The sequence below is a fragment of the Pelophylax lessonae genome (genome assembly GCF_965119305.1).
Source record: "Pelophylax lessonae genome assembly, chromosome: 4".
Classification (NCBI taxonomy): Eukaryota; Metazoa; Chordata; class Amphibia; order Anura; family Ranidae; genus Pelophylax; species Pelophylax lessonae.
Genome location: NC_138771.1, coordinates 629,250,757 through 629,322,845, shown reverse-complemented (window position 1 = coordinate 629,322,845; position 72,089 = coordinate 629,250,757). Strand labels below are relative to the sequence as shown.

The window sequence follows — 72,089 nt, the reverse complement described above, 5'->3', positions numbered from 1 at the left end:
TTTGACCTTCTTGCCGTCCAAAGGACTTTCAAAAGTCTTCTCCAACACCATAGTTCAAAAGCATCAATTCTTTGGCGTTCAACCTTCCTTATGATCCAACTTTCACAGCCATAGGTTACTACTGGGAATACATAGCTTTGACTATACGGCACTTTGCAGAGTGATATCTCTGCTTTTTATAATGTTGTCTAGGTTTGCCATTGTTTTCCTCCCAAGAAGCAAGCATCTCTTAATTTCATGGCTACAGTCAACGTCTGCCATGATGGGGGAATATTACCAGCTAAGTTTTAGAGCGATTTCGTTTAAGGAAGTGGTGCGACATCCATGCTGATATGTCAGTTAGTAAGTTAGTAGTCCAATGGCATCAGTGCTCTCTAAATAACATAAAATATAAACAGTTACATTATTAACCCCTTGATGCTGGCCGCAAGCATATATGCGGCTGCTCGGCAGATGGGCTTCAACGCCGAGTGGCTGGATACATGCGGCCCTGTTAAAACAACTTACCGCGCTGAGAGCGCACTCCCTGCACAATAGCGGGTGGGTACTGGAAAGCTCACCATGTATTCTAGTGACCAGGAGCTTTCCGATCAAATGACCGCTGTGACAGCCACAAAGGTCTCCGCCTCTGAACTCCTAAAGGGCTGGAAAGCGGTCGGCGTGAAGAGGTTAATAATCCGCCTGCTTTAGGAATGATTAACATAACTATTTACCCACTTGCTAACCGCAATATGTACAGTATATATGTTGCGGTTAAAAATTGCTTTACACTTTTGGCTTATTTTGAATTGTACTGGTTTATTTTTTACTTTCCTAAATATTCAATAACATTTTTTTGCTACTGTTTTTTGCAGCTGGAAGACGGCAGTCGGCAGCTGGCTTTTTCATGAAACCATTCCAGCCTATGGAACGATTTTGGAAGCAGCGGGAGAGTACCCCCCCCCCCTCCCGCCGCTCACCGGTGTTTCTCGGGCTACCATTTCCGCCAGTTCGCATGAAAAACAATATATCTCTCCACAAAGAGGACCTGTCATCCTTATTTCTAATAACCGCTTGCCGACCACCCACAGTATATTTACTGCGGCAGTCAGCCCCTCCTGGGCAAAGCAACGTAGCACTACGTCGCTCGCCCAGGAGCCTGCAGGGGGCGAGCTCCTGCCCCCGCTCATTCATGGGCATCCGCGTGCGAGTGACCGGCGGCTCCGATGTCCGTTGGTCACTCGTGATCTCCCGCTGGAGAGGGAGAAAGGCAGGCGGCTGATGTAAACAAAGCTGTCTGTCATTCTCCCTGATGTAAGAACAGAGATCATACGATCCTGCTATTTAGGATCGTATGTCTCTGTGGTTACATCACAAGCCACGCCCCTTTACAGTTAGAATCACGCCTCTAGGGACACACTTAACCCCTTGATCACTAATAAAGTTAACCCCTTCCCTGCCAGTGTAATTTTTACAGTAACAGTGCATATTTATAGCACTAATTACTATAGTAATGTCACTGGTACCACCAAAAGTGTAAAAAATGTTAGTCAGGGGTCCAATCTGTCCGCAGCAATGTCGCAGTCCCGCAAAAAAAATCTCAGATCGCCGCCATTACTAGTTTAAAAAAAACAATAAAAATTACATAAATCTTTCCCTTAGTTAGTAAACGCAATAACTTTTGCGCAAACCAATCAAAATACCCTCATTTCGATTTTTTTTTACCAAAAATATGTAGCCTAAAATGTTAAAATATTTAGATTTTTAAATTTTTTGGGGGGCAATTTCATATGAAAAAATTTGAAAAATATTGTTTTCAAAATTGACACTTTTTTTTGTTTATAGCGCAAAAAATAAAAATCGCACAGGTGATCAAATACCACCAAAAGAAAGCTCTGTTTGTGGGAAAAAAAGGACGTAAATTTAATTTGGGTACAGCTTCTCATGACCGCGTATTACCGCAAATGTTAGAACAAGAGAACTAATTCTAGCATTAGACCTCCTCTTTAACTCTAAACAGGTAACCTGTAAAGGCTTTTAAAGAGTCGCCTATAGAGATTTGTAATTACAGTAGTTTGTCGTCATTTCACGAGCATGCGCAATTTTAAAGCGTGACATGTTAGGTATCTATTTACTCGGCATTTCATAATGTACAAAGAACTTGGAGTAAACATTGTGGGTTTTTTATGCATTTAAGTGTATTTTTTCCCAAAAAATTGCATTTGCAAAACTGCTTAGCAAATACTGTGTGAAAATTGCCACGATCGCCATTTCACTCTCTAGGGACTCTGATAAACGAAATGTTTAATGTTTGGGGGTTATAAGTAATTTCTAGCAAAAAATACTTATTTAAACTTGTAATTAAAAAGTCCTGGTCTTTAAGTGGTTTAATAATTAATGTTTAGTGCTAGCCCTGAGGAAGGGGAGGCAAATCCCTAAAATGTGTTGTGTTGGTCTCTTGTAGATCCTCAACAAATATGTGTAAGCAAGGCCTACTTTCACTGGATATTTTTCTCTTTTTTGAGACAGGAAGGGTGCCCCCAATTGTTTGGGACTATAAATGCCACTAAACACTTAAAAGAGTATACACTGAAGTATTTAAAAATATCAAATTTTATTTGTACACAAAAAGAACAAAATACTAAATATACAATAAATGCATATTCCAAACAATGAATGACTGGATATACTTTAGAATTAAAATTGCATGTAAAAACAGACCATTTTCAGCACAGAAGACTCCTAGGTACAGCTGGTGGAGAGAACCAGACAAGACTCTACGCGTTTCGGGTGCAATACCCTTCTTCAGGGGTCAACCAGAGTTCAAAACCACTAATTGTGCCAGAGGGAGTCCTCATATGTAGAAAAATGGGCTGTCAATTAAAACAGTAATATACCAAAAGAGGAATACCGAGTCTCCCATATATATAGTTCACTGGAAAAGGAGGAAAAATAAAGAGTGACAACCGAACAGAGTGCCCATGAGCGCCACAGTAATCCACAATTGGTCCGAAGAGGTCCTTATATGGGTATGTGGGCCAGTATTGGATACCTGTTATAGGTGAGTATTTCGCATGGCTAGAGGTCAACAGAGTAAGGTAGAAGTGTCAGTCCAATATATGGAGTATTCCAAAAAATAGAGGTCTGTAGCCTCCTGTGGGAGGTGGCGGCCTCTGCCTTTTTCTCTTTTTTGGACCATTCTCTGTAAACCCTGAAGATGATTGTGTGTGAAAATCCCAGTAGATCAGCAGTTTTTGAAATACTCAGATCAGCCTGTCTGGCACCAACAACCATGCCACGTTCAAAGTCACTTAAATCACCTTTCTTCCCAATTCTGATGCTCAGTTTGATCTTCAGGAAGTCATCTTCACCGTGTATAGATACCTAAAGGCATTGAGTTACTGCCATGTGATTGACTAATTAGCAATTTGTGTTACCAAACAATTGAACAGGTGTACCTAAAAAAGTGGCCGGTGAGTGTATATGCCAAGTTTGTCAGATTAAATTAGGTCCCCCTATCAATGTGGTAAAGACAACAGATGAAAGGACAATTCTTTTGATTTGTCCCTTCATCTGTCCTCATTACCACTGGAAGACACTGTGGGGGCTTAGGGGGTCATTGTGAGATACTGTTGAGGGCACTATGAGGGTCTGGAGGCTCTGCAAACTAGAGGGCACTGCAGGGGGCGGGGGGCACTGTGAGAGGTTGGTGGGCACTGTGAGAGGTTGGTGGGGATTGAGGCCTCTTAGGGGGCCTAGGGGAACTCTGAGAGGTTGGGGGACACTGCAGACCACTATGAGAGGATGTGTTGCACTGTGGGAACTGAGAGACACTGTGGGAGACATCAGTCTAGCAGTGGACCATGGCACAGTTCTCTGTATATCACCTTGAAGACTGATTTGAAAAGAAACTCATATACCATAAAGTATGCATTTTGCCTTTCGCTGGGAACCAGATGCTGTAGCAAAGTCTAAAAATATTACATTTACAGCCACCCCTTTTGTGTGGGGTGTTTAAAAGTGCCCAGAATAATGACCATGTACAAGAGCACAGCCAGATAATACCTCTTGCAGCATGCCTGGAGTGAAAATGGCATCTGCATATGTGTCGTTGCTTCCAGAATGGTAGCCACGCCTGCACAAACAAGGGCAACATGGCACCAGCACATGTGCCGTAAACCCTTGAGGAGTACCCAGATAATGCCCGCTTATGCTCCCAGTTACCATGGGAGTGGCAAGAGGGCAAGGTAGTGCTGGAGTAATGGCTGTTATGCTCTGTGAAAACAGCACAATGAGGCCTAGGCATTCTCAGTGACAAGGCATGATGTGGGAAAGGGAATTAAGGTCCTGAACCACCGGCTCTGGTGCCTGTACCATGTGTGAAAAGGTGGGAATCAGCTAGGTATTTTGTAGGGGTTTCTTCTATCCTGGCACTCCAAAAATGTAATAGATAGTCCAGAAATTAGGTGTTAAATTCATGTCCCTTGAAAGCCCATAGGTGCTCCTTGGATTTTGGGCTCCTCTATGTAGCTAGGCTGTAAAAAAAATCTCCTACAAGTAGTATCTCCATACATGGAAGGAGTAGAAAAATTTAGTTTTTCTAAAAATGCCTATGTTGTATGTTTGTGTGTTAGAAACATCTTAATAATTGATATATTGTGTGGAAAAAAATACCAAAATTTCTTTCATTTTCCAAAAAAACGTGTGGCAAAAAATGAAATCTTGAAAAGACTTACTATGCCTTATACTATACGTATATATACTTATGGTGACCAAAATGTGTTGTTTTTTTTTTTTTTTTTTCTCTTGTGGGTGTTTTTACTGTTTGGGCACTCCAGGGCCTCTAAAAATGTGATAAGTAGTAGGTTCACTTTGGATTTTGGGCCCCTGTATAAGATGCAAAAAAGTTTCACACAAGAGGTATCCCTATACTCAGGAGAATATATTTGGGGGTGTAATTCTACAGATGCCCATACTGTGTGTTAGAAATGTCTCATTAATTAACAAGTTTCTGTAAAATATACATTTTATTTGATCTTTTGAATAACTTCCCCAATACTGTGGTTTTTAAATCAGTAGTTTTTGCACAGTATTTCTTCCCCTTTATAGTTAATGGTAAATTAAACAGGAAATGGGTCAAAAGTTTCTAGATAGTGGAGGGGAAATGCAACACACTGATAATCAATATCTTTGTATCTAAACAAAATATAATATATGTGCAACCTCTGATGATAGTGAGGTCTGACAAAACCCCGGAGTGTGTGGGAAGAATGAGGAAGTGAGGCTGAACACAATGCTACCCTAGTTTTCCCCTTGAGGTGATTGTAGCCTAGCAAAAACACTGTTCCTGAAACGTTTTTTATTTGCACTAACATCCAAATTTTCAGGGCAAGCTTTTGGAGTGTACCCCCTTCTTCAAGGTCCAAGCAGAACTAATGCACAAAATGTTGGCACTATGTTAAAACAAACGTGCACAGCAATAGTAATTCAATATGGATAGTTAGTGAGATACGCTAAGGAGAGGTCTATGGATGGGTAAGAGGGAAGAAGTGGTAGAGGTAACAGTGGCCATAAAACTGTTGGATATGGATTTAGAAAACGGAGGTCCACATTTAGTTCATTAACCTTTGTGTCAATCCTCCATTGTTTGGCATGACCACTGGTCGATTTATGCGAGTCATTGTTTGTTGTAAGAATGAAATGTCATACTGTGGGATGTGAGACAATTTACTGATTTTCAGTGAGTTTCTTTGGGTTTGTGGCATTAGACCATGTTTACATCAATCCCCGACCTTATGGAAACGCCTCTCACCACAAAGGGCTTTCTCCATTCTGGCCAATGATTGAGACTTTTACCACTTATCCATATATAACTTGATATACTTTGGATGCATTGGTTCGCTGTTCAATAATTATTGTTTTTAGATATCATGTCCATATCTTGATAGTGAGAGCGTGTGGACCCTGAAGAAGCCTTGGATTTATGTGAAACGCGTTGGTCCACTTGGCTCTATACGTGTTATGTCATATTTACATAGTTAGTGAGGTTGAAAAAAGACACCAGTCCATCCAGTTCAGCCTATGATGATTGTATGTGTTTGTGTTTATGTCAACAGTACATTGTATACCCCTGTATGTTGTGGTCGTTAAGGTGCCCATCTAAAAGTTTTTTGAAACTATCGATGCTCCCTGCTGATACCACTGCTTGTGGAAGAGAGTTCCACATCCTTACTGCTCTTACGGTATAGAACCCTTTACACAGTTTAAGGCTAAACTGCTTCTCTTCTAATTTTAGGGAATGGCAGCAAGTCCTTTTATATTCCCTTTCACTGAAAAGTTTGTTCCTTATGCTAGGGTCGCCAGTACAGTATTTGTACATTGATATCATATCTCCTCTCAATCATCTCTTCTCCAGAGAGAATAAGTTCGGTGCTTGTAGTCTTTCCTCATAGCTGATGTCCTCCATTCCCCTAATTATCTTTGTTGCCCTTCTCTGGACTCTTTCCAGTTCCAGCACATCCTTCCCTGAGGACCGGTGCACAGAACTGGACGGCATGTCATGTACATCTATTATGTACAGTGCCTTGAAAAAGTATTCATACTCCTTTAAATTTTGCACATTTTGTCATCTTACAACCAAAAATGTAAATGTATTTTATTGGGATTTTATGTGATAGACCAACACAAAGTGGCACATAAAATGATTTTTAAAGTTTTTTCTACAAATAAATATCTGAAAAGTGTGGTGTGTATTTGTATTCAGCCCCCTTTACTCTAATACCCCTAACTAAAATCTAGTGGAACCTATTGCCTTCAGAAGTCACCTAATTAGTAAATAAAGTCCACCTGTGTTTAATTTAATCTTAGTATATATACAGCTGTTCTGTGAAGCCCTCTGAGGTTTGTTGGAGAACCTTAGTGAACAAACAGCATCATGAAGGCCAAGGAACACATAAGACAGGTTGGGGATAATGTTTTGGAGAAGTTTAAAGCAGGATTAGGTTATAAAAAAATATCCCAAGCTTTAAACATCTCACGGAGCACTGTTCAATCCATTATCTGAAAATGGAAAGAGTATGGGACAACTGCAAACCTACCATGACATGGCCGTCCACCTGGCCGGGCAAGGAGAGCATTAATCAGAGAAGCAGGTAATTTGCCTTTTTATTATCATTTTGTTTTTGTATGTTCTGACACTTCTTCATCCCCCCCACAATATCCTGTTTGGTGATTTGGAGCACTGATGCTGGTTTATAATTTGATAAGCCACTCAATCTGGAGAGTTGGTTTGGGGTGATCGGTGGAGGTTCACACTGGGTGAATTCAGGGCCGCTGATAAGGCAGAACAATTGGTCTTGTTGTACTGAGCCCAGACCTCATCAGCTAAACAGGGGGGCCCAGGGCAGCTTTATTGTTCATTTCTGCTTAAATTAAAAAATGAATGTTATTAGACCACACCCCCGATCCTACTTGCTTGCCAGGACTTAAATTAAGTTTCCCTGGGCCCAATCATGTCAACAGAGCGGCCCAGGAGGTGGGAACAGAGGAGGAACTTTTTTGTCGGGGCGTAGGTGGATAAAGTCAGTGCTGCTGCACCTTGTGGGTGGAGGCGGGAGGCGGGGGGGCCCTTTCAGGAAGGCTGTATGGGGCCCCATGTTTTCTAACAGCGGCCCTGGGTGTTTAGCACATATTTGATTTGGAAGATATTCCTGTCATCTTTGTTCACTTTCTTTGGTTTCTGTGTGGGTCTTTACAAGAATAAAGAATTATATTTTATGCAGCTGATAATTGTTGGAGAATCACACATCATTTTTGCACTTGATGTTCATTTTTTTTTTTTTCGTTTATATGCACTTATATATTTTTGTTAAGTAGTAGATATACAAATATGTTATGCACATACTATTTTGTTTTGCACTTTAGCATTTGCACTTTTTGAGAGTGAGACCCAGGTTAACACTTCTGCGAGTGCCGGGTTCGCATGTAATGTCGGAGCGCACTGCTCCGACATTACATGCGATCAGCTGTGCGGTGCGAGTTTAGCCATACAGTTTGTATGGCTAAATTCGCATCGCACCCGGTGCAAACACGCACAGGAGGCATTTTTGCAGCCGCATCAGGATCGGATCGCACAGCGGTTCACACTTGTGCGATCCTATCCTGTGCGAACTGCACGATCGCACTGCGATATGCGATCAAACTGGGGGTGTCGTTAAGATTACATTGACACCCCCAGCGTATCGCATATGGCAGTGTGAACTGCCGGGGGTGCGTGTGCAATGCGGGAATAGGCTGCGAATTCGCAGCCTTCCCGCATCGCATATATGTGAACCGAGCCTTATTGTATACAGATTGTGTTGCAAAAACCATTACACTAGCACTTAATGAAGGTGATAGGATTTATTTGTTTTTGTTTAATAAGTATTTATTGAAAGTAAACAAAGTAAGTGAGCATGCGAGGATGAATTATAACAGAGATAAGAACCGTTGAATATCACAGATACATAAGCAACATAGTAATCACGATTTAAGCATTATAAATCCTCTGCAGTACACATCAGAACAGAAAACAGAATCGGCAGAACCACTCGCCCTCTATTCGTAAGAATAAGAGAGCATATCAAGAACATTAGAAAAGGCTTTGACAAGCACAACCTCTCGAGACACTTCAAGGAGGTACACTCCCAGGATCCGTCAGGATTGATTTTTTACGGTATTGATAAAATCAAGGGAGACTGGAGAGGGAGTAATAAAAAGCGAATGGTATCCCGTAACGAGACAAAATGGATTTATTTGATGAACTCTCTTCGTCCGGAAGGATTGAATGTAGACATAGACTTAAATTGTTTCATTACGGACACTTAAACTCCCTCTTATATTTTTATATTTTATTTTTATTTTTAATATTTTTTTATTTACACCTTTTAAATAATTTTTACATTCTTGCTTTTAAGTGAGATTTTTTTGATATAATATTTTATCACCTTTTTAATACCCATTGCCTTCCATTTTATTCCACAGATCTATTCCATTTTGTATTGGATTTCTTATTTTGAACCTTCTCGTCCCACTTCATTACAGACCATAACATTAACATGAAGTTGCCCTCAAAGGGCCGGTTAAATCTGTAAGATTAGAAGTCAAGAGTCACCCACCCTTCTTTACATCACAATGCACACCCTTTCCTTGTGCTGCTGCCAGGACGAAGATGCGGGTGGATCTGGGAAGAAGTGCAGGGTCTGGTGGAGAACCAGAGGAGGGCTGGAGTCAGCTTCCAGAGTCTGCCGAATGCTGAGACCAGGGGGGTGGGGGGCAGAGGCAAGGTTGTGTTGCAGCTGCACAGAGAGGTGCAGGATCTGTAGGAGGAGTTCTGCCCTCCTCTCTGCTGCGGACTGCTGAGAAAGAGGGGGAGGGGGGGTGGGCAAAGACGAGCCTTTCTGCAGCTGCACTGAGGTGTGCAAGATCTGTAAAAGAAGTTCTGTCCTCTCTTCTGCTGACTACAGAGACAAGGTGGAAGCAGAAACAAGGGTGGTCCTGTAGCTGCAGGAGAGGTGCAAGGGCCGCGTGAAATGGCCTGGGTGGGGGCCACATTTGGCCCGCAGGCCTTGTGTTTGACACCTGTGACTTAGAGGATGAGTAAGAGGGGAGGGGAAAAAGGGGGGAAAGAAAAGAGAAAGAAGAAAAGTGGGAATATGGAGGAGGAGTAAGGAAAAGAGGGGGCAGGAGAGGGGGAATGCAAACGAGTTGGTTCCTCAGTGATGCATAATCATGAGTGTGGGTGAACGCCAGCCAACATGCCCATATTTCATGAGATTTGGGGAAGAGATTGCATAAAGAGTAAGTCATTTCTTCCATTTTGTAGGTATGGTCCACACTAATTAGCCATTGTCTGATGGTAGGTGAAGCAGCTTGGGTCCAAAATCTGGGAATAATAGATTTGGCAGCATTCAAGAGGTGGGGAGTGATAGAGTTTTTGTATCTATGAGGGGGATCAACAGTGCAATGGAAAAGTATCGTACAAGGGTCGTTGCAAATTGACGATCCCTGAATTTTGTTGATCGAGAAGAGCACTTCCAGGTAATAGGATTTATTACAGTTTGGAACATAGACTGATAATTAGTAATCATATCTGCCATGCCTGATTAGGAAGTGTAAATCTGCGCTGACCCATCCCATTATCATTGTATATTTTTGTCAGCAAACACTTTAGAGAATAATGGTTAAATGTGCTAATTGTGCAATTAGCACTCTGGGGATGCACTCACCAGATTGTAGACCCCTGGTATAGGAAAACAGCCTTTCAGGGAAAATTTCCCTGCCTCCAGTGGATGTTGTTACAGGAAACCCCGCTCTGGTGAATCCACTTCCCTTGCTTTCCTTGGGACGATGTTAGCCCCTCATGGATAAAGAGAATCCTCTATAGTGTAATAATGTCATATGGCTGTTTTCCTCTACAAGGGGTCTACAATCTGGTGAGGGGTCACGAGTGAGCTCAAGGGCATCCTGTCACAGCCCAAGTGGTTTATTACCACAACCGTACTGCAGCACTTTGATGAACTGCATGGCACCTTGAAGATTCTATATGTCACCTAGCACTATTTCTGAACTTTTTAGTGAATGAATAAGCACGGACACTTTATAAGACTCCCCAAGTTGCTGGGGGTTTTCACATACCGTATATACTCGAGTATAAGCCGAGTTTTTCAGCATGTTTTTTCATGCTGAAAATGCCCCCCTCGGCTTATACTCGAGTCACTGGCTTCACGGGCTTTTTTAAAATGACGCAGCTCGGCGCCAATGTGTCACTGCGCATGGGCTTTCCTGAGCATCGGCGGCGCACTTGCGGTGAGGTATTGGCGCCGGGCAGCGCGATTTTTAAATTGAAGGCGCCTCACCTACAGGTAAGTGAGACTCCTCCGCAGCCCCTGCATTTCCTCATGCAGTGCTGCGGGCATGGTACAGGACATTCTCCTGTACCATGCCCGCAGCACTGCATCTCCTGTGCCATGCCTGTACCTACTGTGCCATGCCTGTACCTACTGTGCCATGCCTATACCTACTGTGCCATGCCTGTACATACTGTGCCATGCCTGTACTTACTGTGCTATGCCTATACCATCACCTGTGCTATGCCTATACCATCACCTGTGCTATGCCTATACCATCTCCTGTACCATGACCTGTGCCATGCCTATACCATGACCTGTGCCATGCCTGTACCATGACCTGTGCCATGCCTGTACCATGACCTATGCCATGCCTGTACCATGACCTGTGCCATGCCTATACCATTACTTGAGCCATGCCTGTACCATCACCTGTGCCCTGACCTGTGCCATGCCCTTACCATGACCTGTGCAATGCCTATACTATGACCTGCGCCATCTCCTGTACCACGCCCGCAGCCCCTGTTTTGTGTCTCGTGGTGGTCCAGTTGGGTCCAGTAGCTGCTGCATTTCCCACCCTAGGCTTATATTCAAGTCAATAAGTTTTCCCAATTTTTTGTGGTAAAATTAGGGGTCTTGGCCTATATTCGGGTCGACTTATACTCGAGTATATATGGTATGTTCTTATGATTTATGATATTTGCACTTTATATTTATAGCACAGTGCACCTAGAGTTTGTTTATTATTTTGAATTCCATCACGGGAATATTTACTGCATTATCTGACACTTTATTTGTACTAGCATTTTTAAGCCAATTTGTCACATTTTTTACTCGATTTACATTTGCATTATTTTTTGTTTTCACCTGTACCAAGGTTTTATTAATATCATTAACAGATTGCACTTTATTAATAATATATTGCACTTTATGATTGTATGCAAATTCCAATGAAATTAGCAGCTATATTTTTGATTTAATCTAGGCAGCGCCACCACTCACTTACACAATTAGCACATTTCACCATTACAGAACACCACCGATAGGTGGTGGTTCATTGTGAGGGCAGCAGCCGCAGGCATAAGCGTTACCAAAATATCTTAATTATATTGAAAAGGCAGCGCCATTACTCACTTGCACTCTAGCACTTCTTCACTTTAGAGAATAAAATAGTGGTAGTTCCAATTTTTTTTACATCACGCGATATTACCGCAAAGGAAACGCAAAATTTAAATTAAAAAAACCACTAAAGGTAATTTTAGGGCACACAAACACCATAAATTACCCACTTTTTGGTAAAATATAAAAAAATAGGTTTCACTATGTAAGTAGGTGCTTGAGGGACCAACCAGAGCAGAGGCCTACATGAAATATACTAAGGTCATTTGTCCCTAATTAGGATAGAGAAGGTTTTGGCTTACCTACTTGAATCACCCCTAAACAAATATTGGAAGAAATTATCTGAGAGTAAAAATTCCTACACAGGATAAAGTGGCTCTATGTTGAGGATAGATTTATAACATTATTAAACTCTGGACAGATACACTGTAAGCAAATCCTAAGGGCGGGTGAAGAAATATCGGCCACTTGATTTCTTGGGGACCTCCGTGAATACTGTAAACCGGCCCTGTTCTTGAACAGCAGGATCCTGGGGGGCCCACCATTGGTTGCGGGGCGCTGACTTCATATGTTTTTAATTACTAAACATCCATACAGCCTTATACTTTAATAACAAGTGGATGAAGGAAACAAATAGAGTTGTGAAATCTTCTTATCTCCTATACATCACCCCAGAAGAAAGGTGTAGTCCCGAAACGCGTCGAGTAGTTCTGGAGTAATTTATATCCAACTGTATGGACTAATATAACTGGCTGTGAGATGTAAAATGTTTTAATATGCCTAGCACTGTATATGTATAATATTTTTTCTATGTATGAATAAACTGTGAATTTTATACACACTATGGTGTCTGAACTGCCCCTTTAAAAGTCCCTAAGGGGGAATTTCTTGTTTGCACTAAGTAAGTAGATACCCAACATGCCAAACCTTAAATTTGCGTGCACCTGTTAAATGGTAACAAATTCAGCACCCAATATTTTCCATGAGCGACGCTTTAAAAGCCCTCTACAGGTTTAGCGTTATGGAAGAGGTCTGGTACTAGAAATATTGCTCTTACTCTAGCGTGCACAACAATATGTAACATGTGTATTGAAATCAATGTTTTCATGCATAGGCGCCCATGATTTGTGCATTTATGTTCATACAGGTGTATATATGGGGTTGGGGGGCATCAAAAATGTTGGCGTTGGATGCTATGTGCTTGGGTGTAGCTTTCATTTTTTACAATTTCATTTTTTTTTTTTTTTTTTACTTTTTTTTCACATAGGGAAAAAAGTCCCCCATGTGATGATTTTTTTGGTGACAGGTTCTTTAATGAGACATTCAGGGTCTAAAATTCCATGGATGTCTCCTCTGTGCTCCAATTAATCTAATGTAGTGCAGATCACACATTGCATTACATTCTGTCCCAGCCATGCCGGCCGTGGAAACTGCCAGGTAAACCCAGCAGTGACATCAGGTTGCTTCTAGATTAGCAACAAGAAAGAAAGGAGAGCAGATACATGTCCACTCAGCTCCCTCCCCTCCACCCAGCATGCATCCGCCATGTCAGTTCATTATCTGCAAAGAAAGCTTTGCCCAATCAGGGCACAATGTAAGCTGGTTGTTAAGGAGCAGGGCCTGGAAGCCGGCTGTGGGTTCCTTAACAACTGATGAGTTATCAGCTGCCAATGGGTTTCCTATCAGACAGTGAAATTTAAAAAACATGAATAAAATAGTGCCGAAAAAAAAAGAAAATAAATAACTTTGGACCAGTGCACAAAGCAAGGTCAATAAAGACATGGATGAGCGAGTTTGGGGTGGAGGAACATCGACTGACCTGCACAGAGTCCTGACCTCAACCCGATAGAACACCTTTGGGATGAATTAGAGTGGAGACTGCAAGCCGGGCCTTCTCTCGTCCAACATCAGTGCCTAACCAGACCAGTCAGGTTCCTCCACCCCAAACTCGCTCATCCATGTCTTTATGGACCTTGCTTTGTGCACTGGTCCAAATCATTTGGTGGAGGGGGGATTATGGTCTGGGGTTGTTTTTCAGGGGTTGAGCTTGGCCCCTTAGTTCCAGTGAAGGGAACTCTTAAGACGTCAGCATACCAATACATTTTGGACAATTTCATGCTCCCAACTTTGTGGGAACAGTTTGGGGATGGCCCCTTCCTGTTCCAATATGACTGCACACCAGTGCACAAAGCAAGGTCCATAAAGACATGGATGAGGGAGTTTGGGGTGGAGGAACCTGACTGGCCTGCACAGAGTCCTGATCTCAACCTGATAGAACATCTTTAGGATGAATTAGAACGGAGACTGCGTGCCAGGCCTTCTCTGTCATCCAACATCAGTGCCTGACCTCACAAATACACTTCTGGAAGAATGGTCAAACATTCCTGTAGACACTCCTAAACCTTGTGGACAGCCTTCCCAGAAGAGTTGAATCTGTTATAGCTGCAAAGGGTGGGCCAACTCAATATTGAACCCTACGGACTAAGACTGGGATGCCATTAAAGTTTATGTATGTGTAAAGGCAGGCGTCCCAATACTTTTGATAATATAGTGTATCTCTACAAGTGCAGGAAAGTGGCAGTTGCTGTCTTTACCATTCTTTATTCAGTGTGCACATGTCACAAATGTTGCACTAAGCCCCAACCTCATCCACCACCCACCATCTAAACTGCCTTCATACCCCCAGATCACAAATGGAGCCCACCACTAAGATTAGCTTTTCTTTAGCACTGACAGCACCTGTGCACTGCATTCCCGGTGACTTAAATGGGACCAAATAGAGTGTATAGTTTGGCTTAGGAGAGCAGAAAGAGGGGATTTTGCATTCATTTATGGCCCATTAACACCATCTAAATGTAGCCACTGTTAGAAATCATGGGGCCTCATACACCATAGCTCCCAACTGTCCCGGATTTGGAACGAAGTCCCTCTGTCCCTCTTTCCTCCTCATTTGTCCTTCATTTTGGTCAGATCTATATAGTTGTGTATAAAATGCACTTTTTACCTTTCAAAAAGTTTTTTTCCCAGTGCTAAACCTTTCATCCAATTTCTAAATTGCTGCATTTGTAAATCTCATTAGCCAATATAAAGGAATAGTAGTGGTAAAAAAAAAAAAAGCACTTGTTGGTTTTAACTATTTTTTTGTAGAATTCTCCTTTAAGGGGGTGTGGCAGGGGGTGTGTCCTATGTCTGCCTACTTTTGCTAATAGGTGTCCCTCATTCCCATATCAAAAAGTTGGGAGGTATGCATATAGCCCTCCTGATGCCCCAACCCTGCCTACACTCCACCTACTCCCCCCTCCTGGGTCGCAGTGGAAAAGCAGCACTGACTTTATCTGCCCACACCTCGAAAATGGAAAAAAAAATGTTCCTACTCTGCTCCCATATCCTGGGCCCCTCTGTTTACCTGATGGGGCCCAGGGGAATGTAATTTAAGCCCTGATAAGCATGTAGGAGTAAGGGTATGTCTATTAAAATCAATGGATTAATTTAGGCAGGAATGAACAATTAAGCTGTCCTGGGCCCCCCCCCCCCCTGTTTAGCTGATGGAACCTGGGCCCCCCCTGTTTAGCTGATGGGGCATGGGCCCCCCTGTTTAGCTGAAGGGGCATGGGCCCCCCTGTTTAGCTGATGGAACCTGGGCCCCCCCTGTTTAGCTGATGGGGCATGGGCCCCCCCTGTTTAGCTGATGGGGCATGGGCCCCCCTGTTTAGCTGATGGAACCTGGGCCCCCCCTGTTTAGCTGATGGGGCATGGGCCCCCCCTGTTTAGCTGATGGGGCATGGGCCCCCCTGTTTAGCTGATGGAACCTGGGCCCCCCTGTTTACCTGATGGGGCCTGGGCCCCCCCTGTTTAGCTTATGGGGCCTGGGCCCCCCTGTTTAGCTGATGGGGCCTGGGCCCCCCCTAGCTGATGGGACCTGGGCCCCCCTGTTTAGCTGATGGGGCCTGGGCCCAGTACAACAGGACTGGTTGTACTGCCTGCTTCCATGCATGTTAGGTACAATGGTGCAATGACCGCTATTTTCATATCTTTAGGTGTTTAAAAAAAATTACTATTTTGGACGTCACTTTCGGTTATCGTGGAAGGCATGCTGGCTACGACGTTCCCAGAAGATTCCTTGCACTTTACATGCCCGTTTTTATCTTTTGGCCTGCAAGTATTTATTTCTAGTGCATGATAAATAATAGCTTTACAGTGATTCCCTATTGGCTCCCCTTCTTATTCTGAAATTGGGGAGCATCCTGAATGTCTGAGACCCACGCTGGGGAGATTTACATTGGACCCCCTTGTTACCTGCCATTCCCCAGGGCTGCTGTTAGAAATCACGGGGGCCCGTACAGCCTACCTGGCAGCCCCCCCTCCCCGAATATAATTAAGACCATATTTTCACTAAAAATACACTAAAATCATTATTAATGGACACAAACATAATATTAAACCCGTGTAAATTAGCCCTTATTAATTATTTTTTACATTAATAAAAAATTAAAAAAAGGTTTATAGTTATTTTATTCTACATTTTTTTACAAATTGTAATGTTTAATTATTGCTAAAGCTAATCAGAACAGTCCATATATATATAGCACTTGTTTGCAAGTTGTGGGGAGATAGGTTGATCAGGCAGACGAGTAAATGAAAACCACCACCAGACACCAACCTCACTGCCTCTTACCCTCCAGCTGATTGTGATAGAGCATAAACCATCCCACAGTGGACTCAGCCAGTCTCCTTTACTTAGAACGATACTCTAATCCTTGTTGCAATAGTAAAGTCTCCATATATTTAAACATTCACGGATATGCACCAAAAAGGCCCCAGAAACAAATGAAATGCTCATAGGGTAGAAGGTTAAAAGCATATAAATTTTAATGGTAAAAAGAGATGATATACACTCACATGGAAGCAGAGTATCACAAGCGCATGCACAAGTCCGGTTCACCAACCAGAAAGATGGCCGCTGCGTCCCGAAGCGCGATGATGTTACACGTCCCAGTCCCATCCAACGCGTTTCATCAGGTGATACTCTGCTGTTGCTGTTGGGCCCCCCCCCCCGTATGCCTGGGCTCCTACAGGGGGACTGGCGGTCTCCCCCTATCAGCAGCCCTGCCATTCCCTATAACAGATTCAAGCCGGTTTGACCCCCCAGACTGACAAGCTTGGAGCCCATTACCTCTGGTAAGTAGGGATACAGGAGGGGTGTGTGTCACATCACAGAGTGAGTTTATTTGGAGCAATTCCGCACTTATAAGAAGATTGGAGCACAAGAGCACTTTATCATATGGAGATGTTATTTGCATATTAACTTTTGATTGGACGTTTTGGACTTTTATCTGATTTTACATTTTTTGGTATAGTTGCAAGCGCTGTATTTTTCTATTATTATGCTTTAGGTGTTTGTAAGGACAGGACCAACACAGCTAGGGCTAGGTCTACACCTACCAATTCATGTTTTTGCATGCTTTTTTTTTTTTGCATGTTTTTCAGGCATTTTCACACTACATGCATAGGGTAGCCCATACATTTAATTGGGCTTCCCTATGCATGACAAACGCATGAAAGTAGCTTATCCACTTCTGGACCGGAAGGATTTGCCCCCTTAATGACCAGGCCATTTTATTGCGATTCGACACTGCGTTACTATAACGGAAAATTGCGCTGACGTGCGACGCTGCACTCAAATACAATTGATGTCCTTCTTTTCCCACAAATAGAGCTTTCCTTTGGTGGTATTTGATCACCGGTGCGATCTTTACTTTTTGCGCTATAAACAAAAAAAGAGCGACAGTTCTGAAAAAATATATATATATTTTTTACTTTCTGCTATATAACATTACCAAAAAAAAAATGTAAAAATCAAATGTTTTAATCCTTCTAGGACAATTTGTTTTCTGCTACATATTTTTGATTTAAAAAAAAATTGCAATAAGCGTATTTTGATTGGTTTGTGCAAAAGTTATTGCGTCTACAAACTAGGGAAATATTTATGTCATTTTTATTTATTTATTTTTTTGCTAGTAATGGTGGCAATCTGCGATTTTTAGCGGGACTGCGACATTGCGGCGGACAGATCGGACCCCTAACTGATATTTTTGACACTTTTGAGGGGACCAGTGACATTACTACAGTAATCAGGGCTAAAAATATTCACTGTTACTGTAATAATGACACTGGCAGGGAAGGGGTTAACCCAAAGGGTTGAACAGGGATCAAAGGGTTAAATGTGAGCCAAGGGGGTGTTTTCTATCTGTGGGGGGATGGGCTTGTGAAATTAACACAGAGTCCTGTGTTCCTAAATAGAAGGATCACAGGCGCTCTGTGCTGATTCCTGAGAGAACAACGGTCTGCTGTGTTTACAACAGCAGGCCGCCGTTCTCTCTCCACGGGGAGCGATCGCGGGTGCCTGGCAGCAGTTGCGGCCGCAGGCCCCATGAATCAGCTTCCACGCCGGAGAATGGGGGCGCACTGCATCCCCAGGAGTGCTCCCACGAACCGCCGCACAGATACGGCGGGAACCTGCCGACCTGCCACCATATATCGAAGGTGGCTGTTCCGCAAGTGGTTAGCCAATACTACTCATTTATAGTGGCTTTTGACATTTACAAATGCAACAATCTAGAAACAGTTTGGAAATTGGATGAAAGGTCTAGCACTGGGAAAAACACTTTTTGATAGATAAGTAGTGCATTTTATATAACTGTATAGATCAGACCAAAATGAGGGACAAATGAGGAGGAAAGAGGGACAGACTGACATTGTTTCAAATCAGGGACAGCCCTTCAAATTCAGGGACAGTTGGGATGCTATAAACAGACACCTCTAAGCTTAGCAGTACATAGCTGAACCTAATAGAACACACAGAGCAGCACAAGCTCCCTATACATACACATTTATATGGCAATTGTGCCATCTTGTGGCAGAAAAGAGGAACTGACACATTTATAGATTGCCCAAAACATCATTCAGCAATTCTTATTATGCTCTCCTGGATGGATAGTCAATTATAGGCCTGGGGCTGCTGGAGATACATACTTTCTGCTATAAAACATATCCAATAAAAAAAATGTAAGAAAATCTAAAATAAATTTAGGTCAATATGAATTCTGCTACTAGTTTTTGGTTAAAAAAAAAAAAAAAATCCCTATAAGTGTATATTGATTGGTTTGCACAAAACCTATAGCAGCTACAAACTATGGAATATTTTTATGGAATTTATTTATTTATTTATTTTTAACTAGTAATGTGGCAATCATCAATGACTTCTAGTGGGACTGTGACATTTCGGCAGACAAATTAGACACTAAGGGGTTTAATTTACTAAAGGCAAATAGACTATGCACTGTGAATAGGTTAGTTGCACTCTGTAAAGTGCAGTTGCTCCAGAGCTTAATAAATGAGCAGAAGCTCTGCTGACTTCCATCATCCAATCATGTGCAAGCAAAAATGCAGTTTTTTTTTTTTATCTTCCTTGCATGTGATTGGGTATTCTTTGAAAAGTAAAGCTTTGCCTCATTTACTAAGCTCTGGAGCCACTGCACTTGCAGAGTGCAACTTTACTTTTTAAAGTACACAGTCTATTTGCCTTTAGTAAATCAACCCCTAAGTGACACTTTTGACACTTTTTTGTGGACCAATGACACCAATACAGTCATCAGTGCTAAAAAGAATGCACTGTGGAGGATCCAAAAGGGTGACAGACCTTCCACATCCGGTGCGTTACATGACACACTGACCCTCCACCACGCATATATAAATGTTCACCAGATTTCCCAGGGAGCCAAGCCTTGAGTCAAATCCCAGTGGAAAAAGTGGAGATATCCCTTGGGGCTAAAAGGTCACCCTTGTCCTCACCGTGGATACACTACATGAAATGCTCACCACATGGAGCCAAAGATGTTTTATAGTGTAGTATATTTATTCAATATCGTGATAAAACATGTACATGTTTAAAAAAAGCATTGAAGCAAAAACTCACATCAGATGGTCCATGTGGTGAGCATTTCCTCTAGTGCAGTGTTTCTCAACTCTGGTCCTCAGGGCCCACTAACAGGCCAGATTTTAGGTATTACCTTGGGGAGATGCAGACTAGTATACTGCAATCACTGAGCAGCAAATGATATCACCTGTAATGTATTTCAGTTTTCTTGCAAACCTGGCCTGTTAGTGTGCCCTGAGGACCGGAGTTGAGAAACACTGCTCTAGTGTATCCACGGTGAGGACAAGGGTGACCTTTTAGCCCCAAGGGATATCTCCACTTTTTCCACTGGGATTTGACTCAAGGCTTGGCTCCCTTGGAAATTTGGTTACCATTTATATATGCGTGGTGAAGGGTTAGTGTGTCATGTAACGCACCTGATGTGGACGGTCTATCACCCTTTTGGATCTCTTGCACACTAGAACTGTGTTCTAGTCTCGGATACTTGAGGAGCTCCTTGTTCTTTATCTCTCACTTATCTTCAGACAATGTGTTTTATGGACTTCTAAATAATTGAACTTGTATTTATATTCACCATTAGTTATCATGTTTGGATCATTAACGACCGATCATGTTATGCTGATTAACTACTTTCTAGCGCTGCACTCACCCCTTGTTTTTCTTGCTCTTTAGCAGAGTTGTATAAAGTACTAGAAACACATACTTGAGTAAAAGTACAAGTGCTCGATCAAAAAGTAACTTGAGTAGAAGTGGAAGTGCTCGATCAAAAAGTAACTTGAGTAGAAGTGGAAGTGCTCGATCAAAAAGAGACTTGAGTAGAAGTGGAAGTGCTCGATCAAAAAGTGACTTGAGTAGAAGTGGAAGTGCTCGATCAAAAAGAGACTTGAGTAGAAGTGGAAGTGCTCGATCAAAAAGTAACTTGAGTAGAAGTGGAAGTGCTCGATCAAAAAGAAACTTGAGTAGAAGTGGAAGTGCTCGATCAAAAAGTGACTTGAGTAAAAGTACAAGTGCTCGATCAAAAAGTGACTTGAGTAGAAGTGGAAGTGCTCGATCAAAAAGTGACTTGAGTAGAAGTGGAAGTGCTTGATCAAAAAGTAACTTGAGTAGAAGTGGAAGTGATCGATCAAAAAGTGACTTGAGTAGAAGTGGAAGTGCTCGATCAAAAAGAGACTTGAGTAGAAGTGGAAGTGCTCGATCAAAAAGTGACTTGAGTAAAAGTACAAGTGCTCGATCAAAAAGTGACTTGAGTAGAAGTGGAAGTGCTCGATCAAAAAGTGACTTGAGTAGAAGTACTAAAGTATTCAACATTTTTTGTACTTAAGTATTGCAAGTAGTTTTTTTAAAAAATTTTGCTACTCAAGTACTGAAAGTAAAAGTACCAGTAGTTTTGAAAAAAAAAAAATGCTACTCAAGTACTGAAAGTAAAAGTACAAGTACCGTGTTATGTAGTTATTAAAGAAAGAAGTCAAAAGTTTGAACATCATATTGTTTTTTATTATTTCAAATGCAGCTTTTATTTATACATACAGTAGCTTTTATTTTCGTATGCGCTGATAATACACATGTTTTGAGCTTCATGAAATCTGCCATCTACTGTTCTGGCAGTGGTAATTTTTATAATAGTAACGAGTAACTATGCAGCACAAAAAAAAAAAAATATATCAGAGTAGAAGTATTGAAATCATTGAAAAAATGTAGTGAAGTAAAAGTGGAAGTAGGAGAAAAAAATTCTACTCTAGGAAAGTACAGATACCGCCTTTCGGTACTTAAGTACAGAAGTGAGGTAGTTCTACTTAGTTACTATACATCTCTGCTCTTTAGAAGGTATATATTCACCTTTTAGTGCTAGCAGATTATGCATTCATAACGCTCGCTCCACATCGATCGATTTAACACAGGGGTCTGAGTGAGAGGTGAGCAGCCATCTTTTTTCAGTGGATGAAAGCACAAGCACTTTTTACTTTAGAATTATCACCAGCACCTTGTCATTGGACTTTTATGCACATTTTTTGCTGAATTGAACATTATGGATTGTTTGATTTTTTTATGGGTAGATATATGGACTCACACAGTTTATATTTATTTATTCATTACTTATATTATCACATATTGTATATAATCCTTTGCTGAGGTTTATATTCACTGGTATATTTAGACATTTTAAATAATTTTCCTTTGGCGCAGCACTGTTGTAGTTTGGACTTTATCTTCCTTTCCCAAGAAGGTTCTGACGAGTATTGAGCTGTGGCCTCAGCAGTATAATATAGCATTTTGGGAAGAAGATACAACCAACGATCCCTCCACTGGATGACAAGATCCCAAACACTTCAACAGCCACCATGAACTTGCCCTGAGTGCTCAGATACGCAGGAATAAAGGAGACCCAGACACTCAAAAACATCAACATGGAGAAGGTGATCCACTTGGCCTCATTAAAACTGTCTGGTAAATTTCTGGCCAAAAACGCCACCAGAAAACTGATGCAAGAAAGAAGAGCCATATAACCCAACATGCACCAGAGCAAAGTGTCTGAACATTTATTGCACTGAAAGATGATGACTCCAGTTTTGATCGTCATGTTTTTCTCAGGGAAAGGAGGACACTGAATCATCCAATAGACACAAATTAAGAGCTGGATGAAGGTGCTGATGGATACCGTTGAGGCTGGAACTTTTGGCCCAAGCCATTTTCTCCAGCTGCTTCCAGGCTTGGTTGCTCGAAAAGCAATGACCACCATCATGGTTTTGGCCAAAACACATGAAACACTAAGAACAAAGATGACGCCGAAAGCTCCCTGGCGGAACTGGCAAGTGAATTTTTGAGGTTCCCCAATAAAGAGTTGCGCGCACAGGAAACTCAGACACAGAGAGACCAGAAGGAGATAGGTGAGGTCACGGTTGTTGGCTTTGACGATGGCAGTGTCTTTGAACTTGATGAAAACACATAATATACTGGCGGTGGTGAAGCAGCAGAGGATGACAGTTGAGGTCAAGGTTATTCCTAGTGGTTCCCAATAGGACAAAAACTCAATCACCTTTGGGATACACATGGTGTTATTTTCATTTGGCCACATGTCACTGGGGCATGGAAAGCACTTGCTGGAATCTGGAAAGCAAGTACAATACCATCACACATATAATTGAATTGATTGATCACAGAATTGATCTTCAATAAACTAAGGTCAACTGATCTAAGCTTGGTTGTGAACTGGGAAAGGTGTTCCAGTCAATAGCCCTTAAAGTGATTCTAAAGGTTTGAATTAAAAAAAAAAACATCTTATACTTACCTGCTATGCAATGATTTTGCACAGAGCAGTCCAGATCCGCTTGTTTTTGGGTACCCTGTGGGCAGCCCTGGTTCTTCCCTCCTGCCAAGTGACCCTAATAGCAAGCCTCTTGCTATGAGGGCACTTGAGCAGGCTCACTCCCAAGCCATGTTCCTGTAAATGGACATTGTCCATTGACACACAGTGCGTGACTCAGCCCTGTCCCCACTGCCTCCTCATTGGCTCACTTGCTGTAATTGACTAGGGATGGTCGAACTTTTGAAAAGTTCGGTTCGATCAGAACACCCGAACCTCCCAAAAGTTCGGCCTGGATTTCAGAACCCCATTGAAATCAATGGGACCCGAACTTCGGTAATCAAAAAACACCCTTTTGAAGCCCTAAAACCCAATAAATGCCCCTAAAAAGTGCCTAGGGTTCTGGGTCATGCCCCAGGGACTATTAATCACACAAAAAAAAGTTCTTAAAAATTGTCATTTTTGATAGAGAGCCAATTATTGAAAAAAAAAAAAAAAGAGAGAGATTTTTTTGATTTTGACTTTGGATTTAGTGTCTGGGGGGTCTAAAAAGTGTACCTGTGAAGTTTCAGCTCTGTAGCATGTCCAGAACCATAAAAAAAAAAGATTGTTTGTATTATGTCACTTATAGAACAGGGATATGGCTTCGCTATTTTCACACCTTGCCGGTTTTGTAGCAAGCGTTTTTTGGGGGTTATTGGAGGCAGGCAAAACATCAGAACTTCTGTGTAGAGGTATATATACACACACACTTATATGTATATATACACATACACATATATAGGTGTGAAAGTAGCAGAACACTATACTTGCGCTAATGAAATAATTAACACCAATATGGTTACGCTCCTATCACACCTATATATGTGTATGTGTAAAATACATATAAGTATGTGTGTATATATATACCCTTATACAGAAGTTCAGATGTTTTGCCTGCCTCCAAAGACCCCCAAAAAATGCCCAAAAAAACGCCTGCTGCAAAAACACACCTGGGCGGGTTTTTTTTGGCGCTGGCATTTTTTTGGGCATTTTTTTTTGGTTCTTTGGAGGCAGGCAAAACATCTGAACTTCTGTATAGGGGTATATATATATATATACACACACACTTATATGTATTTTACACATACACATATATAGGTGTGATAGGAGCGTAACCATATTGGTGTTAATTATTTAATTAGCGCAAGTATAGTTTTCTGCTCCTTTCACACCTATATATGTGCAGGTGTATATATACAGACATGTGTGTGTATAAATACCCCAAAACACACGTTCAGATGTCATGCCTGACTCCAAACATGTCCTCAAAAAATCCCTATAAACGCCTGCAGCCAAAAAGCAGGCTGACCGGCGAGAAGCCATATTAGTGCACTGAATGTGACCTATGAGAAATGATCTTTTCTCTATAGTGGTCACCCTGACATGGAAGAGTTTGGTCACGCTGTCATAGCAGTCAGTGTCAGTTCACCCTACACTACACTATGGTCACCCTGGCACTTAACACTTTCCCTACAGAAACTATATTTTTGCATCTAACTAAAGTGGAAAATAGCACCCTAACTACACTAGATATCCCTTTCCTCACACTAATAAATACTAAATGACACTTTTAAAGTAAAATTAACAGAACTGCTTCCACTCTCTTCCATGTCCCTGTATTACAATGCTAGGAATTTGGCGGGGGCTATCTTATATACTGGGGGGCGTATTCACTAATGATTGGCCTAGGGACCCCCTAGTCACTCCAATCACATTCCTAGCATTCTCCTGCCCCCTCAATTGGCTTTTACTAATGGTTCTGGTCCAATCACAGGCTTTTAAAGCCCATTTCCTGGCCCATTGCCTTTTGGTCGGTTCTGTTTGCCGAATTCCAAACTTTTTCAGCAAAAAGTTCTAAATTCGGCCGAACCTCGAACAGTCAATGTTCGGGTCGAACCGATGGTCGACCCGAACCGTTCGATCGTCCCTATAATTGACAGCAGAAGGGGTCAATAGCTCCTCCTGCTGTGTGAGCCAAGGAGGAAAGAGAGACCCCAGAGAGCCACTGCTCTCATGCACATTGCTGGATCGAGATTGGGCTCAGGAAAGTTTTTTATATTAATTCAAAATGTTTAAGGTAAAAAGGTTTAAGGTAAAAAAAAAAAAAACCTTCTGCCTTTAGAACCACTTTAAGTCTCTATAGTGATGTCATATAAGTTGAGCAAGTTGGGTAATACACACAATCTTAAAACTTGTGTTTCGATCTGGTGGAAAGATGTCTAAGCTAAATTTAAGGGTCTTGAATACAACAATTTGGAAGGGCATCAGAAAACAAGTATTCCAGAAAACAGCCCTGGGGCACCTGCAAAGAAAATACTTATTTGTCATGCATTGCTAGTTTTTGCCCTACATTGCACAGAGAAAGCTCTTGATCGGACACTTCCTGAAGTGTCAGACTCCTGTTTCCTATGCCGAGCACTGTTGTTTCTTCTGCTGGCCTTTATGTAACTGCTATCTGCTGTAACATAGTCACTGGCAGAGGGAACCACAGTGCTTTCCAGGACAAGAATTCTGATACTCCTAGAAATGTATCAGATGAAGAGGATACCATAGTTCATGAAGAGAGCAAAGATCAGTGGTGTGGAAGTAGTACAGATAAGTATAATGCCCCTTCTTTGCAGGAAAAACTTTTATTCTATTTTATGTTAAATTTTTCAACAGGGTCCCTTTAAAGTGAATTTGTATATTGGTCATTCAGGCAAAGCAGCAGGTAATTTGATTGAAGAACTCCCAGTAGCTTACACTTACCTTCCTATCACTCCCCGGAGCTCCGTTCTACAGATACACTATATTTCCATAATTATTGGGACGCCTGCCTTTACACGCACTAGTACTTTAATTGTCTTAGTCCAAAGGGTTCAATATTGAGTTGGCCCATTAGAGTAGAGACTATGAGCCAGGCCTTCTTGTCCAACATCGGGGCCTAACCTCACAAAGGCACTTCTGGAAGAATGGTCAAACATTCCCATAGACACTCCTAAACCTTGTGGACAACCTTCCCAGAAGAGTTGAAGCTGTTAATGCTGCAAAGGGTGAGCCAACTCAATATTGAACCCAAGGGACTAAGACTGGGATGCCATTAAAGTTCATGTGCGTGTAAAGGCAGGCGTCACAATACTTAAAGCGGAGTTCCGGGCACAAAATCGATCTTTTTTTTTGTGCCCGTCCGCTAGTTCTCCTTCACCTGAAAAGGAATTGGATAGTTAGGTTTTTTTTTTTTTTTTTACTCACCTTGTAATTGAAGATAGAAAATACTCACCTCAGTGTACTTCCTCCCTCAGCGCCGCGGCTCCGCCGTCACTTCCTGTCTTGCGATGATTCCTGGGAGCTGAACGTCATCGCTCCCAGGAATCAATGCGACGGCACCGGCCCCGCTCGTCACTTCCAGAAGCTGTGGAGGAATGCGGCGCCGCACCGGAAGTGACGAGAGGGGCCGGTGCAGGCGCATTCTGGGAGAAGAGGACGCGGAAGAAGGCGCAGAAGAGGACCGCGCCGGCTTCAGCTGCCCACAAGAGAGATGGCAACGCTGTGGAAGAAATTTTATAAGTGAGTATTTCATCTTGCAGGTAAGTGCGAACCGGGACAGATCAGAGGCTATCCATTGTGGAATGTACTAGCCCTGACTGTCCCGGGGGTATGTTCACTGAAAAATGTTTTCTGTGCCCGGAACTCCACTTTAATATAGTGTGTTTTTATTTTAGAACAAATGCCGCTTATCATTCAGATTAAGATTCATTTGCTGATCTGCTAGATATCCAGTGTGCTTCAAATTTACTGTTCCGACTGACAACACAGTGCCTCTGCTGCACTCAAATCCCAACACCATTGTATAAAGGATTAAAGTGTTTGATATACAAAAAATATATTAGCAAAGTACCGACATCCCAGTTGAATAATCAATCTGTGGTAGAAAAAGAAAACTACCAAAAAAGATGGATGGGGGCTCGAGGTGTCCGAACCTTCATCTAGAAAATACATGGAAGACCATGAGTGAGCATAGAGAAAAAAAAAGGGGGTATAGAAAAGAGGAAGAACAAGGACTAGATAAGAAAAAAAAGAGAAAAGAAATGGAAAGAAAGGGAAGGGGAGGGGGAGAGAGGGGGGACAAGAGGAGAACAAAGAAGGAATAAAGGAAAGGGGAGAAAAAAGAGAAGAGAAGACAAGGAAGCAAGAATGGAAAGATGAGAAAAAAAAAAAGATCAGAACAAAAGTCCAAGGAAAAATGATGAGGGCTGGTGGGATTTTAATGGTACCGTAGAAAAAATCATAGAAAAGGTGATAAAACCAAGTATTTTATTTATACATCATTAAAAACCAGGTAGGGGGAGACATTTGTATATATATAAAAACAAATCATCGAGTACATACAATACAGTAACAGAGGTACAGACAATAGGCAATGATAAATATATAGCTCATCCGATGTGCAGGACCTCGGAGAATTAACCCAACATGTTTCGCAGCCTAATTGGGGCTGCTTCTTCAGGGGTCTGTAACATGCTATATAAGAAGAGAGTCTTAATAGACCTATGTAGAAAAATAACAGGTAATAAATAAACAAACAAACAAAGTACAACTTAATGGTTAAGCATGCACATGCGGCTCCTGTGTATACAATGCACAGCCCATCACCACAGATCGTCACCCGGCAGTGCACCAAGGAGAAAGAGAGCCCGGGATCCCCACAATACGTCTTACCCACGGATGTGGAGGAGAGATAAGGCAGGGACAGCCAAGTGGCGTGTGTGTTGTGAACCGAACGAGGCACCCAGGGGGATACCAATAGGGTTCGAAAAGTGAGAAAAGAACACCAAAGGTTCCCAAAGGGATATCCAAGGGATGTGTTTTACTCAAGAAGGTAAAAATAAAAATAGACAGGCAATAGTTTACCTTCAATAGTACTGAATTATATACAGCTCGATAATGAGACAGAGTAAATTGGAACCCAAGAGCTCCTATCTCTGAAGAGAGAAATATAAGATATATTTAAAAATATAGCTACTCCTAGTAGAAAACGACTTAAAGGGAACAAGAGAAAAAGAGGGAAGGGGAGAGAAGCCAGGGAACATAGAAAAAGAGAAAGAAAGAACAAAAGAAGCGACACAGGGAAAGGAAAAAATGGAAGGGGGGGAAAAAACAAAAACAAAAACCAAAAAAGAAAAGAAAAGATAGGAAAGGAGAGGGAAGGGGGAGAGGTAAAGAAGGAGAAGCGAGGGAACAGTAAGAAAAAAAGAAAGAAAAGAAAAAGGGTGGCTACCTCACAGAGAATGCTAATACATTGTGGAGAGGCCGATGGAGGAAAAAGCAGCTAAGCATCTACAGATACAGTGGGTAGTGTCTAGTTGTCATGCTCGTTCTGAGGCACGCCAGAGGAACCTCCTAATAGTATCCAGATAGGGTTGTCCCAGTAGCACAAAGCACCTAATGGGGAGATACAGGAAAAAATTGGAAATGAGACATAGCCTGAGGGATCACATGATAGCAAACCTCCGGGCATGACCACCAATCAAACAGCAGACCTCCAGGCAAGACCATTGGCACGTACTTACCCACATGTATTTAGATGGAGAGCATGGCCTTCTCACAAAGGTATGAAACGCCAAGCTTCCCGCTTATGTACTACCTCAACCCGACGCCGGGCGCGCGTCATGGACATGCGCCACGGCGTGGGTCAGATCCTCAACTGTGCGCGCAACGGAAGCGCGCATAGTGCTGCACTAAACTCGGCTACACCACGCAGCCGCATGCAGCCATGGAGAGCGGAAGTGGAGGTAAACATACCTCCACATCCCGCGCCTCCATCCGAGGATCACACATCCGTGGGAAGCGAGAGGAGGAGCCAGGACTCACCAACCTACCATAGGAGCAGAACAAACCAGGCGATCAGAAGGGTAGATGAGCGTGCATTGCAGACAGTAACAAAGGGAGCCAATTGAGCATGTGAATGGATGAAACAAAAACAAAAAATGAGTTACCATGTAAACAACAAAGTATACAAGGAAATACACCTAGTGCAACAATAGATGCAGTATATATAATGCATTACATTTAACGATAGCGTGGCGATCCGTGGCTGGGGGAAGAGGAAGGAGGGGAGGGGGGAACAAAGGGGGGGAAAGGAAACATAGCCAGCAAAGGACCGTCACGTTGTATACATTATAAAGTATCATAAATTACCTTTCCATAAATAAATCAAGAGTTTATGGAAATTGCCACAAGAGTCCAAACTGAGGACTGGTCATGGTCCATGTATTTTCTGGATGAAGGTTCGGACACCTCGAGCCCCCATCCATCTTTTTTGGTAGTTTTCTTTTTCTACCACAGATTGACAACACCATTGTATGTCTTGCCTGGTGGACTACAGGACTACAGAACTCCACCTATCGCCAACACTTTCTGTCCACCTCCACATGCAAACATTATTTTTTACAGCAGATAAATAATACTGCTGCCTTGAATTCGAAGAGCCTGCTTAAACACTGTGTAAAACAAAAGGGCTCTTGGGAGGTATAGATCTTGGACAAAAGTGGTGGCTACATCAATAGAAACTAATGTAGGGCATCCTGCTGTTCCTTCTTTCCATCAGCTGCCCTTACAGGAATGTCACAAGCCTGGTGATGGTGTCACAGAGGGGAAAATCATTTTTTTTTATACAAGAACAAGCTAATATAAATAAATGAATTCTGAAAAATGCAGGGGAACATTGAGTGTAAATTTGGGTAATGCCTATACAGACCCTTTAGGTCAGGTGTCACAAAATTATGGACCGGAGGGGGCGGAGCTACCGCGGACGTGTATGGCCGCATGATCTAAGAGCTCCTGCACAGGACCAGGGAAATCACATCTACGGAGTCGCCTACTACCGCTAAAACATACCGACAGATCGGCGGTGGCCCCGTGAATACAGCGGCAATGTCCCGGAGGCAGCGCGATCCCCCTAAACTTAAAAAGCTTACCACATTCTTCCCTCCAGCGGCGGGTCGATCCAGCCAATATGGCGCCCACTCCTCTCTTCACAGGGACGCTGCCAGCGCCCTGGCTGCAGCAGCTCTGCTCAAGGACTCCCAGCACACTGCGGATGAGGATCCCGACCACCGCTCAGGTCAGTCCACCCCATCCACTCAAAGTCCTGCTAAAAGCAAGCAGAGACGATCCACTTCACCCCTAACAGGGGATCAGGCACATGGCGGGGGATGGGCAGAAGACCTGCCTGCAATGGACACACAGATCCCAGATCCTATAGCAGCATTCCCAACCACGGGACAGCCTATAACGGACACAGCCTTAAAGGACATTGTGATGCTGCTGCGATCTTCCCTACAGGCTGACCTAGTTGCAGGACTGAGGGAATGCAGGAGGAACATACACGTGGTGGAATCTAGAGTGGATCAAGTGGAAGAACAGATGACAGATTTTGCCACATCGTTTAACACAATGGTAGATGCACATTCATCCCAGGCCGATGATATTTCCTGGATTAAGTCCAAGTTAGCAGACCTTGAGGACCGGTCGCGCCGAAGTAACCTGAAAATTCGCGGCATCCCAGAAACAGTTTCCTCGAATCAACTCCCGCACTTCGCAAAAGACCTGTTTCTGGCTGCTGTACCAGGATTTACCCCTGCGGATGTCACTATTGACCGTATTCACCGCATCCCCAAACCTCCCCATCTGCCTACAGATGTTCCAAGAGATGTGCTGCTTAAAATGCACTACTATCAAGCAAAAGAAGGCATTCTTCATGCATTTAAACTAAAAGATCAACTGCCCGAACAAGCGAAGAACTTTCAAGTTTTTCCCGACTTCTCCCGCTTCACAATGCAACGCCGCAACAACCTAATGACCGTCACCAAGGCCCTGCGCAACCATGACATCCCCTACAAGTGGAAATATCCGGCAAGTCTGCTTATCACTAAAGATAACACTACCAAAATAGTGCACACCTTGGAAGCCGGACTAGAGCTCCTGCGCACCTGGGATATCATCCCTCCTCACCGCCCTGTGACCGCGCCACCTCAAAAAGCGAACACCTCGCTGGGCTGGTCCAGACCCCCTACGGATCACCGCAACAAACCCTGAAGACATCACCATGACTTTATCATACTCAACGACCTTCCCTGGTCCGATGCACTGGTACTCACCACCGTACCTTACCCTGTAACATGTTGCAGGTTATCCTGCTCGAATCCCTTCTCAGGAATTCTATTTTTTACGCCCTCCTGTGGGCCTTTTGGTTGCTCTCGTTGGAGCTTGTTTCACTTAACATGCAGCGTTCATCTTTCGATTTCCCTGACTCTTATGACAACATATTACACCTGTATTTCCACTTCCCAGTGTACTTCGTTCAGGAACGACTCTCCTTTCTTGCTTATCCTTTCTCCCAGACCTGGACCTCATCGCCTCCCATCTTGAAATGTCACCTGTATCCAATACAATTCTCAGCTCCTAACACATCCCGCCTGCTGACCACATCTCCTCTGATCCCTCTCCCATGGGATTGAAGATTTTATCCATTAACTCCAATGGACTCAACCACCCGGCCAAAAGAAGGACTTTGTGGAAGGAAGCCATCTCCCAGAAAGCTGACATTTTAGTAGCTCAGGAAACGCACTTTCAGGCGGACGCATCTCCCTACTGTCAACACCGGAACTTTCCCCACATCTTCCTTGCCTCTGCCTCTGTTAAGAAGAACGGTATCCTGGTGGCAGTTAGAGACTCAGTGGTGTTTACCCTCAAGTCGTCCCATCTCGACCCGGAGGGTAGATATATCATCCTGATCTGTGTTATTGATAATGTGCTCTTGACATTGGTATGTTTGTATGCACCTAATTCTAAACAGATGCTCTTTATACGCAAGCTCCTCAAAAAGGCTCTGGCGTTAAGGGAAGGTCACCTCCTCCTGTGTGGGGACTTAAACTTACCCCCAGACCCGCGGGTCGATACCACCTCAGGGTGTAGCAGACGCCCGACTGGCTTGGGTAGTCTGCTGCGCCGTGAGGAGCTATTTGACGCCTGGAGATGCTTCCATGCGGAAGAGAAAGATTTTACGTTTTTCTCGACCCGCCATAGATCTTATTCCCGTATTGATCTCTTTATATTGGACTCTTGGTTGTTACACCACACATCAGAGACCAACATCCATGATATCTCCTGGTCGGACCATGCAGCCATTTCCATAACACTCCAACTGGGGAAGCCTGGTTCGGGATTCTCCACTTGGAGGTGTGACAATAGATTGCTCCAGCTCCAACAATATTCCTCCACGATCCGAGACCACCTGCAAACCTTCTTCCAGACCAATGACGATCCAAATATCTCACCTCAAATATTATGGAATGCCCACAAAGCCTTTATTAGAGGTATGTTAATCCAAATTAAGGCCAGGGACGGGAGGACACATAAGTCGTCCGTAGACTCCTTGTTGGTTGAAATCCGCAAACTGGAGGCCTCCAATAAGGCCTCTCCTACAGACGCAATTTCAACCACCCTCACCAGACTTCGTCACGATCTACGTCTCCTTTTGATCCGAGACCATGACAAAGCCATGAGGTCCCTTAAACTGCTGTTTTACTCCCAACATAACAAAGCCGGGAAATTCTTGGCTAATCGCCTGAAAGCGCGGAAAGCCAAGAGTAGAATTCCTCACATCGTCCACCCGTTTACCAAACAAAAATTGTTAAAACCCCAAGAAATAGCGGACGCTTTCTCGGATTATTACGGAGCATTGTATAACCTGAAAGAGGACCCCACGTGCACCACCCCCTCCGACTCAGATATACTGTCTTTCCTGTCAGAGATACAACTCCCCTCGCTGACTGATGCACAACTTATGACACTAAACTCGCCCGTTTCCCTTGATGAAATTTCCCACACTATTGGCAAACTTCCCAATGACAAATCCCCCGGACCAGACGGTTTTACTAACGAGTACTTTAAACAATTCCAAGACATCTTGTCCCCGTTCATGCTTCGCTTATACCAATCAATTTCCCAGTCAGGCTCCTTCCCCCCGGAAATGCTTCAAGCACACATAGTAGCCCTACCTAAACCTGGCAAAATCCCGGACACACCAGCGAATTTCCGCCCGATATCCCTGCTAAATGCAGACGTGAAAATTTACGCTAAAATTATTGCAATCCGTCTCTCCGCGATTCTTCCCTCCTTAATAAATCCCGACCAATTAGGCTTCATGACCAACAGACAGGCGGCAGATGCCACACGCCGAGTTATCAACTTAATTCACTATGCAGAACTGACGAAAACACCCTCCTTACTCCTATCCATCGATGCCGAAAAGGCGTTTGATAGGGTCTATTGGAGATACATGCACTTGGTGCTGGAGAGGTTTGGATTCTCAGGCCTGATACTGTCAGCCATTATGGCTCTGTATTCTCACCCATCTGCCCAAGTTTTTGTCTCGGGCATGATTTCCAAGCCATTCTCCATCACTAACGGCACACGCCAAGGCTGCCCGCTATCTCCAAGCATATTTAATCTGATGATGGAACCATTAGCAGAACGGATCAGATCCCACCCCCACATTTCGGGGTTTCGAATTAAAGGAGTCTCCCATAAGATAACCCTTTTTGCTGACGATGTCATTTTATCCGTCACCAACCCCACAGTGTCCATGCCCTTCTTACACAGACTACTTGCGGACTTCTCTTCCATTTCATATTACAAGGTGAATTTCACCAAATCACTCATTCTTAATCTGGGGGTACAACCACATGCTAGACAACATATGGAATCAAACTTCCCGTATATATGGACCGACCGGGATATATCCTATCTAGGTCTGAAGCTGACCCCTTCAGTTGCATCGCTAGCGGAAGCTAACTATAAACCCCTACTGTCGGACATTCAAACAGACCTGGCCAAAAAACCCTATCAGGATCTTTCCTGGCTAGGGAAATTGGCGGCATTTAAAATGATGACCCTTCCCAAAATCCTTTACATATTCCGCACCCTTCCTGTCCCCATTCCGCCAACAATACTCAAGTCCCTTAATCGGGTACTTAAACAATACATTTGGCAAGGGAAACACCCCAGGTGCTCGTGGACCCATCTTACTAAACACAAACGGGTAGGGGGGATAGGCATGATACAGCTACAAGACTACTTTTTAGCATCACAACTCACGCAACTGCCTTCGTGGTTCCCCGAAAATCCCAACATACATTGGTCCCACATAGAAGCCTCATTTAGCAAAGTGGACCGCCTTTACCTCCTATTACTAGCAGACAGCTGGAAACCTCAAAATGGGCCAGACTTACTAATCTCAACTAAAACATCCCTTGCTGCATGGAAAGAACTATGTAAACACACGGATGTCAAGGAAGCCCACTATAAACCAAAACTACCCATACGATTACTAGATATCTTGATCCCCTGTATATCCACCTCTAAGTGGAGAGACAGGGACATACACTGGATCGATGATCTTTATATAGACAACCATCTGAAAACGTTCCCTTCCCTCACCCAACAATACCACCTGCCAAAAACGGAGCTCTATAACTACAATCGCATATCCTCGTTCCTGACCAGGAATCCACCACCTGCCATTACCATTCCATATAAAGTATACCGGTTCTTCACCGATCCCAACGGATCCACCAAAGGCATAACCTTTTTCTATAATATGTTTAACGCCAAAACTTCCTTCCTTAAAACCAACCCCATGATCAAGTGGGAAACTGATCTCCAAAGGACCTTCTCCTCTCAACAGTGGATGCGAGCCTTCGGGCACTCCTATGGAGTGTCGAAATGCACCAACCACTGGGAGCTGTCACAGAAAATCCTGTCCCGTTGGTACTTTACTCCGTATAGGCTGTCGCAATTCTACAAAACCCATTCCCCGCTCTGCTGGCGGGATTGTGGTCAAATAGGCAATTTGTACCATATTCTGTGGACATGCAAAAACCTATCCAGCTTCTGGAACCAAACCTTCGGCCTTATCTCCTCTGTAGCGCAAACACACATCTCGCCAAACCCAGCTATGGCACTCCTTACACTGGACATTGATCTCATCCCCAATAAGGCTAGATGGGTGGTGTCACATATACTACTGGCCGCTAGGGCCACCATCACCAGGAGATGGAAAAACACAGAAGCCCCAAATCTATCGGAAGTCGTGGCTTCGGTGCGGACCACCTTTGAATTTGAAAAGTCACTGGCGATGAGATCCCAGTCCTTACCATTACTTAACAAACACTGGGAACTATGGACCAAATGGAATGATAAATAATTATATGTTTCAAGTTGACATTCCCCTCTCTCTTTCGATATGCTTTCTCATATATCACTTGCTGTCTTTATATCTTCCCTCATGTTATACTTTGTAACGCTGACTGCATTTCTTGTACATGTTGTTTAAAATCAATAAAAATTATTTGAAAAAAAAAAAAAATTATGGACCGCATGACGAGTGACAGTCCTATCCAGACCACAGCTGCACCACTTAGCAGCCTAAATAGACGCTTCTCCCCCCCCCCCCCCCCCCACTGCAGCTGTTAAAAATCACAGCTTTGTAGAGGGCGGGAGGAATGGCCAGGTGGACTCCTCTTCTAAATATACTCACCTGCCCCCATCCCTGAACTCACAGCTGGGAGGAGGGCGGGAGGCACGGAAGGTCTACAGGGGGAACAGCAGCTGCCCAATCTTTCATATTAATTGAAAAACAAGATGGGATAAATGAGGGTTTGTGAGACAGGTTTATTTTGGTTTGTTAGCAGACTGGTGGGTAAGTATTTCAAACTAGGGATCGGCTGTTTTTCACACACCCTCATTTATCCCATCTTGTTTTTCAATTGACAGGGATGGAGACACTGTGCAGTGCTCGCCAGTTCTCATATAAAGTCCCAAATTGCCCATTTCTTGTATCTTTCATATTAATAAGCTTTTTAACAAGAAGAGTTGGGCAACTTCCACCCTCAGTGCAGACCTTTCGTGCCTCCCGCCCTCTTCCCTGCAGTGAGTTCAGTGGCAGCAGGCAAGTAATACAGAAGAGGAGCCCACCCTGGCATTCCTCCCGCCCTCCACAATGCTGATTTAAGGTAGGGTGAAGATTATGGGTGGGCTATGATATGGGGGCTGTGAAGTGAGAGGGGGGAGCTGTAAAATAGGGGACTGTGAGAGGGGGGAGCTGTGATTTGAGAGGGGGCAGCTGTGATGTGAGAGGGAAAAGCTGTGATGTGATAAGGAAGGGCTGTGATGTGATATGTGGTGGCTGTGATGTGAGAAGGAGGAGCTATAATGTGAGAGGGGGAGCAGTGATATGGGGGGGCTGTGATGTGAGAGGGGGAGCCGTAATATGGGGGCTGTGATGTGATATGGGGGGCTGTGATGTGGGGGCTATGATGGGATATGGGGGAGTTGTGATGTGAGAAGGGGGCGCTATGATATGGGGGGCCGTGATGTGACAGGGCAAGCTGTGACATGGGGGGCTGTGATGTCTGAGGGGGAGCCATGATATGGGGGCTGTGATATGATATGGGGGGCTGTGATGTGGGGGCTATGATCTGATTTGGCATAGCTGTGATGTAAGAAGGGGAAGCTGTGATGCGAGAGGGGGGCTGTGATGTGATATAGGGGGCTAAGATGTGAGAAAGGGGAGCTGTGATGTGGGGGGGTGTGATGTGATGGGGGGGCTGTGATGTGAGAAGTGGGGGCTGTGATATAGGGGGCTGTGATGTGAGAAGGGGGAACTGTGATATGGGGGCTGTGATGTTAGAGGGAGGAGCTGTGATATGGGGGGCTGTGATGTGAGAGGTGGGGAGCTGTGATATAGGGGGCTGCAATGTGAGAAGGGGGAACTGTGATATGGGGGCTGTGATGTTAGAGGGAGGAGCTGTGATATGGGGGGGTCTGTGATGTGAGAGGTGGGGAGCTGTGATATAGGGGGCTGCAATGTGAGAAGGGGGAACTGTGATACGGGGGTCTGTGATATGAGAGGGGGAAGATGTGATATGGGGGGGCTGTGATGTGAGAGTAGGGAACTGAGTTATGGTCTGTGATGTGAGAGGGGGGAGCTGTGATATGAAGGGTCTGTGATGTGAGGAGGAGGATTGTGAATAAAAGGGGGCAGTGATGTTAGGAGGGAGGAAGCTGTGATGTGAGGGGTTGTGATTGAAAGGGGGACTGTGATGTAAGGGGGGGGGGTCTGTGATTGCAAGGGGGGCTGTGATGTAAGCGGGGCTGTAATGTTGGGGGGGCTCTGATGTGAAAGGGGGGACTGAGGACACTAATGTGAAGGGGGCTGTGATGTGAAAGATCGGAATCATTTAAGTAAAATTAGATTTTACCTCTGCAGAAAGAAAATGTTACCAACTAGACCTTCGTGAATTTTAATTCAGTACCCCTGGTTTAGGCCATGTTGCAGTTTAGATTTAAGTAGTGCTTAAAAGAGTTTGCCAAAAAAAGACATTTCCCTCTCTTCAAAATAGTACCTTTTTGGCTGGATATTTGCCCCTCCGCGCAGGGAATGCAGTCAAAGCAGCACATGGGCTGCCCTTTCTGTGGTGCTTTCCGAAATCCAGGGGAGCAACTCTCACTGCAGACAGACTGAGGGATCTAAGGGCAGAGAATAAACACAATGACTTATTGATCCAACATTTTGTTTGAAGGTTAGATTATGGTGTTCTTCATTATTTCCATTACACCTTCATATATTTACCTCCTTAATATCACGCTTCCCACCCTACCCTACTCATACCAATATAACATTTTTGGAAAAGAAACCTAAGAGGACCCCCCCGCCTGGACAGCCAAAGGGAAGTGTCCGGATTATCTGGGAAACAACGTTGGCACCAGAAGAAGGACCATCTCATTCCGCTGTCCAAGAGAGAAGATATGGGATTGTTGTATCAAGTAAATAATGTTTGTTTCTGCCTATTGATTAGTTAGGGGAAGGTGAGGGGTAAAGCCGAGTGTACAAGTGTAGCACTGCCACCTTAAAGGCTGCTGGTTTTTCACACTTTTGAATTCCCCTGGATTACCCGTAGCAACTGTATGAAGAATCTTAACACTTTACTTTCTTGGCACAGTCAATGAACAGTCTAGGGCAGTGATGGCGAACCTTGGCACCCCAGATGTTTCGGAACTACATTTCCCATGATGCTCAACTACACTGCAGAGTGCATGACCATCATGGTAAATGCAGTTCCAAAACATCTGGGGTGCCAAGGTTCACCATCACTGGTCTAGGGGTTGTTGTTTTTGTTGTTTTATTTGATATTGGGATCATGAGTGGGATACTCCAACACTTGAACTATTCACAAAGCTAAAGACTTCTATCTGAGAAAGCGGTCGGGCCGCAGCTTCATCCTGCCACTAGATGAATCTGGGGTAATGTTCCTTTTAGTATTTATCTTCAGGGCACACACCAGAGTACCCCCTTTCTCTCCACCAGCTGACACCTGTCCACTGACTGCTCTACTCCAGAGTGGCCCCCTTCCTGGTCAGGTCCTTAAGCACGATCCTATGTACTTACGATACTGCTTTCCAGGTTCTCCAGTGCCTCAACTCCTTCAGTCAGCTCTCCTGGACCTCTGGGTTCAGCTCCACACTTCTGGCTCACCAGACCAACTGCCTGTGACCATACTCCAACCACTGCAGAAGAGGAGGCAGCCACCACCCTCCTTCCAGGACTCTGCTCACCAGCCAAAGACCTTGAGCCCCTGGCTTTATATACTACACCCCACAATGCACCGAGACAACCAGTCTGTGCCAATCACTGGGGCTGTATCAAAGCCTGTGTGCCCATTGGTCAGGTTTCCTCCACTGTGCAATGTGCCTCTCCATTGGACCAGTGGGGACACTCCCTCAGACCACATGAATCACACACTGAGTACACTGAGCAGACCTAACTCACAGATCCTGCTCCCTGTTAAGCAGAGAGAATATAGAATTTACCTGCTGCTCTTCTGATAGGCGGACAGAGCCAAAACTATACTGTCTACCTAGCATCTAGGAGGGTGCTTCACAAGCTATACAAAAATATGGCAACCACCCAATTTATAAGTAGCCTTTGCAGTACGGTGCACACAAGAGGACTTTGCACATCATATTCAACAGAAAATTTCCCAGCACACTTACCAGCCAGCCTGCTAAAAACGTAAGACCACGTCTAACAATTTACATTAAAAACAGAGGTTTTACTTACACTCATTTGAAAATATATGTAAGACGCAGTACCTCGCCAAGGTTCCTCTATATACTGCAGTCCTAACTCTATAGTTTTGAGAGCCTCCAAGTTGGAGCACATACAGCAGTGGATAAATTAAGGGCAGGTTTGCCTGGAGGGATCCCATTCCTCCTAAAGGCACAGGGACACACCGGACACCCAGCAAGGGCACAATAGCAGCTGAAGGCATCTAATGTGACCCTATGACAACTCCAGCCAACAAGCTATACAAAAAGATAGCAACCACCCCAATTTATAACTAACCTTTGCAGCAAGGTGCATATGGAAGGGCAATGCATATAAAAAACAAACAAAGCTAGTATAAGTTCTAGCTCAACTTGCTTAGATTTTGCCTTCCCTTGTCCCGGCTTTCCCCCTATGCTAATGACATTTTTAAATTAAAAACTTTCTTTTTTTTATACATTCCTCATTTTCATCCCAGTGATGAAATTACTGGGTCTCTCAGCTTCTCTAAACAATGGTGGCAGATCATAGTTGGTGGGAAGGACAAGGAGGCGCTGTATTGAAAACCCCTGCCTCATTTCTCCTCTCAAGAGCCCCAAGCCGTAATCCAACCAGTGGTCTGTTTCTTGGAATGGGATATGTAAATGTAGCCAGGTGCTTGACTACAGAAACATGAAAAAGGAGACATTGCCCTCTTTACAACCAGTTTTACTTTATCTTTCTACTGCTGTGTTAGATGTTGTGTTGCACTATCCCCTCCAGCCAGCAGGGGGAGAGCTATAGCCAGGAAAGCCTAAGGACTTCTATGCAGAGCTCTGAGGATCATGGGAATTGAAGTCTGGAACATCAACCATAAAATGGGACTCATGGACCCTGACCCTACAGTTCCCAAAAAGCACTGAGGCAGAGGGGGAGAGGTGGAATAGCTTTTACTGAACTTCTCTAACAGACTGCTTCCTCTTTTCAGCATGGGAGTCCATGTGAGCACATAAGCCTGTATGTCCACATCTCTGCAGCAGAGTAGACTGGCAAGGACTGAAGCTTGAGGCCTGAGAATGGTGACACAGGGGGCAGCGCTGCATGGACCGTGGCGATTCCATCCAACGGTGCAGGGAAACTACATCTTCCCACTCTCTATTCCTTCACTTCTAATCACCAGAGCCATCTGCAAAGAGGCAAGGGGCCCCTTTCCAACAGCAGGAGTCCACAGCCACATCGTAGGGACTGGTGAGAGTGCTCACTGCTCACCAATTACACACTGATAGCAGAAACTGATTTACTGGAAGCAGGATGCACCTACATTGCATGCTAATTCATAATGACTGCTGATAAGTGCACCAGTGCTGCTTATGGGCCCCAAATATAGCCAGACGAAGAACACAATAAAGGACTGCCCCTACATAGTCATTCTATTACCCCCCATCTATTATTCATTTAAAGAGAAGTCGCCATTATGGCACTTTGGCCCTATAATCTCCTGAACGCAATAAATTCACTCAGGTTACTGTCCTTTGCTGCATTCATAGTGATCTTTCTACAGTGTATGCTTATCTTGGCGCATAGTGTTATATCTTACCTATTGCTGACTACACCATATCTTAAGTTTTACTATTACTATTGCTTATTATTGGTACTTATATAGTGGTATCAATTTATGCAACGCTTTACAAATATATTGCACCTTCACATCAGTACCTGCCCTCGAGGAGCTTAGAACCCAAGGTCCCTAACTCACATTCATACATATACATACTGGGACCAATTTAGAAAGGAACCAATTAACCTACCAGCATTGCTTTTTAAGTGTGGGAGGAAAACGAAGTACACAGAAGAAACGTACGCAGGCACAGGGAGAACATGCAAACTCCACGTAGGTAGTGTCATGGTTGGGATTTGAACCGACCACCCTAGTGCTGCCAGGCAGGCAGAAGTGCTAACCACTTGTGTGACAATATTTTATGATTTGCTTTTGCTTATTCATTTAGTGTCTGTTTCCTGACCCTGCATTATTATTGTGTACCTGTGTACGTGGTATTGCCTTCAGTTATTTCTGTATTGCTAGAGTAACTTAACCTAGTGCAATGATCTCCAAACTACGGCCCTCCAGCTGTTGCGGAACTACACGTCTCATGAGGCATTATAAAACTCTGACATTCATAGACATGGCTAGGTATTTTGGCAATTGTAGTTCCTGAAAAACTGGAGGGCCATAGTTTGGAGACCCCTGACCTAGTGTGTCAGAGAGACTGAAATCCTTGAACAGGTTAAGGTAAAGCACAAAGGACCCAACCTATCCAGGGGCTTCTGGGGGGGTAGTGCTGCATATATATCATATATAACACTGTGGTGGGTGAATATTAGTCTGGATGCACGTAGACCATCTTAGATAACACCGAAATATCATGCTGGGCCTCCAAGATTGAAAGCACTGAAATCGAATTAATGTAAAGGGTTGGTCAGAGACATTCTATCTTAGGGGCTTCTAATGTACATTGCGAGCAGCTCACGGCATTCAGTGAAATCAAAGTAAGCAGTTTCAGAAGAGGAGACTCTAAAACCGTGCAAGCTGGAGTTCAACTTTAAAGAGTAGTGTGGGGAGGGAGTTCTCAACCAAGAACATTGAATAACTTACCTCTGGATCTCCTGTGATCCACTTGATTTCTGTGACATTGATGCTTAGCTCATTCAGTTGGGTCTCTTGTATTTTGTACTGGCCGACCTTTACAAAGTCAATGTCCCCATCAGAGTTCCGGTGCCAGTTCACGACATCATAATTAGTTGGTGGATTTCCATTGGAATCAAAGTATACTTCTTCACCCATGCGGTTCTTGAAGTGAATTTTTTTCAAATACTGAGTAACCTGTATAGATGAAGATTTTCTATATAATTATATGTGTTTGCAGCTTCTGAGCTTATCCAAATAAAGCACAACTGATAAACTGTAAGTGTTTCTAAAGACAATACCTTTTGTTTTAGCTTTTGGCTGGCGAACCAGCTGGAATTTGCTCAGTGGATGACCCTGTTGGCCGCCTTCTGTCTAATATCCCTCAACTGAAAAATTGAAAGAGTTGAGTGGAAAACTGTTGAACGAACAGTTACTGCATCCAATCAGATGCAGGCACTGTTTGGATATTTTGACAACCGGCCCATTTAGTGGCGATTCCTCCATCCATATTGTTGGGCATGGATGTGGAAATCTTTTAGGTACTTTCTGCTTAGCCTTTAGGCTGAATGGAAAAAAAAATCTATTTGCTTTTTGGCAGCTTTAGAGGGTTAGAACCTAGGCCAGGTTCCTTTTGTGGAAATTTCCCATTACTCCCTGTATAAATTCTCATTGTCACTGGAATAGGTGACTCCACTGAAGAACTTCACCTCATCTCACCTCCTGTTTTTTTGACAACTCTAAAATATAAAAGACAGACTCAAAAAATGGAAGTATAGGGAAGGTACTATGAAGGAAAGGCACCCACGTCCCAATATGTATAAATGGAGATAGAAGGGGGGAGAGGGGTGCAAAGAAAGGGGGGCTTTCTAGAGGGGTACCGTCATCAGACCAATATCATAGTCGAAAAATATATAAAAAGAATATTTTATTGAAACAACATAAGTTAAAATGTATACTGTATTCCCAAACAATAGAGAACAGTATTACAAGATCAAATAAAAGCATATAGATACAAGCCAAATCGTAGCAAAACATGTATAGATCAATCAATATTGTATCTTACACAAGGGCTAATAGAAAAATTCTACAGACCCTAAACCAACCAGAAATGAAATGTACTGGTTAGCATAGATGTGAAGAACGATGATGCCCAAAACTATAGCCCGACATGTTTCGCGGCAAAAGCCGCTTCCTCAGGGGCAGTTGAGGGGCTTTTATTTGATCATTCGACAACTCTAAAATGTTAAATATCGCTTTCTGTCACTCTGTGATAATAATCTGCAGAACAAGCAGAATCTCCCAGATGAGCGCACAGATAGAAATAAAAACCTCACAGGGGTTCTAATCCTTCTTACATAGTTACATAGTTACATAGTAGATGAGGTTGAATAAAGACAATAGTCCATCCAGTTCAACCTGCGTAGGTGTGTGTGGCTGTAATCGTCTCACATAGCCCTGAATGTTCTGATCCTTGAGATGTACGTCTAAGAGTCTTTTGAAAGCCACCATACTTCCCGCAGAAACCACCTCTTGTGGTAGAGAATTCCACAATCTTGTAGCCCTAACAGTAAAGAACCCCCCACGTTGCCTGAGGTTAAAACGCTTCTCCTCTAATCGCATTGTATGCCCTCGAGTCCTTGTGCAATCCCTTCGATTGAACAGCTTTTTTTCTAAGCTGAGATCCCCATTGAGATATTTGTAAATTGCTATCATGTCCCCCCTCAGGCGTCTCTTCTCCAGGGAGAATAAATCAAGCGATTGCAGACGCTCTTCATGAGGGATCTTTAATCTATCCAAAGCAAAATATAAAAGGTATATACTTTCTGCTATACAAATGCAACTGGAAAATTTCTGAAGCAATTTTTGGTTTCAGATGAATGTGTTCTGCAGCTATCGGAATACAATGTCCCAGCAGGGGGGATCCCTCCATCCACCTCAGTTGTGTGGATGGAGGAATCTGTTTTTTTTTTTTTTTTTCTTCATTCAGCCTACTGGCTAAACAGAAAAAAAACAATTCTCTATTGCCAGCTTTAGGGGCTATGCGTTTCAGATGTGCCAAGACATGAAATTGTAGCTTCAAATGCTTGGACACTCATCACTTTGGTCCAGTCTGTTGAACAGAGATTTATCAACTGACATCAAGACATCGACTGCAGATGTCTTCATATCCACAGCAATCACTATAGGGTTTTTCCACCTATCAGAGGACAGAACATCATTGCCTTTACTGATCTCTGTAGGATTCCCACTTCCACGGAGAATACCAGCCGTGCTTCATTTCTTCCATTTTTAAACGATATGACTGTGGGCTAATACAGGACCATTTCTTCTATAACCCTTACTAGCCTCACAAACTACAACTACTCCTTTATTTTTGTTTTTTTTCTGAGATCTATTTCGCACTTAGATATAAGGAGATAGCATTCAGAATTGTGTTTTTCGTACAGGTTAAGCCCATGCCTGGAGAGGAAAACTTGACTTGTTGATTGGAACATTCAGTTCCAGTTAATCACTTTTGAAGATATCCGTATTGTAAAAGCTCTTGTACCTCCTCAACAGGAGACCTTAGTTGACTATTTATTCAAGATACCCCAAGGTAAATGTTGCATACAGTGCACTGTTTGGAAAATAAGAAAGCCTCAATTTATTATATGAGGTTCTTTAACCACTTGCCGACTGCCTAACGACTATTTACGTCGGCAGTCAGCCCCTCACAGGCAAAGCGACGTAGATCTACGTCGCTAGCTTGTGAGGCTCTAGGGAAGGAGCGTGCGCCGCTGGAGGCGCGCTCCCGCTCACTCACGGCCTCCCCCGCGCGTGTGAGCGGCGGACCCGATGTCCGCCGCTCACTCGCGATCGCCGGTTACACCGGGAGAAAGGCAAGCGGCTAATGTAAACAAAGCCGCCTGTCATTCTCCCCTGTGTAACAGCAGAGATCATACGGTCCTGCTATGTAGGACCGTAGATCTCTGCTGTTACACACACAGCCACATCCAATCACAGTTAGAATCACGCCCCTAGGGACACACTTAACCCCTCCTTCTCAAATAAAGTTAACCCCTTCACTGCCAGTGTCATTATTACAGTAACAGTGCATATGTATAGCACTGATTACTGTAGGAATGTCACTGGTAACCCCAAAAGTGTCAAAAATGTCAGTCAAGGGTCCGATCTGTCCGCCGCAATGTCGCAGTCTGGCAAAAAAAATCGCAGATTGCCGCCATTACTCGTTAAAAAAAAAAAAACAATAAAAATGACAAAAATATTTCCCTTAGTTAGTAAACGCAATAACTTTTGCGCAAACCAATCAAAATACGCTTTTTGCGATTTTTTTTTACCAAACTTATGGTAAAAAAAAAATTGGCCTAAAATGTAAAAAAATGTTGATTTTTACATTTTTTTGGGGGGAATTTCATATAAACAAATGTGAAAAATATTGTTATTTTTGCAAAATTGTCGCTCTTTTTTTGTTTATAGCGCATGATCAAAAAATCGCACAGGTGATCAAATACCACCAAAAGAAAGCTCTGTTTGTGGGAAAAAAATTACGTCAATTTCATTTGGGTACAGCGTCGCACGACCGCGCAATTGTCCGTTAAAGTCACGCAGTGCCGAATCGCAAAATAGGCCCTGGTCAGGAAGGGGGTAAAATCTTCTGGGGCTTAAGTGGTTAAAGGTGAACCTGTGCTTTGCCCAGATAGGGTTTACTTGAATACCCTGCTACCCAACAGTACATACTCACCTTTACTGCTTCATTCAGCCCCCAGAAACATGGAAATCAAACCGTGTTTAAACTTCCCATTGTGTTACACATGTGACAGCACTGGGCTAATCACCAAGCACCCTTGCTGTCACATCATAGGAAGAGGAATGTTGACTGGATGGAGCTGCGGGGGAGGGAAAAGTAAGTTTTCCATGATGGGAGGGCATTAAAGTGGCTGCATGTTGTCTGGTGCTTTAAGGGTAGCATATGTTTTTTTGAAAGTCATAGATCATTTTGTTAGCCTTTCGCACCCAATTCCAGAAAATTAGAAAGAGTTCACTAGCTTTTGCTCACAATTGTTTCACATCCTAAAGTTTTGTGAAAACAGCACAAACAAGATCTGTTTGGTGTCTCATTCTATAGTGTGAATATCTGATTTAGGTACCAACATACAAAATTCTAATTACTGAATACATAGGTAAACAGATTTTCTGACTGTATATTTATTTATTCATTTATTGGGAGAAAAGTGACCTGAACATTGATGGCAGTCCACAAGCCAACTGGTAAAAAAAAAAGGAAGATGGAAACCCCCTGAAACACTTTTAAGGCACAACCAAATTAAATATGCAACAGTGTTGGTGTATGTGAGCTGTTGCAGCTGTTTCTTGGGTACAATAGATACAATTAAATAATTAACACCCATATGGCTTCTCTGCTATCACATCTATATGTGTGTATGTGTATAAATACATATAAGTGTGTGTGTATATATACCCCTACACAGAAGTTCAGATGTTATGCCTGCCTCCAAAGACGCCAAAAAAATGCCCAAAAAAACGCCAGCTACAAAAACGCCCAGGTGTGTTTTTGCAGCAGGCGTTTTTTTTGGGCATTTTTTTGGGGTCTTTGGAGGCAGGCAAAACATCTGAACTTCTGTATAGGGGTATATATACACACACACTTATATGTATTTATACACATACACACATATAGGTGTGATAGCAGAGAAGCCATATGGGTGTTAATTATTTCATTAGCGCAACCATAGGTTTCTGCTACTTTCACACCTATATATGTGTATGTGTATATATATACATACATGGGTGTGTGTATATATACCCCTACACAGAAGTACAGATGTTATGCCTGCCTCCAAAGACCCCCAAAAAAATGCCCAAAAGAACGCTTGCTACAAAACCGGCAAGGTGTGAAAATAGCGGAGCCATATCCCTGTTCTATATTAATTCTAATACAAACGACCTTTTTTTTCTGGTTCTGGACATGCTACAGAGCTGAAACTTCACAGGTACACTTTTTAGACCCCCCAGACACTAAATCCAAAGAAATCTAATTTTTTTTTTCAATAATTGGCTCTCTATCAAAAATGACAATTTTTAAGAACTTTTTTTTGTGTGATTAATAGTCCCTGGGGCATGACCCAGAACCCTAGGCACTTTTTAGGGGCATTTATTGGGTTTTATGGCTTCAAAATTGTGTTTTTTGATTCCAGAAGTTTGGGTCACATTGATTTTAATGGGGTTCTGGAATCCGAACCGAACTTTCAGGAAATTCGGGTGTTCTGGTCGAACCGAACTTTTCAAAAGTTCGATCATCCCTAATTACTACAACAAATCTAAATAGTAGATATATAAGCTAGATAACAAGATAACCATAAGGCTCAGATAATGCAATCCTAATTTATGAAAATTTTCTAAAAAGGAAAAAGTATAATGTACCTTCCAGGGCAATATGATTCTTTGAACTTCACATTTTCCACGTTGAGTGGCATTCTGACCCAACATACAGTTCAAGATAATGTTATGGAGTGTGTGAGCCACAGCATACACTGCATTATACACCAAATAGTGTACCTTAAAATCAAATTCATCATATACATATTGCTTGGATCTGAAACTAGTCAGTTTCTCCTCCCCAGTACACCACACAGTTCCATTGTTCTTAATTGTACTGGAGTTCGGCCATCGACACTCCTGAACTACTTCCCAGAAGTTCTTCACATAGATATCCTGAGGAAGGGCAGTTGAAGGACGGATATCAAGAAGGAATTCTTTAAACCCAGGCATACTCGCTTCATGCAAAGACAAACCAAGGGTCCCCATCATTATACTGCTATACCATTTAGTTGGAAGAATTGGTGAGTTTGACCATCCTTCGGTAGCCAACCAAATCCGCTTGACATCCTTTCTGCCTAACAGTAACCCAATCACTGGGTGAACCATGGGGTCTCTGGAAAATACTATAACAATCTTAGCTGATGACCGAGCAACAAGATCCACAATGTGGTTTAATTTTGTTTGGGAAGTCGCTGGGCCAAAAGTTTCATGGTAAGCAAGGCAAACTCCCAGTTTTTGGAGCTCCTCTTTGAGAACTTGAGATCCCAGAATACCATAGTCTTCCTCAAGTGAGAGTAGCCCAACCCAATTCCAGCCCATGTATGAAACCAGTCTGGCAAGGGCACGTGCCTGTTTGTCATCACTAGGGTTAGTGCGGAAGAATGATGGGTAAAGGAAGCGGCTATTCAAGGATGCTAAAGAAGAAACGTAGCCTATCTTCAATGGAGGATAAAAAAAAAAAAAAAAAATTCTATTAAAATTACATTTATACAGAAAACGTTAAAACATTAAACAAAATCTTTTTTTTTTCTTTTTTGTGGATATGTAATAAACTAGCAGGAAATCATAAACAAGTCTATTATATCCATGAATGCATCTTTGAGACATAAATTTGTGTTTTAAAGCTCCTTCTGAGTAGTGCAGTCAGAATCAATATAACACTTATAAGAATTTCTTGTAATATCTTTTGTTCTTTTATTGTGCCCCTATGCTTTTCTTGGAGAGCGAAAGAGAAAATCTGAGAAGATGACAATGTTTTGTAATATCTTTTGTGGTTGTATTGTGCCCCCATGCTATTCTTGGAGGAGCGAAAGGGAATATCTGAGAAGATGACAATGTCTTGTAATAGAGCTGCACGATTCTGGCCAAAATGAGAATCACAATTTTTTTGCTTGGAATAAAGATCACGATTCTCTCACGATTCTCTGTGTAACATCTTTTACATTATAAAAAAAATTGGGATAACTTTACGGTTTTGTTTTATTTTTTTTATTTTTTTATTCATTAAAGTGTATTAATTGCATTTGAAAGACTGCTGCGCAAATACAGTGTGACATAAAAATTTACAACAATCACCATTTTATTCTGCAGGGTCTCTGCTAAAAAAAATATATATATAAATGTTTGGGGGTTCTAACTACTTTTCTAGGAAAAATAAACTGATTTAACTTGCAAGCAACAAGTGTAGGAAAAAGGTTTAGTCTTTAAGAGGTTAAACTTCCTTCCTCCGGCAGAGGGAAAGAAAAGATACAATGTAATCATTTGTGTTTACAGTTCAGTGGGAGACTAATGCTGATAGGCTTTTGTGGGAGGCTCTTTTTTTTTTTTTGACAGCCTCCCTCACAGCTATGTAAAGAATCGAGCAAGTGTCATGTTAAGATCGTCAGGTGGAGTGAATCGCGATCTCGATTCTGTTACGATTAATCATGCAGCTCTATCTTGTAATATATTTTGTTGTTGTATTGTACCCCCATGCTATTCTTGGAGGAGCGAAAGGGAATATCTGAGAAGATGACAATGTCTTGTAATATCTTTTGTTGTTGTATTGAACCCCCATGCTATTCTTGGGGGAGCAAAGGGGAATATCTGAGAAGATGACAATGTCTTGCAATATCTTTTGTTGTTGTATTGTGCCCCCATGCTGTTCTTGGAGGAGGGAAAGGGAATATCTGAGAAGATGACAATGTCTTGTAACATTTTTTGCTGTTGTATTGTGCCCCTATGCTATTTTTGAAGGAGCAAAAGGGAATATCTGAGAAGATGACAATGTCTTGTAATATATTTTGTTGTTGTACTGTGCCCCTATGTTATTCTTGGGGGAGCGAAAGGGAATATCTGAGAAGATGACAATGTCTTGTAATATCTTTTGTTATTGTGCTGTGCCCCCATGCTATTCTTGGAGGAGAGAAAGGGAATATCTGAGAAGATGACAATGTCTTGTAACATTTTTTGTTGTTGTATTGTGCCCTCATGCTATTTTTGAAGGAGCAAAAGGGAAAATCTGAGAAGATGACAATGTCTTGTAATATCTTTTGTTATTGTATTGTGCCCCCATGCTATTCTTATAGGAGCGAAAGGGAATATCTGAGATAATGACCATCTACATAGGAAGAACACACCAATATCAAAAGATGGTATTCTGTCCGGGATCTCCTAACTCTGTTCCTATAACTTCCTTTTTCCCTAACTGACTCTCACTTACAAACTGACCCCTTGGACCTCATGCATAGTAGTTTCCTACAGTGGAAATGATTGATGGTGATGATAATGATGATGGTGGTAATGATTATAATGAATAATGATGATGACAATTACCTTATGGCAAAGAATAAGAGCAGCCCTCCAATGGACAGAAACTGTAACTGTGATGAAGGATGGCATGGAGCTGTATAGACAGAAATTGCCCAACTCCCAGGCACACAGAAAAGGGAAACTATTGGGTTCCTTTAAATCTGGTGTAAAATGTAGCTTTAGCTGCTATATTCATATCTGTTCTGGTGCTGCCCCCTGCAGACATGCCACTTCATCATCTCTGCAGGGCCAGTCCTTTTCTGGGATGAATGATGTTGATTGTAGTACAAACCACTTCTATGGGCCCAGAGCATCATGGACATACCCCCTGGTGGTGTATCTTTAGGGCCAATCCTATTCTGGGATGAATGATGTGGATTGTAGTACAGTCCATTTCTATGGGCCCAGGGCATCATGGACATACCCCCTGGTGGTGTATCTTTAGGGCCAGTCCTATTATGGGATGAATGATGTGGATTGTAGTACAGACCACTTCTATGGGCCCAGGGCATCATGGACATACCCCCTGGTGGTGCATCTTCACACTGACCAGGCTCACAGTACTGCTACATAGCATGACACTCATTCTCTGCAGCAGTAAGGACCACTCACCACTGACCCTGGACAAGTGCTGGCCGAAAGACTCTTGAAATTAGGGTATATAGACCACAAATATTTAATGTATTGGACGAGAGGGCTTCAGGGAAGGAGCAACAAAGATGGGGGTGAGAGATAAAACATGTAGTAGAGCTTTAAATTACCCTTTGACTTTGCCCATTATGGGCATAAGAAAGAGTAAATTTGAAGCTGAAATCCAGGTATGGCAATTTTTACATAGTTACATTGGTTCAACTTGGACCCTGTGAGGTCCCCCTGGAAGCTGGGAATCACTGTAGTAGACAGCACTACTACAGTGATTGCAGTTAGCTACTGGATCCCGCCTCTGTGTTTTCTGATTGGATAAGGTGGAGATTGCGACATCACAACCCAACCTCTCTACCTCATTCGATCAAAGTAAATGCAAAGTATTCCATGAATTGCACCCAAGACACAACATTGTGAAAAAAAGAGCTAGCATCCACCCCCCCCCCCCCCCCCCCCGTGTTTGCATTGCAGCAGGGCAGCCAATCAGTACAGGACCCAGAAGCTGGTAAAGATCATTGTAGCAGCTTAGGGAATGAGGTGAAGCTCTGCTGACTTCCATCATCCAATCATGTGCAATCAAAAATGTTCTTAATTCTCTATTTTCTTTGCATGGGATTGAGTATTGCTTGATCACATTCACTAAAATCTGGGGATAATTCTCTTGCAAAGTAAAACTGTGACTTTACCTGGGGATACATGTATGTTCCCAACACAGTGGCCATCGCAATGGAGGACGACGACAATGCATCGCCAACAATAGCCACGGGGATCTTCTGGTTACATTGGTAGTTGAGAATGGGATGTTCCCTTCCAGTAAGAGTCCAGAATGTCCCCCGCAAGGCTTGGGCTGTGTGCGTACATGAATCAAAGATCTGGAATCCTAATTTTACATTTGGTAACAATAGATCATCAGCATTTATCTCTTTTATAGCGTATTTCACGACCTGCAACCAGCTGTAACCCACAGTACTTAATCTGATGGAATAAAAGCAAGAAGGTAATTTCAAGTTATGAAAAATAAGCATTAAAGTATAAACATAAAGTTAAAGCAAAAAAGGCTTCTAGGAGAAAGCAAGATAATGCAGAATTCTGCTTCTGCTTTTTCCTGACCACCTCAGTTTGGCACCATCATCTCATCAAGCAGGGCTGCGTGGGGCTTCCAAAACCGTTCTATACAATTATGCTCTATTTATGCCTTGTAACACACTTTTTGAAGCTTAATAACAGTTTAATAGGACTTCCATTTTGGAAAGCGGTACTTTCAAATCCCCTGGCTGCAGTGACAGCTGATCATCCACAGAGGTAAGTACAGCGGGGACCAAGGAGGTGGGGGGAGAAGGTGTAAAGTGTAAATTCACCTTTTCATTTTTTGAGTAAAGGTGAAACTACACTTTCCATTCCACTTTCATTGGAAACAAAATCGCAAACAAAAATAAATAAATAATATAGTGTATTACAATTTGCAAAGTCATATTGTAATTGAATGTTATTAAAAATGACCTTTCCTTTTCAAACTGCAGCACTGTCATTTTCTGTAAAATGCAATATGGCGACCTGGGAGTGTTCTATACACAGAATGTGTACTTAAAACACCCCAGAAACATAATTTCCTGCTTGTTTGATTGTCTCACCGATTTTCACAGAAGTCTGCACTAAGACAGATTTCAGGCATCCCCTGCAACAAAAATGTAATTTTTGGTGAGATACTCCCAATAGGAAATCATGTCTAAAGGGATGCAGACCCAGCAGACTTCCTCAGTAAAGCCCTGCAAGTGCAGCAGCTGATTGATAGCTATAAAACTCCCATAAAGATTTACTTTCCACATGGGCACAGACAGACAAACAGCTATTCCTTTGGAATAAGAAAAGGTAGGAATCTGAAACAAAGTTAGTTAAACTCCCTGCAGTGTACATAGATCACCTAGAGCGGAATGTTTTTTATTATCAATAAAAGTGGAGTTAGTCTTTGTTTGTGTTACACAGTCCTAGTGCCCAGCTGTCCTCCTCCTGTGGCTACTGATACCAGCACTACCCTTTCAGGCACTGCCAGCCCATCTGGCTGCAGCTGCCCTTTTCTCTAGCCCTCCTGGCTACTTCTCCACAGTCCTCCCAGACTGACTCTGCATTCATTGCAGACTGCTCTATCCCAGTCCTCTCAGGCATGCCTCTCAGTCCTCTCCAACTGTATCACTCACCAGCCCATCTGGCTGTCTTCCTCCCTGGAGATTTACCCGGAAGTGTTCTCCTGCTGTCCTCCATTTGCTCCCGTGCCTCCGGTCAGAAAACCTTTGTGTGTTGTGAAGAGGGTCCCTTCCGCACCCGAACCCAGGCCTGAGGTCAGACTAGGGGGCTACCCTCAAGGAGCACTAACAGCCTGGAACTCCATCTCCAGCTTCCACCTGAACTCCACTGCCCCAAGCTGGGCTGACCCTAAGTATTTGGGGATTGGTCGGGGCCCTAAAAACACTTCAGGCAGCTTCTCCTTACCTCCTCGGCCATTCTTCTGGAAGTTTCTAGCAAATTCCAGAAGTAGGGGGAGGTCTCAGAGATGCTGCCTGTGAGTCATCCAGCCCTCCCTGAGTCACTCAAACCTTACCCAGCAAAACACACAGGCTTGGCTGCCAGCCAAGCCTGACAATTTACCTACTCAAACTAACAAAAATCCAACACAGCTGGAGGGTGCTACATGTACAAAGAAGGTCTAGTGCAAGAATTGCTGGCCATGATCTGACTATCGAGACGATATTTCACATGTGTGCGATAATCGCAGTTTGTGTGTGTGCAGGACTGACGCGCAGGGCAACCATTGTGCACTAGCACTGGGGGGGGGGGCGGTAGCATAAAAATGTTGTTTTTTTTTTATTATAATTTTTTTATTTTTTATTTTTTTATACTGTTGCTTTAAAAAAAATGTTCTTGATCAATTTTATTGATGTCACAAGAAATTTAAACATCCCTTGTGACAGCAATAGGCACGTGACAGGTACTCTTTTTGGAGGAATCTAGGGGTCTTTAGGACCCCAAATCCCTCCTCTGCACTTGAAAGCATTCAAAACACCAAGATTTGCCTTTTTAATACTTCCGATTTTCTAAAAATGGCGCCAATAATTGGAAGTGATGTCATGTCATCGCTTCTGGGTTACGATAGCGGTGAACCAATCAAAGCCAATTCCGGCTTTCATCTGGTTTTCTGACTAGCTGGGGGATGTGTCGGCTAGTAGCTCGGGTCACCCGGTGGAAAGGGGGGATGTCCCCTCCCATGGCTTGTAATAACAACTGACTAACCGCTCTAGTTGCTATCACAAAAGAGCCGACCGTTGGCTCTAATAAATGGTACCGGGGGTGATATCTGCAGCTGCAGGCATCACCCCGGTACAACCACTTGAAGTCAAATGACGTTCCTGGTATGTGATTTGGCAGCAAATGGTTCAAAATAAACTTTACACATGACCTATTTGTGCATCTTATATACACTGATCAGCCATAATTTTATGAGCACCGACCTAATATTGAATAGGTCCCCACTTTCGCAATCAAAACAGCCCTAACCTGTCAAGGCACGGACCCCACTAGACCTCTGGAGGTATGCTGTGGTATCTGGAACCAAGGTGTCGGTAGCAGATCCTTTAAGTTCTGCAACTTGTGAGGTGGAGCCTCCATGGATAGGACTTTCAGCACATTACACAAATGCTTGATGGATTGAAATCTGGATAATTTGGAGGTCAAGTCAACACCTCAAACTCGTTGTGTTCCTCAAAACATTCTTGAACAATTTTTGCATTTTGGCAGAGCGCATTCTCCTGCTGAAAGAGGCCACTGCCATCATGGAATACTGTTTCCATGAAGTGGTATACTTATTCAGCAATAATGTTTAGGTAGGTTGCACATGTCAAGTAACACCCACTTGAATGGCAGGACCTAAGGTTTCCCAGCAGAACATTGCCCAAAGCATCACACTGCCTCTGCTGGCTTGTCCTATTTCCATAGTGCATCCTGGTGCCATCTCTTCCCAAGGAAAGAAACGCATACGTACCCAGCCACACACATAATGTAAAAGAAAACGTGATTTATTAGACCAGACCACCTTTGCTTTGTGATCCAGTTCTGATGCTCATGTGCCTATTGTAGGCGCTTTTGGCTGTGGAAATGGGTCAGCATGGTCACCCTGACCGGTCTGCAGCTATGCAACCCCATACACAACAAACTGCAATGCCCATTTTTTTCTGCTTTCAACACACCAACTTCAGGGACGACATGTTGACTTGATTCCTAATATACAACACTATTTTTCGGATGAAATTAGATAATTAATGTTATTCACTTAACCCATCAGTGGTCATAATGTTATGACTGATCAGTGTAGAATTTGCCTGGAAGGCTTCTCTGGGAACATATAACAAGAGCAGGACTATGGGGGACACCCGAGAAACATACTGACCAAACTATATCACTCAGCTATGCAAAAAAAGTCTTAAAAGACTAAGAGGACTCATAATGATGAGGATAATAACAAATAAAATGTTAAAAGTTGGAATAAGGAAAAAAATTTGATTATTTTATTATTATTTATAATATTTGTATTATGATTTATTATTATTAATATGATGTATTTATTTATTAATATTATTGTTATTATTATTATTATTATATTTTTGTTTTATTATTTATTTTTTGGAAACTGGATCAGTGGCACAAATATAAAGTAAAAGCAATTAAAATATTTTAATGCTAACCTTCTACAATCTAAATCGAATCAAAGAAGAAAATAAAGAAGAGGTATACTCACCCCGTGCAGGTTATGGGCTGGTACTGTTCTCTGAATGAATAGCTCTGTTCTATCCATGATGTCCATACAGGGATAAACGCCCCAATCAAGATATCTCCATCTTGGAAATATCCAATCTCAGAACCACTTTGAAGCGTGCAAGAAAGAGGCTGACCGAAGGAAATACATAAGGACAAGGTGGGAAAGTAGATGAAGAACCCAATAAGCATTCTGTAAGAAAGAGATGGGCCGACAAATAAAGGGAAATATAACAGATGGATGTAGAATCATAAATCGAAATGATACAAAAATACTTTGGTGATAAACAGCTTTAATAGGCAGAAGGTTGGGGTTTTGTGGGATATATGGAAGTTGCTGGATTTCTTGTTCATTTATTGAATTTGTGAGTTGTTTTGAGTTTTCCCCATCCCTCTTCCTATACCACCTACATTTACACTGGCTGAATCAAAATATTATTTTAGAATTTTGAACTAAAAGTTAATGAAATAAAATGGTGTTGTATAGTTACTGTTTGATGTCTGCCTCGTTCGTCTGACCTTTAGCATTTAATAAATATACTGAACTGGGGACCCACAATACTTAACATTTTACATTTCTCTTGTCATTGAGAAGAAGGATAAATTAGCCCTATCATATTAAGCTATTGGAATTGTCCATTTATGGCCCAATGAAAAGAAAGCAATCGAAAGGATAATTAGAGAAAAAGTAACATGTAACATGTAACATGTTTGGAAAGGCCCAAGGTACATCTCTTATTGATGGGCTGTTCTCATTCAGACTTAGACACCTCTGAAGAAGAGAAACAATCCTCAAAGTGTCAGATGTCTCCCCCATTGGTTTTTGTATCTTAAATACCCATTTGTAATTTATATCATGAGATTTGGTAATCTTACACCTTAAAAAGAAAGAAAGAAAGAGAGAATGAAAGAGAGAACGAAAGAAAGAAAAAAAAGGAAAGAACGAAAGAAAGAAACAAACAAAGAAACAAACAAGGAAACAAAAAAACAAAGAAAGGCCCAAGGTACATCTCTTATTGATGGGCTGTTCTCATTCAGACTTAGACCTCTCTGAAGAAGAGAAACAATCCTCGAAAAGTGTCAGATGTCTCCCCCCATTGGTTTTTGTATCTTAAAGACTCATTTGTATTTTATATCATGAGATTTGGTAATCTTGCACGAAAGAAAGAGAGAAAGAAAGAAAGAAAGAAAGAAAGAAAGAAAGAAAGAAAGAAAGAAAGAAAGGAAAGAAAGAAAGAAAAAAGAAAAGAAAATAAAAAGAAAAAACTAGTAGAGAGAGGGTAGGAAAGAAAAGGAGAGAGGAGGAGATGAGAGGTGATGGTAGAAAGAAAGGGGAGTGGAGAAGAGTGGAAGAGAAACAGGAGGAAAGGAGAGAAAGAAAAGGGGAGCAGAGAAAAAGACATAAAAAAGAGCGGAGGAGGGGAGAGAAAGAAAATAAGATATGAGGATAGAAGAAAATGGAGAGTAGAAGAGGGAAAGAATGTCGGAGTAGACAACTGGACAGAAAAAAAAAGAAAGGTGATGAGATGAGGAGAGCAAAAGAGATGAGAGGAGAGGAAAGCACAGGAGAGAAAAGCAAAGGAGAATAGAAGAGATAAAAGAAAGAGGAGAGGAGAAGATTCCCTTATTTTTTAGTTATTTACATTTTATTTCTTACTTTTTTTTTTTAGTAAATAATTTAATATAGCCAGATATCTCACATACTATGTGGTTGATAGTCCAACAATGAGACTCACTGGGGGTGATTTACTAGAATTGGAGAAAAGTGTAAAGAACAAAAGAGAAAGAAGTCCAGAGGAGAGGACTGGTGAAAAAGAAGAGGAGAGGAGAGGAGACGAGAGGCAAGGAGGGGAGGAGAAGAGAGGGGAGAAGAAAAGAGGAGAGGGGAGGGGAGGAGAGGAGAGGCGAGGAGAGAAGAGGAGAGAAAGAAGAGGAGACGATTCCCATATTTTGTATGTATTTACTTTTTATTGCTTACTTTTTTTTTATAACTGATAAAGAATTGTATATATCTCACATACATTGTGGCTTCTAGGACAAAAAAAGGACTAATGGGGCCAATTTACTAAAACCGGAGAGTGCAAAATCTGGTGCAGCTCTGCAGAGAAGCCAATCAGCTTCCAGGTTTTATTGTGAAAGCTTAATTGAACGAGTTGAAGTTAGAAGCTGATTGGCTACCATGCAGAGCTGCACCAGATTTTGCACTCTCCAGTTTTTCGTAAATCAACCCCTACTCTTGTTTTCAACAACCTCTTGGTGATGAAAACATCATGCACTGTTGGGCCCAATTTGCTAAGCTGTAATGGCACATACTGTAAGTCATACTAAAGTGACCACCCATGCAATATTGCTTAAAAGGCCAAATTTACATACTTCAAGCGCTAGCAAAACTTGAATTGGACCCTTTGAAAACTGTGCTATCTTATATATATATATATATATATATATATATATATATATATATATATATATATATATATATATTATATATATATATATATATCTTTTACTCATGAGTTAATTTCCTGTACTATGGGAAATTGTTCAAAAATCTATTAAAAAATATGCATAGCACCAAAAAAAAAGGTTAATAGACAGAAATGTACATGAATGGAGTAGAAGTGATAGTGGAGACAATCTGAAGAAATAGAAATGAGGAAGACTTGGAGAATGATATTGATAATATACTGTATAGTGTCCCTGCTTACCTTTCATTAGCAACCTTCTAGGTTCAGATGAGCGAGTGTGCGTCAGGTGACCCCTAACTTGGTTTTTGGAGTACTATAAATTGAATTCCATACTCGTCTCTGATTGGCTTCAGACACCTCGGTGGAATATTCCAATTTCTAATTGTCTTAATTGACTTCTGTCATTATGTTATTTAGAGATGATGGCCTAATTACATGGGAAAATAATTATTCCACAGCTGGATACAACTTGTTTTTCTGTTCATTTTAAAAAGTTCAGTTGTGCATCTCAGTCAGGAAAAAAAAATATGGCTTAGAGTTGCATGTTTATGGCCAAAGTTGCCTACAATATACACTATATTGCCAAAAGTATTGGGACGCCTGCCTTTACACACACATGAACTTTAATGTCATCCCAGTCTTAGTCCGTAGGGTTCAATATTGAGTTTCTCCACCCTTTGCAGCTATAACAGCTTCAACTCTTCTGGGAAGGCCATCCATAAGGTTTAGGAGTGTGTCTATGGGAATGTTTGACCATTCTTCCAATAGCGCATTTGAGAGGGCAGGCCCTGATGTGGACAAGAAGGCTTGGCTCCCAGTCTCCACTCTAATTCATCCCAAAGGTGTTCTATCAGGTTGAGGTCAGGACTTAGGCCAGTCCAGTCCTTTACACACACATGAACGTTAATTGCATCCCATTCTTAGTCCATAGTGTTCAATATTGATTTGGCCCACCGTTTGCAGCTATAACAACTTCAACTCTTCTGGGAAGGTCAGTGCAGGCCAGTCCAGTTCCTCCACCCTAAACTCACTCATCCATGTCTTTATGGACCTTGCTTTGCGCACTGGTCCAAATCATTTGGTGGAGGGGGGATTATGGTGTGGGGTTGTTTTTCAGGGGTTGGACTTGGCCCCTTAGTTCCAGTGAAGGGAACTCTTAACCACTTTACCTCTGGCCACTGTGCCTCTACTGTGGCACAGTGGCTCGTTCCCGTCCAGCGACGTAGACCTACGTCGCTGGACTCCTCCCCCTGTAGGCGCGCTCCCGCTGTTTTCATTCAGCTGTTTTCATGTAGCTGCCGCTCTTCCCCGATCGTTGGGGAATCTAGTTTGGAGATCCGCCCGCTTGTGTAAACAGAGCGGTCGGATCTCCTAAGTGAAAGGGAGTGACAGATCGGAGTGTTCAGAAAAGCTGAACATTCGATCTGTCCTTGAGTCACTCAGTCACCTCCCCCCCCCCACACGTTAGTAAGCACCAGGCATACATTAACCCCTCCCTCTCCAATAAAATTAACCCCTTCCCTGCCAGTGTAATTTTTACAGTAACAGTGCATATATATAGCACTGATTACTGCAGTAATGTCACTGGTACCCCCAAAAGTGTCAAAAATGTCAGTCAAGGGTCCTATCTGTCCGCCGCAATGTCGCAGTCCCGCAAAAAAAATCGCAGATCGCCGCCATTACTAGTTAAAAAAAAAACACCAAAAATTACAGAAATCTTTCCCTTAGTTAGTAAACGCAATAACTTTTGCGCAAACCAATCAAAATACGCTTATTGTGATTTTTTTTACCAAACATAGGTAGCAGAAAACAAATTGGCCAAAAATTTAAAAAAAAATTGATTTTCACATATTTTTTGGGAGGAATTTCATATAAAAAAAAGTTAAAAATATTGTTATTTTTTTCAAAATAAACGATCTTTTTTTGTTTGTAGCGCAAAAAGTAAAAATCGCACAGGTGATCAAATACCACCAAAAGAAAGCTCTATTTGTGGGGAAAAAAGGACGTAAATTTTGTTTGGGTACGGCGTCGCACGACCGCGCAATTGTCAGTTAAAGTCGCACAGCGCCAAATCGCAAAAGGTGGCCCAGACGTAAGACAGCAAAATCCTCCGGTGGTAAAGTGGTTAAGGTGTCAGCATACCAAGACATTCTGGACAATTTTATGCTCCCAAGTTTCTGGGAACAGTTTGGGGATGACCCCCTCCTGTTCCAACATGACTGCGCATCACTGCACACTCCTAAACCTTAGTGTGTAAAGGCAGGTGTCCCAATACTTTTGACAATATAGTGTACTTCTACTTCTCTACTACAGGAGACCTGGCCTTGACCAAAAAATTAGCCAGCAAATGTGACTGATTCTGACAGATACGGCAGTTTATGTATGAGTACCAAATTTAACAGTATTTACTTTAGCAATCTGGAGCCTTTTGCAGTCCGCAAACTCTTAAAGTGACAATAAATAATCACCTTATTCTCCAAAAATAAATCCCCAAAAAATCCAAACATAGCCGATATTTTATTGGTTCTGCAATCTATTTTTCATTCTTTTGTTTCTTACTGTGTTTTTCTGCAAAGCGCACAGTTGCTGGTGCGCTAGTACAAGGTTAAAGCAGGCGGCGAGGAGGCAATATGCCGCCTTACTGCCTGTCATACGCTCTCTGGTGAGCGATTCAAATGCTGACTGCCCTTCAGAGAGTAAAGCACACGTGAACGAATCCTTTACTTTTTTTAATTATTTTTCAAATTTATTTTTAGAAACTTATTTATTTATCTATTTATTTTTTACATTTTTAACTGCCCTGGTAGGGGCTTTGGTGAAATATCAGGGGTCGAAACAGACTCACATTTGAAATTGAGAAGGTGACGGAGAACCTAGATTCATTAATCCCTTTCTCTGCAGCCTCAGCTGCACAGATGAATGAATAGGAAGCACTCAGAGGCTTCCTGTTCATTCACAAACTGAACCATAGAAAATGCAGTTTACTATGCTTCAGTGAAGAATGGACACAGGAGTGATCAACACTGATCACTCACTGTGTTCTTTCAGGAAAGGAAAGGGATGATAAATATGACTTTCCCTGCTCTCTATCCGGAAATGACCCCCTATGTGCACTCAGCAGCTGTCTACGGGTGAGGAGGGAATCCGGCAGCGTTGTGGGGGAAAGGTACACGGAAGGGCTCAGACAGCAGGTGAAGGGATGGCACACAGGGGTCCCAGGAAGCAGGGGGGGGGTCGGGGGCATGCCAATACTAAAATCGATCCCCCTGCAGCACAACCAGAGGGAGAAAGAGGTGTAGAAGCAAGCAGCGCTGCAGAGGGAGGCACAAGAGGATCGTGTCAGCAATAAGACAGTACAGCCGGCCCTCCTGAGGACCTATGAAACTGATGGGGCCCAGGCCTGGTACAGGAGGATCGGCTGTACTGCCTTATCAGAGACCCTGATGTACAGAGTTGCCATATTGCATTACATTTTACAGAAAATTGTAAATTAACCCCTTGGATCCTAAGAGTTTTTTCTGACATATGTTGTTTACAAGTTAAAATCAGTATTCTTTGCTAGAAAATTACTTAGAACCCCCTCCATCATTATATATATTTGCCACTTTCTGCTATATAACATTCCCAATAAAAATAAAAAAAATGTAAAAATCTAATTTTTTCATCATTTTAGGCCAATTTGTATTCTGCTACATATTTTTGGTAAAAAAAATCAATAAGCGTATATTGATTGGTTTGCGCAAAAGTTATCGCGCCTACAAACTAGGGGAAAGATTTATGTAACTTTTATTTATTTTATTTTTTACTAGTAATGGCATCGATCAGCGATTTTTAGCGGGACTGTGACATTTCGGCGGACAGATGGGACCCCTAACTGACATTTTTTACACTTTTGGGGGGACCAGTGACATTACTACAGTAATCAGTGCTATAAATATGCGCTGTTACTGTACTAATGACACTGGCAGGGAAGAAGTTAACCCAGGGGCGAACAAAAAGTTAAGTGTGAGCCTAGGGAGTGTTTTCTAACTGTGGGGGGTGGGCTTGTGAAATCAATACAGAGACCTGTGTTCCTAAATAGGAGGAACACAGGAGCGCGGTATTGATTTCAGAGAGAACAATGGTCTGCTGTGTTTACAACAGCAGACCGCCGCTCTCTCTTCACGGGGAGCGATCACCGGTGCCTGGGGACAATCGTGGCCGCCGGCCCCGTAGATCGGCTTCCCTGCTGGCGAGTAGGCATCCCAGGAATGCTCCCGCGGACCGCCAAACAGGTATGGCGATTCGCGGGAACCTGCCGCCGTATAACTGCAGTGACTAGTCGGCAAGTTGTTAATTACACTTTTATATTTTTTTCTTTTAGTTAAGTTAAAAAAAGAAGGGAGAGTTGAGGTTTAGTGTTAAGTAAACATGTTTTAAAAAAATGTGCACATACTCACTAGAATATTTTAGAGGGTTTTTAGAGTAAAATAAATACACAATACACAGTGGTTTTTTATATATATATATATATATATACTGTATATATATATATATATATATAAAAGATGTAGGTCCTGTTAATAAAACAGCCTTGTGTAAAGACTGTGAACATCCCCCCACATCATTTTGGAGGCTAAAGGGATGCACGTTAATATTCATTTTTTTAATACCATGTTGGCTGATGTGGGTCTTGCTCAAAATGTGGCATAGTACAAGTGCTTAAATATTGTGCACATAATGGCAATCAGTGAAATATTTATACCCTTACTTTGATTTCTTGATTTAAAAGTCTTGTTCACAATGGGGCCTAGTAAAATTGATTCAGTACCGTGCACGCAAGTACTATATTGTTTTGGGACTTTTTTTTCAGCAAATAATATACACTCTAATGACAGTTGTACTCAAAAGTTTGCATACCCTGGCAAGAATAGGAAAATTTTGGCATTGATATCGAAAATATGACTGATCATGCCAAAAAAATGTCTTATGATAGTGATCATATGAAACCATTTATTATCACATTGTTGTTTGGCTCCTTTTTAAATCATACTGATAACAGAAATCACCAAAATGGCCCTGATCAAAACTTTACCTACCCTGGAATGTTTGGCCTTGGTACAGACACACAAGGTGACACACACAGATAAAATTGCAGTTAAAGGGTAATTTCCCACATCTGTGGCTTTTTAAATTGCAATTAGAGTCTGGTAATACATAGTCAATAAGTTATTTAGCTGTCATGTGGATGCACTGAACAGGCTAGATACTGAGCTATGGGGAGTAGAAAAGAACTCAAAAGACCTGCATAACAAGGTAATTGCACTTTATAAAGATAGAAAAGGAGAAAAGGATAAAAAAAGATACCAAAAACCTTGAATATTCCAGTCAATCATGTATTAGGAAGTGAAAAGTTCAGGGATCTCTTGATTCTAATCCAAGGTCAGGTAGACCAAGAAAGATCCAGCCACAAATGCCAGAAGAATTGTTTGGGATACAAAGAAAAACCCACAGGTAAACTCAAGAGAAATACAGGCTGCTCTGGAAAAGACAAGATGGTTGTTTCAAGGAGCACAATACAGCAATACTTGAACAAAAATTAGCTGCATGGTCGAGTTGCCAAAAAGAAGCCCTTATTGTGACAATGCCACAAAAAAGCCCAGTTACAAAATGCCCAACAACACCTTGACACGCCTCACAGCTTTTGGCACACTGTAATCTGGAGTAAAGAGACCAAAATAGAGCTTTATGGTCACGACCATGTTCGGAGAAGGGCCAACAAGGCCTATAGTGACAAGAATACCATCCCCACTGTGAAGCATGGTAGTGGCTCACTGATGTTTTGGGGGAGCTCTAAAGGCACAGGGAATCTTGTGAAAATGGATAGCAAGATGTATGCAGCATGATATCAGAAAATACTGGCAGACAATTTGCATTCTTCTACATGAACGCTGCCCATGGGATGCTTTTGGACTTTCCAGCATGATAAAGCACAAGGCCAAGTTGACCCTCCAGTGGTTACAACAGAAAAAGTTAAAGGTTCTGGAGTGGTCTTCACAGTCTCCTGACCTTAATATCATCAAACCACTCTGGGTAGATCTCAAATGTGTGATTCATGCAAGATGACCAAAGACTTTGCATGGCCTGGAGACATTTTGCCAAGAAGAATGGGCAGCTATACCACATACCAGAGTTTGGGGCCTTTTGGGGACGTTTGAGCACAAGTGTATGATTTCTTGATTTTAAAATGGCTTGTGTGGGTCCTGTTCAAAATTGGGCCCATTACAAGTGATTCAGTACAAGGCACACAGACATTTTATTATTTTGAGAGCTTTTTTTCTCTAAACTATTACATTCTAATGTTGATTTCTTGATTTTAAAATAGCTGGTGTGGGTCCTGTTTAAAATAGGGCCAAGTACAAGAGATTTAATACTGTGAAAATAGGCACCGCAATATTTTGGGGGCTTATTTTAGCAAATATATTACAGTATAGTCCAATGTTGAATTTTTATTGTGAAATTGAAGGCGTGGGTCCTGTTTAAACTGGGGCCAAGTACAAGAGACTAAATACTGTGCACATACTGTAGGTACTACAATATTTTGGGAAAATTTTACAGTAAAAAAAAAAAGTAAAAAATAATACACTATAATGCTGATTTATTTTTATTTTTTATTAAAAGCTGTTTTGTCTGGGACCTGTTGACAAAGTGACCCAGTCAAAGTTTGTTTAAGAATGTGTATATACTCACTACAATATTTTGGGGCCTTTCTCAATGAAAGACATGCTAATATTTATTTATTTTAATAGGTAGGCTGGTGTGTGTCTAAATGTGGCCTAGTACAAGTCCCTAAATATTGTGCACATATTCACTACAGTATGTTTTTTGTGTGTGTAAAATACTAGAATGTGGACAAGTGTCCATCTTTTTCAACATGCAACCTAGTAAAAATGTGTAAATACTGTGCATGGAGTCAGAACAATATTTTTGCATTTTAATGTGGAATAAAGCACTCTAATTTTGAATTATTGGTTATAAATCTGCCTATTGTCCACCTGTGAAACTCTGGCCTACTAAACCAGTGCACTTAGGGTACAAGGACTGAACAGTTTTTCTGTCTTTGTTCAGTGAAATAATAACAGTCCAAAATGTCTAAGATCTCCCTCTTAAAATGCAATCTACTGCAGCTGTCAATATTTCTGGAATTTTTCTGTGAATAATTCAATGTAATTTTTATTTGTTCATTATAAGCTGGTTTCTCTCTCTTAAATTGCAGCCTTGTAAAAGTGCTTATATACTGCGGAGCAAATCTATATGTTTCTGGCTGCTATCCTCTTAAATGATCAACTGTAATTTGTAGTAACAATGTGTAATTTATTTTATTTTATTTGTTTAATTTTATTCATTTATTTTTAAATTATAGCTATTAATTCACCATCAGGCAGTTGTTGACGACAGTTTGCTCCAGAGCTGCCTTTGAGAGGACGGCTTACATTCCCTGAACCACCCACTCAAAAAATATAAACATTCCACCCAAAAACCGAGCATCTGTACCCCAGGTTAATAAAATGCAGCTCTTCAGTCACAAATTCACCATGCTGCTTTGAAGGCTCTCTCTCTGAAATTACACTTGCATCAGGGCAGGCTAGTACCTCAAGTGCACATTGGGCCACCATCAGACTGTTGTCTAGGCTAAACACCCAGATATTCATGAATGTGATCACTTGTAAATGTTTTCTTTACAGCTTTGACATCCCTGCCCACTATCTTGGCTTGACAAGAGTAGGGGCTAAAAAAAGAATCCCCCATGCTTTTCATAATAAACATTTAAAATTAAAAACAACTGCTAATCCTAAAATTTTGTTCCAATTATTATAAAATAACATATAAAATACTGTTGTCTGGGGGGAAATGGATAGGTCTGGACTTTTTAGCTCTCAGCGTTAAAAAAGGTCATTGTAATGAATCAACCGGCACCCCGACCGGGTACCTCCGTTGACGGATGCTCCTAGTGCTTTCCAAGGGCTCCAAGCACTCCACCAGACACCGTGACTACTTCAGACCCCACAAACTGGCGCAGCTTGGTTAGGGTCTTGCCGTCTCCTACCCACCCTGGACCTACGACAAGGCTCCAGGTTCCCGTGGGTGAACCTCTCTTTCCCCAGAGAGTGCAGCAGAACAAGCTCTTACACAAGCTCTTACAAGAGCTTAGTGATTATCCAAGGGAGTATGGAGGACATAGCAATCCCTTGTAGCCGATTCCCCCAATGAGAGACAAGACTCTAGATTGAGGGTGAACTATATCTATTTATTGAACAAGAAACATACTTTTATACAGTTTTCCCCCACAAGGTTACTGCCCAGGTGGACCTTGTTGAGAACAGGCCCTGGCATTCACAATCCAATGAAAACAGAGTTTTACACTCTCATACAGTGTACAGATATACATCCCATAATAAGTTTATCTTAAGACAGACAGAACAAGAGAGGTCATTAACATTTAACAATGAGACAGGTAAACTTTAACACAATACACATTCCATTTAAATACACAAACAATAGGGAAGCCTGTCTGGCATGCAGGGACATGGAATACACACATTATCTAGGAGTCAGACTTCTATAGCAATTGTCTATAACAGTCTAGGTCTCCAAGTGTAAAATAGGATTAAATCTTCATATTTCTATATGAAGATATTGCTGACAAATATTGCTGTCCCATCTGAAGCAATTCAACCATTAAGTATCTGCTCCTCACCTCCAGTGACGGTGAATACCGTCACAGTCATGTTTCCGCCTTTTCTATCTTTTTTCACAGACCATTTGGCCTCTTAAATAAAAAGCTCTAATCTGGTTTTGTCTGCATTTTTAGAAATGTTTTTGTTATAATATTCCCATCTTTACTTTTACCTACAAGGTGGGGTTCCTTGAAGCCATCACCTCTGCCAGGCAAGTGTATGATCTTGCAAGGAACTCATGTTTACATTTTTTTGCATAGGGACAAGATTGAGTACAGGCCTTTCTTTTTCTTAAAAAAAAAAAAAAAAAAAATGCTCCCATGTTGCATTGCTGTCCCTGCCCATGTTTGCTTCAACTAGGGAGGGAAAAACTTACAATGAAAAAAGGAAAAAATATTTTAAAAAATATAAGCATTAAAAAAGTGAAACATACAAAGGACAATTTTCTCTGTGTCAAGAACAAGTGGCACACCAAAGCCAACTTCTGTGATAGCAGCCAGCCTATGAATTTATAGCTATGATTCTAGTGTGGTGGAGCCAGACACCAGATTGAATATATGTAATGGCAGCTATGGCAAACAAGGGGGGCAATAAGGGGGTACGTAGAAGAACACAGAAATGTGTGAGGACATGACTCACATAAAGGACAGCACTGCCTATTTTAGCAACAAGTGTGAAGCTAAGGTCCCATTGTGGGAAGAAGTCAACCTTTTCCCATTAGGTCTTCCTCATTCACCTATGCCTACAGGCCAGTGGATCCACCTACCACCCGGAGATATGACAGATGTTCTTTGCCATGCTGCCTGAGTGAGGCACATTGTGCTCCTTCCTGGATGGTGGCATAAAACCTCATATTCCTTGGATCGGTGAGGGGTGAAACATCTTCTTTGAAGCTGCCCCAAGTTTCCTCCTCCCCCTCATCACCAGCATCACAACCCTCCTCTTCATCCCCAGAACCCCAACACTCCTCCTCATTGCTGGTATTCAAACCCTCCTCTTCCTCTTTACCACCTTTACCTCAACTCTCCCCTTTCTCCCCACACTCTTCTTCTGTCTCCAACTGCCTCTTGCTTACAATGTTGGAGGTATAAGGCAAAGTATCCTGAGGCCCTGAGACAACAGGGAGTCCTTCTCATCTTCCTCCTGTTGTGCCTCCATTGCCCCATCTATTACAAAATGCAGTGCATGCTCCTGCAGGAATACTAGAGGAATTCTATTGCTAATCCCCTCCTCATTGCAGGTATTCATTCTGGTTGCAATTTCAAATGATAACAAGATATTTTTAAGCCTTGATTAAGGAGCCACAGAAGTGGTGAGGGTATAGAGCTACTGGTGCAGCTGCTGCAGCATGAACTCCAGATGCATGGGTGTATCCTGTGTCAGGCGGTAGCTTGTGTTAATGCTGCACTTCAGCTAGGTGAGCACTCAGTGGGCATGATTGCCTAAAGTGGCCGCACACTTTTGTGGCATGGTGCAGGACACCCTGAAACCTGGGTACCCAACCAGGAATTGTTTCACCACCATATGCAGGACATATGCCAGGGAAAGTACAGGTTTATGAACTTTCCCAGCTGAAGGGCAGTCAGCAGGTGCCATTGTCACACATAACCTGACCTAGCACAAGCTGACTTGTGACCAGCCACTTCTCAGCCTGTGTGTTCCTGAAGAGCTTTCAGAGTCTCTGGCCCAGTGTGGCTCCTATCATCCAGGTATACCAGATGTCCTGTCCTAAATCCTTCCCAGCCAACATCAAATTTTCCCCAAAGAGATGTACTAATCTCACATATGCTTGCTGGACCATGTTTCTGTGGTCATGTGGACCCAACCACTGACCTTGTGGTGCAGCAAAATAAAGAGACATTAGCATTGGAGGCCATACACCAGTCAAAAAAGTCAGCAACTCTATAGGTTATTTATTGAAAAGGGTGTTGGAGTAAAAATCTAGGAATAAGACAGCTGATGCATTTCAGTCTATACAGGCCTTAGTCATAACCATGACTAAGGCCTGCATAGGCTGAAACATGCCCACTGTTTTTTTCTTGGATTTTTACCCCAACATCATTTTCACTAAAGAAGATTGGATTTAAACCTTTCGAGTTGCCAACTCTTTTGACTGTCGTATACCTTTGGCTTTAAGCGGGGAACCCATAAAGTATCTGACCTCATTTGAAACAGGATTATAGGGTGGAAGCGCTTTCAGGCTTTTTCCTGATTAGCATTGCACCTGGTTGTGGAGAGCATGGCCTTTTAGACAAATAGTGACTGGCTCCCTGTCACTGTGGTATAGCACAGGCCATAAACTGGTGGAGAGGACCAACTCCACCAGCTGAAATTGAAGCAGCTGTAAAGTCAGCAGTGTTGTAAAGCTGATATTAAAACACAGGGTATGAGGGTGAATAGGTGACATTTTTTTTCTTTCAGTCCTGCAGCTGAAAAAGACACCGGCCTGGTAAAGGATGTTGCTGGAGATGGCGTGAAGGTTTTTATTAATCATCATTTACAAAGCCAAATAGGGCGCTGTGTACACAAATTTAGTATTTCGTTTTTACATGCACTTTAATTACATTTGTTGTAGGAATGTATGTACAGTATCTCACAAAAGGGAGTACACCCCTCACATTTTTGAAAAAATACATCTTTTCATGTGACAACACTGACAAAATGACACTTTCTACAATGTAAAGTAGTGAGTGTACAGCTTGTATAACAGTGTAAATTTGCTGTCCCCTCAAAATAACTCAACACAGCCATTAATGTCTAAACCACTGGCTACAAAAGTGAGTACAGCCCTAAGTCAAAATGTCCAAATTGGGCCCAAAGTGTCAATCAGAGCTTCACAGATTGCCATGGAGTCCTCTTCCACTCCTCCATGATGACATCACGGAGCTGGTGGATGTTAGAGACCCTGAGCTCCTCCACCCTCTGTTTGAGGATTCCCCACAATAGGGTTTAGGTCTGGAGACATGCTTGGCCAGACCATCATCTTTACCCTCAGGCAGTGGTCGTCTTGGAGATGTGTTTGGGGTCGTTATCATGTTGGAATACTACCCTGCGGCCCAGTCTCTGAAGGGAGGGGATCATGCTCTGCTTCAGTATGTCACAGTACATGTTGGCATTCATGGTTCCCTCAATGAACTGTAGCTCCCCAGTGCCGGCAGCACTCATGCAGTCCCAGACCATGACACTCCCACCACCATGTTTGAATGTAGGCAAGACACACTTGTCTTTGTACTTCTCACCTGGTTGCCGCCATACACGCTTGATACCATCTGAACCAAAAAAGTTTATCTTGGTCTTATCAGACCACAGGTCATGGTTCCAGTAATCCATGTACTTAGTCTACTTGTCTTCAGCAAACTGTTTGCAGGCTTTCATGTGCATCATCTTTAGGAGAGGCTTACTTCTGGGACGAAAGCCATGCATACTAATTTGATGCAGTGTACGGCGTATGGTCTGAGCACTGACAGGCTAACCCCCCCCCCCCCCCCCCCTTCAACCTCTGCAGCAATGCTGGCAGCACTCATACGTCTATTTCTCAATATCAACCTCTGGATATGATGCTGAGCACGTGCACTCAACTTCTTTGGTCGACCATGGCGAGGCCTGTTCTGAGTGGAACCTGTCCTGTTAAACCGCGTATGGTTTTGGCCATAATGCTGCAGCTCAGTTTCAGGGTCTTGGCAATCTTCTTATAGCCTAGGCCATCTTTATGTAGAGCAACAATTCTTTTTTTCAGATCCTCAGAGAGCTCTTTGCCATGAGGTGCCATGTTGAACTTCCAGTGACCAGTATGAGAGAGTGAGAGCGATAACACCAAATTTAACACACCTGCTCCCCATTCACACCTGAGACCTTGTAACACTAACGAGTCACATGACACCGGGGAGGGAAAATGGCTCTGTTGCCAGTGGTTTAGACATTAATGGCTGTGTGTTGAGTTATTTTGAGGGGACAGCAAATTTACACTGTTATACAAGCTGTACACTCACTACTTTACATTGTAGCAAAGTGTCGTTTCTTCAGTGATGTCACATAAAAAGATATAATAAAATATTTACAAAAGTGTGAGGGGTGAGATACTGTGTGTTGCATTTGTTTATTTGTATTTTGATTTTTTTTTATTATATATATATATATATATATATATATATATATATATATTTATACCTAAAATGTGAAAATATTGGTGATTGATAAACTTTATGCAGAAAGGGGTCAGTAAGTCCCCTGGTTGCCTCTTCCGTTTATAGTCCATGATTACACAAGAAATTAGAACAAAATTCCCAATGGGGAGCCGGACAGCAATAGGAAAAAATGTATACAGAGTTTGTATGACCACTATCTCCAAAGAAGATTTTTTTGTTCACACACACCTATTTTCTGATGGGTTACTAGTAGAGTTGAGCGGACACCTGGATGTCCGTGTTCGGCGGGTTCGGCTGAACTTGAAAAAAAAGTCCGGGTCCGTGTCCCAGACTTTTTCGGAACTTTACCCGGACACCGAACTTTCAGGCACTAAAATGGCTCTAAAACACCAATGGAAAGGGCTAGAGTGCTGCAAATGGCAGCAAAACGTAGTTAAGAGCATGGCAAGTGCTCTGCAAACAAATGTGGATAGGGAAATAACTTAAAACAACAAAAAAAAAAAACAGAAAAATAAAACAATTTTCTTCATCTGTGAAGGACAAGGCCCATATGGAGTAGGAGGGAGGTTGAGGTGGTGGCGGATGTGGCGGTGTAGGTGGAAGCGGCGGTGGAGGAGGACGAGGTAGCCAACACTGCTTTTTTTCAGTCATTTTAAATGAGGGTACACCCCAAAAGAGTGAGAAAGATCAAAAATATAACAATGGCTGGGTAAGGTCGGTATCCATCTCTATTCTGCACAAGGTACGGAAAAGTCCTGTGGGATCCATGCCTGGTTCATTTTAATGAACGTGAGCTTGTCCACATTGTCTCTGGACAGGCGGCTGCGCTTGTCTGTGATAACGCCCCCAGCCGTGCTAAATACACGTTCAGATAATACACTGGCTGCAGGGCACGCCAGCACCTCCAAGGCTTAGAGGGCAAGCTCAGGCCATGTGCCCAATTTGGAGACCCAGAAGTTGAAGGGGGCAGACCCGTCATTCACTACATGTAGGCGTGTGCACACATACTGCTCCACCATGTTGGTGAAATGCTGCCTCCTGCTAAGACGTTCCATATGAGCTGCTGGTGCTGCTGTTTGTTGTGGCGTGCTGACAAAGCTTTTCCA

General features: G+C 42.5%; 1 protein-coding gene across 1 annotated transcript; it reads right to left on the bottom strand.

Annotated features, from left to right (window-relative positions):
- Positions 1 to 22,123: 22,123 nt before the first annotated feature.
- LOC309552857 (extracellular calcium-sensing receptor-like) lies at positions 22,124 to 67,996 on the bottom strand (the record flags this gene model as incomplete). Its single annotated transcript, XM_082253768.1, has 6 exons — positions 22,124 to 23,025; positions 37,711 to 37,834; positions 42,043 to 42,270; positions 47,653 to 48,351; positions 51,537 to 51,825; positions 67,914 to 67,996. The coding sequence occupies 6 exons, from the start codon at positions 67,994 to 67,996 to the stop codon at positions 22,124 to 22,126; spliced, it is 2,325 nt and encodes a 774-aa protein (XP_082109894.1).
- Between the last annotated feature and the right edge of the window lie 4,093 nt (positions 67,997 to 72,089).